General features: G+C 43.9%; 2 protein-coding genes across 4 annotated transcripts; one reads left to right on the forward strand and one right to left on the reverse strand.

The window, feature by feature from the left end:
- Positions 1-6017: 6017 nt before the first annotated feature.
- On the reverse strand, positions 6018-12624 carry GVQW3 (GVQW motif containing 3). Its single transcript, XM_047072182.1, has 2 exons — positions 9492-12624; positions 6018-8449 (listed from the first exon to the last, which is right to left on the reverse strand). Exon 1 carries the CDS (start codon positions 12205-12207, stop codon positions 11575-11577), a length of 633 nt encoding a protein of 210 aa, XP_046928138.1. The 5' UTR covers positions 12208-12624; the 3' UTR covers positions 6018-8449; positions 9492-11574.
- A 521-nt stretch (positions 12625-13145) lies between these two features.
- Positions 13146-40339, forward strand: THAP12 (THAP domain containing 12). Of its 3 annotated transcripts, XM_047071039.1 has the most exons (5): positions 13146-13307; positions 27584-27704; positions 31269-31376; positions 35911-35947; positions 37444-40339. In XM_047071039.1, exons 1-5 carry the CDS (start codon positions 13219-13221, stop codon positions 39375-39377), a joined length of 2289 nt encoding a protein of 762 aa, XP_046926995.1. In that variant the 5' UTR covers positions 13146-13218; the 3' UTR covers positions 39378-40339. The 3 variants fall into 3 exon arrangements, with proteins under 3 accessions (XP_046926995.1, XP_046926996.1, XP_046926997.1); XM_047071040.1 differs by lacking the exon at positions 31269-31376; XM_047071041.1 differs by lacking the exon at positions 35911-35947 and having other exon boundaries at positions 37444-37526.
- The last annotated feature ends 31021 nt before the right edge of the window (positions 40340-71360 follow it).

The following is a 71360-nucleotide window of genomic DNA, read 5'->3' on the forward strand; positions in this document are numbered from 1 at the left end:
GACACTTACCTCACACCATATACAAACACAAACTCAAAATGGATCAAAAACCTAAATATAATAGCTAAACTATAAAGCTCTTGGGAAAAAACATAGGGATAAATCTTCATGACTTTTGATTTGGCAACGGTTTCTTAGCACAAAGCAACCAAAATATAAGTTAATAAATAAACTGGACTTCCTCAAAATGAAAACTTTTCTGTATCAAAGGACACTATCAAGAAAGTTAAAAGACAATCCATAGAATGGCAGAAAATATTTGCAAATCATATATCAAATGAAGGTCTAGTATCCAGAATATGTAAAGAACTCTTCCAAGTCAACAATAAAAAGACAACCCAAATAAAAAGTGGGCAAAAAGGCTTGTGTAAGAGACATTTCTCCAAAGATACACATATGGCCAGAAAGCACACCAAAAGATGCTTGACATCATTAGTTTTTAGTTTTTAGGGGAAAAACAATGAGATTCCACTTCACATTCACTAGGATGGATATACATATATCATATCCATCTTAGTGAATATCCATCACATATATATATATATATATATATATATATATATATATATATATCCCTCTATATATATCTCCCACTATACATATATATATATATCTCCCACTATATATATATATATATATATATATCCCACTATATATATCTCCCACTATATATATAAAGGGAATCCACTATATATCCACTATACATATAAAGGGAAAATAATAGGTATTGGCAAAAATGTGGAGAAATTGGAACGCTCACTTCATACACTGCTGGTGAGAATGTAAAACGGGCAATCACAGTGGAAACAGTCTGGCGGTTCCTCAATAAGTTAAGCATAGAAATACCATATGACCAAGCAATTCCATTCCTAAGTATATACCCAGGAGAATTAAAAATGGGTGTTCAGGGGCGCCTGGGTGGCTCAGTTGGGTAAGTGTCTGACTTTTGATCTTGGCTCAGGTCATGATCTCACAGTTTGTGAGATCGAGCCCCACATCTGGCTCTGCGCTGACAGCATGGAGCCTGCTTGGGATTTTTCTGTCCCTCTCTGCCCCTCCCCTGCTCGCACTCTCTCTCTCAAAATAAATACACATTCCAAAAAATTTTTAAAAAATAGGTGTTAAAAAAACTTGTACACACATTCATAGTACCACTATTACTATTCATAATAGTCAAAAGATAGCAACACAAAAGTATATCAATGGATGAATGGATAAACAAAATATGGCATATCAGTACAATAGAATAGTACTCAGCCATAAAAAGGAATGAAGTACTGATACATGCTACAATATGGATGAATCTTGAAAACATTATGCTAAGTGAAAGAAGCCAGGCACAAAAGGCCACATATTGCATGGCTACTTTTATGTGAAAATTTCAGAGTAAGCAAATCCATTGAGACAGAAAGTTGATTAGTGGTTACTGGGACTCTGAGTTGGGGGGAGGAATGGGGAGTGTCTGCTTAATGGATACAAGATTTCCTTTTGGAGTGATGAAAGCCTTCTGGAACTAGATAGTGGTAGTGATTGCACAACACCATAAATATTCTAAATGTCACTAAAACATACATTTTAAAAGGTCAAACTGGTGAATTTTGTTATGTGAACTTCGTCCCAATAAAAAAAGCAACTACCATTGAAGTCTATTCTTTTATTCACCTATCAAACCATTGTTGAACAATGCCAGGCAAGCTTTAATCTGGATGCGGGGAATACGGAGACTAATTAAATGTGGTTTGGCTCTTGGGGAGCCAAAGCCGGTAAGGTAAGGGAGGAAAAACATTCTGCAAACAATTCAGTTCTTAATTAAGTGTTAAAGTTTCCTTGACCTAAGGATGTGTATATACACAGGGTGGTGGCTGCTTTCCCATTGCAGAGAATAGCAAGGATAAGGTTAAGGCTTGAGTTGCTGAGTAGGAGTTTGCTGGGTGGATGGGGGGGGGGGGGTGGATTCCAGGCAGAGGGCGGGATCTGTGGAAGCTCAAAAAGCTGGGGTCCAAAAGCCTCCGGTTTTCAGTACACTTTAAACCATACAGCACGTGTGCGGGCAGTGTGGAGGATGGACTTCAGGATAGTGAGGTGACAGGTTGGTAACCGCCTTCATCTGGTTGCAGTAGGTGATGCCAAGAAATGTTAGGGGAATGACATGGACCTCACTGAATGTGAGGGTCCAAGAAATAGGACTCCAAGATCGGGCCGTTTGGTGGGTGGTGAATCCCGCAGGTCCCTAAAGTTGGTCTGCAAGGCTTTCTGTTCTCAGAGCACATCAAACCAGATTCACACCCCTCTCCCCCATCGTATATATTCTACTTTTTTAATGATTTTTTTTTTTGCATTTTAAACCTACTTCCCTTTTCCTTAGGCTTCCTCTGTTTTCCTGTTCGAAATATGCGTTACTATGGAAATGTCGTGGCACAGTATAGTGGCATTTACAAGTGAAGTGTAAAGAATTTTCAGAACATCTCGAAATGCACCAAGTCTATGGTTTAGGAATATAAACCCTAATGATGTGAGAGCATTCACGCCTTCAGACACTGTGTCATAAATATAAACACACCCGGAAATTCGAGACGGCAGAGAGGAGATAGCTGAGAACTTTATTAGGATTTACGTGTCCAGATTTAAAAAACGTGTATGAGAAATATTAAAAACATAAAACCCAACACACTACTTGAAAAGGACATCTGGAAAAAATGAATGACAGAATGCCAGCATTTACTTGTGAATACACACCTCTGGTAGAAGGACCAGAGGGCCTGGACACCCCAAGGAAACTTGGAAAAACCTTTGTCCTACTTCTGTGCTATAAATATGTTCCTTAAAAATTGCATATAAATCAATGGTTGGTAAATCATATATTTATCAAACATAAGGTTGACTGCTGTTTTAAAGATACCTTCACAATGTACACATCAGTAAAGGCAATTATTACCAATGGAGTAATGGAAAAAAACTCACTGCACTGAGTGAAATTCAAGGTCCTTCATTATTATCCTGGCTCCGCCACCAGCTGGATGTGTGATTCAAGAAAATCACTCAACCTCCCTGGGCCAATTTCCTCATCGAATCTGATTTGTGGTTCAATGGATTCGTCATCGAATTCCTCATCGAATCTGAGTTGTGATTCTGAATTTTCTCTTAGTAGGTTCCTAGAGCAAGGTATAGGGGTACTGGCCTCCAGCCTAACATCTAGTTTCTTCTGAGAGACATTACCTCACACTGAATCCTGGGGATGGTACAGCCAGCAGGCCACTCACCACTGTTCTGTGTATTTTGTCTCTCTGTACCCCACTTCCTCATTCCTACAATCACCCTGTGTATGATCATCCTAACTTTTTGCCCCAAATTCTGTGTAAAAGCTTGTTCCTTACAGTCGTCCTCTGGAAAAGACTGACAGTTGAAGGTGGGAGCCCATTCTCAGCGGTCTCTCTACCTCTGGCCCTGTCTCCATGCCACGAGGCCGGGCACAGCCTCAGGGCAAGGGCTGTACCCTCTGTGCCTACCACAGGCCCAGACCTGAAGAAGAAATTCAGTAAATGAATGGATGTTTCTGGAGGAGGAAGATGAGCCAGGGCAATGGGTCTGGTGAAGTACCTGAACCCCTGGGGGTGAACTTTTGGCTGCTATTTTCCAACATTCCTTGAACCTTCCAAAATTTCCACAATGGGGCAGAAATATAAACATACCACAAGCATTAAACCCTCCTTTTCCTGGCTTTTTGTCAATGCCCTGGTATCCCATAAATAACGCAAACTTTGCCTGGCTCACCAGTACTGGGAACAGGGCATAGGGCACACAGCTTTAACAGAAACAGCCATTGTGGTCTGTGCATCTGTTTTACTTAAACAGCAATGACACCCCCGCATTTGTCTTGGTGGACCTAACACCTGCCATCTAGCCCGAGGCAAAGACCCCTGCCAACTGGCTTCAGAAAAGGCCATTTATCAACAGTGTTTAGGCACCACCTTGATTAATCTGCCATACAGGAAGTACAAAACAAAACTGTAGGAATTCTTTGTCTTCTTAAGCAAAAACAGGTTTAGGCCTTATTAACTGGCAAGAGCTAGAAGGCAGAGTCAGGATTTTTGCCGATTACTACCATGTTGTAGAGTAATTCAAGAGCCATTAGGAAGACTAAAGAAGCAAAGGAAGAGGTGCCTGGGTGGCTCAGTTGGTTGAGTGTCTGACTCTTGATTTTGGCTCAGGTCATGATCTCAGGGTCATGGGGTCAAGCCAAGTCGAGCCCACCACCCCCACTCTGGTGCTGAGCCTGCTTAAGATTCTTCTCTCTCTCCCTCTACCCCTCTCCCTTGCTTGCACTCTCTTTCTTTCTAAAAACAAAAGCAAACAAAAAACAAAACAAACAAACAAAAAAAGGAAATCACTATCTACTTAGTACTACATGCCAAGTCTTGTGTTGGGCATCACCTACGTTATTTAATGTAAGCTTCACATCTAATCATCACTATCTAACATGCTATATTCTTGCTCTTAAATGTATGCTCAGAAGGAGGAACATTCTTTTGTCTCATTTATTGCTGTATCTTTAGAGTCTAGGACAGTGTCAAATACACATAAGCAGTCAATAAATATTTGTTGAATGAACAAAACAAACGAGTCCATGAGATAAGTGTTATTATTCTCCTTTTACAGATGAGTAAACTAGAGTGCTCCAAGGGTGCAAATGAATTGCCCAAAGTCACGTGGTCTATTAAGGAGCCAGAACTAACACCCATGTTTCACTCTTCTGTTCTTTCTACAGACCAACACCTACACTTCAATATTAAAGAACTCTCTCAGCTTGGCAAATCCATAATTTATATGCCTATAGAAGATGTACGTACTCAACTGAAAGTTTGAAATTTTACTGAGAAGATGTTTGGCATTTTAATGATAAACGTTTTGCTACAGCAACAATGGAGGACACATTTTCCCAACATAACAGTCGCATTAATGGATAGGCATTATCTACATCATTTCTCACTTTAAAATCCTGTAACACGACTACTCTGAAGACATAGATAAAAAGCACAGCAATTCCAGATTCCACCCAAATAACATTTGCAAACTTTAGTTTTGTAAGTTACAACATTACGATGACTCATGATATGCTGTGGGATTCCCAGTTTGGAATACCAAATATTTCCACGTGCATCCAGGTTGCTTAAGCATCCCAGTATGGGAGGAGGCAGGCTTGGCACATCAATAGGCATTTCTATCCTAAAAAAATGATATGGGAGGCTCAAGGATTCTTCAGAGAATCAACTGTAATAAAATCCATCTTGAGAATATTCACTTTGTATGAGAGAATGCGAGAATGAGGTGAATTTTGCTCAGGAGAGTATTCCATATCCTTTCCCACTGTCAGAACATACCTGATCCATTCGTGCTTTTACTTACCTAGGATTACATAACATGGTACCTTCTCATACCACTTTGCCTTTTTTGTAGGGATCCTGGTCACCTGCCTTTCCTCTCGGGCAGGCCCTTTTCCCTTCTGTCCCACTCTTGCTACCCGCAACGCAATGGCATACAGCCTCCGTATCCACCCAGACAGTTCATTATTCATGGAGCAAACTAGCGGTTTGGCCTTCACTGTCTTCCATCACCACCTTTTGGTGCTACTGTCTTATTCTGATAAAAGTAATAACATTTGGACAAATGTTGTTTAAAAGAGAAGAAATGGAAAATTAAAAAAAGAAATACTTATAACCCAACCACACAGAGTTGGCATACCCGTTCTGGTCATTTAAAAGACTGAGCCTGGGTGGCTCAGTCAGTTAAGTGACTGGCTTCAACTCAGGTCATGATCTCACTGTTTGTGGGTTCGAGCCCTGAACTGGGGCTCCGTGCTGACAGTGCAGAGTCTGCTGGGGATTCTCTCTCGCTCTCCCTCTTTCTCTGCCACTCCCCGACTTGTGCTTTCTCTCTCTCTCTCTCTCTCTCAAAATAAGTAAACTTTAAAAAAAAAGAGACAATTTTGGATTTATATATACTATTTTGTATAACACCCTTTTCACTTAATATAAGCATTTCGCCATGGTGTTTTAACTGTTCATAAACGTTAATTATAATGACTGCATAATAGTCTATTGTATGGTCATACTGTAATTTATTTAACCAATTTTCTACTGTTGGACTTCTGGGTTGTTAAGCATAAATTCTGCCCACATTTTAGACTATTTCTTTAGGACAGAGTCCCAGAAGTGGAATTAGAGGATCAGGAGATATAAACATTTTTAAAGCTCCTGATAGATACTGCCAAATTGCTTTTCAGAAAGCTGTTGCCAATTTACACTTCCAACACTGCCAGCATGTTTTCCTACCAATACAGATCTGTCTAAAGGATAATAAAATCTAAGTGGAACATACAGTCCTCAAATTATTCACGCAGTTGGAGAGGCTTCACGACCGCAGCACAGAGACTTACGGCAAAGGTCATACTTATTTTCAGGTATGCAATTAACAATAAGTTAGTGTGGGCACATGGAAGAGAAGTTCTACCTGGGTGAAGAGTAATATAATTAGATTTTAGACTGTCAGATCTAAGGCGTGTGTCTGTTTTCTCCATTGCTGCACCTCAGCACACAGGACAGTGCCTGGGACATATAGTCGCTCGACAAAAATTTTTGGAATTAACACAGAACCTTCTCTCAGATGCAACTATTCAGCAGCTGTAGTATTTTGTCACTCCAGGATTCGAGAAAAACTTGACTTGCTGGATTAAATACTTTTGTAAACATCTGTTCAATCCTGAGATTCTATCTCAATTTTGGGAAACCAGTTTAAATAAAGGTGACACAATACGGCTCTCTTTAGGGGAAAAGCAAGTAAAACAAGGGTACACCCTTGGCCCCAGCGTGCGCTGGATCGTGGGTGTTGTCGCTTCCACAGTAGTCACTTTCATAGGTAAGAACATAAACTCATTCAAATGCTGCCCATGGTCAAGGCAATTTTGGAACCACCTTCAGCTCCTTGTTATCACTGGTTGCAACTTGGAACCATTTGCAGCATCGCCAAAATTGTTTCTGAGATATGATAAGGGCATAATATAGGTAGTAGTTTGTGTAATATCACTTTTAGTCAAAAACAGCATAGAACTTATTTTGTGAAACAGAATGTGGTTACGATAAACAGTCCATCATTCAGTTGTAGTTCACTCTCCTGGCATCATAAAGATTCCCTTCAATATTCTACAGTCTCCGTACAGTAAGTTGTCAGACACTGGTGGATCAATATGGCACTAACATTATCGATGGAAGAGGATTAGTCATCTGTCATTTTATATACACACTTTACATACATTGGACCAGGGGCAGGCAAACTATGGTCTATGGGCCAAGCCTGGCCCATCATCTGCTTTTCTATGGTGTATAAGCTAAGAAGTCTAAAAATGGTTTTTTACATTTTTAAATGGTTGAACAAAATCAAAATAGTATTTTGTAACATGTGAAATTCAAATTACAGTATCCATAAAGTTTTATTAGGACACGGCTATGTTCACCTACTTCCGTATTAGCTACATCTGCTTTTGCAATAAAATGCTGAGCAGTTACAACACAGACTGGATGGCCCACAAATCCTAAGACATTTCCTTTACAGAAAAAGTTTTTGTTGACCCCTTTACGAGATCCAAGGGTTGTTGGAAGTATCGAAGTTCCCCACTATAGCTTTTTTATTTCTAGATATTAATACTGGAGAAGGGTGATGCAACCGGTGTTTGCAAGGATCTGATACGGCAGACTAGAGAAGAGAAATACACGAGGGTTGCCTTGGATAGTGTGTAAAGCCTGGTAAAATCTGAGAGGTCTGATCTAACCAAGAAGCAGTTGGAGAACACAGGGTTACATATACAGTTCCAGCAGCAAAGGAACCTCTTGCTAATTGAGCCACGTGAGACCCTCGTGAGACCCAATCCCAAGGACCTAGAGGTGAAGTGGTCTGCAAATAGCAGGCTGGCTGAGCAGTGCATGTGATGTAGAGACAGTTCCCCAAGGGTATCGCCGTCCTTTACTAGATGGCCTCAAGTCATTTGGCACCCACATTTATCAAGGCATGTTCACTGGCAAATCTGAATTCTAAGAAATGGATTTGAAAGGAAGTCTCTGGAAAGCAGGCGCCAGGTACACATTCTTCCTAAATAATAACATTTCATTGAGGATTCAGAACCAGGGGCAGAATTCAGAAGATTGCAGAACTATCCACATGTTTTTTAAAATCAAAGATTGGTGAATATTTAATTCTTTCCGGTTTTTTTTTTTTTTTCATTACCAGTGGGACAGGTGGAAGTAAAATAGTGTGGTGTGAGGGGCAGAGGAAGAATTAGATAAAATCACTGATGGGATGATCTGCCCTGGAAGGTGTCTATTCTCGTGGACTTCTAGTTGTGGAATGTAACATTCCATGTGGATTTTGAACCAGAATGCGGATGGGGACGGAGATCAGCCTGAAAGCCAAAGAGATTCATTAAATGACTGTGTTGAGCTCGAGAATTACAGTCAAGGTTTGCAGATGTCCAGCTCTCCTCCTGATGTCCTACAGAGAGCCAGGCTTCATCTTCTATGTTTCCATGGAGCTTACCCAGAGAGGATGGGATTTGGATCTTCTATTTCTGAAAAACTTTCGTGACTCCTGAGCACCAGAGGTAACCAAATTTCCTCTTTAAGAAACCTGTTAACACTGGTTGGCTCTGGGGAGCAGAACCACTGGTGGCTAAGGGTGGGCTAAGAGCTTTCTCTTCTTCCCTGTATGTCTCTTAGATAACACAAAAATAAGAACACATACCTCCATGTTGTCCCACCCTGCTTCTTGAGGATAGGAAAGCAACCTGGGGCCACTTTCCCCACTCAAGATTTTAGAGGTGAAGTGAAGAGCTGGAAGAGGGATCTAAAAATTAAGAGTTGTAATGGAAAATCTTGACCAGAAGGGGGAGAGGTGTGATCCTGAACCAGAAAACAAAGCACCAGTGTAGCAGAGGAGAGAGAGCAAACTGGTAGAGAATAGACAGAGGTGTATAAGAAAAGCCACGGACAAGAGCCTGGGGCACGATGTTGGGTAGATTCTTGAGACTACAGGATTAGCTCAAGAAGCCTGGGTGGGAAGGTGCAGTTCAGGGTTAACATTTGTGTCGGCAATAAAACCGATTTGGTGGGTGGGCACATAAGGGATACTGCTTTATGAGAACTCTCCCGTCTGGGGATACTCTAGATCATGGTCTGGCCTCAGGTTTAGCAACTCTGAGCAGCCATGTATAGATGGTTTGCTGTGGATGAGTGTTAGGGCAGAAATTTTACTTCCCCAAATCTGAGCTGTCTTAGGGTCTATTATCATTTCATTGAATATTTTCTGGGAAGCCTCGCAAATGGGCAATGGGCCCCAGTAGTACCGTAGATCAACCTGACTAGTACTCAGCACAAGAGCTAAAGTAAAACATTAAGTCCTTTTCCTTATAGCTACTTGTAACAATTTGAATTCACACTCTTGATTACCTGCTTCCAGTAGCTGTGTCCAAACCCTGTCTGGGCCACCATTGCTTGTGGTACCCTATGCTCCAGCATGGTCTTGGTCCATCATCTTTGGAAGGCTCATGCCAGCCCTGTTTACAGGACAGGAATGAGTCCAGAAATAAGTTCTCTCAGGTTGGAGATGTTGCCTAGAGATACTGTTGTAGGATCCTGGCCCTGGCCGAGGAGCATCCAATTCTCCAATAATTACCACTGAACCTAGCAAGGATTAATGAGGTTCAGCCCCAAAGTTGCAACAGCCAGGTACGGGGCCTTTGTTCCAGAAGTGCAGTGTTCCTGGTGGCAAGTGCTTGTGGGGAACCCAGAACCTCTTCTGATGTGGAAGACGTCAGATGACGTCCTGAAACAGAAAGTCTACAAATCGCTAAGTAGGTAGAAGTCTATGAGCTGTTGTTTGGTTTAAGATTTTTCTTGCACAAGATCTTTTATTTGTTGCATAAGGTGTAGGTTTAAGGGTGCCTCAAAACTGACAGGTGTTAGTTGGGAACATGCCATTTTTTGAAGGGGACAGAGATAGTGAAAGAACAGAACTAAAAATAACTGTGTTGAATAATTAAGTGCCGGGCTTCTCTCAACCAATATGGTTTACTAATCTGCTATTTCAATAATAGGAGCTTTGCATGTGAAAACCCTTGGGTAAAACAGACATTGGCTATTCCTGTGAAATGCTGTTTCTAACCATCTTCCACTGCATCTCCATCAGGCATTTCTGAGATGTCTCCAGTCTATGTGGTATTACTTGGAATCCACTTGGGAAAAGTTCCACTGCATAAATGCTGGCAGAGAGGCAGAAAGAGATAAAGGAGTTCGAACTTGCAGAGAATGTTTTTTTTTTTTTTTTTTTGGCGGTGGGGGGGGGTCTGATGGAAAAATTAGATAATCAAATAAATGAATTATTATAAACCTAGCCACAGACTCAGGGGAAGCAATTTATAAAATAATGGCATAGTTGGGGCAGAGGAAGGGAAGCAAATTATCCCAAATTGTTCATCTTCTGCAACACTATTATCTTCTCCAGACTTTGCTATTTCAGCCAAGAGCGCCATCATTTTCATACTGATGCAGGTTTGAAGCCTCATGCTGTTTCACCTGCTTGGGAAGCTTCCCCTAATTTCCTAGCCTCCTGTCTCACCCTTCCTTATGGATCCAGTTCAGGAATCATCTCATCTGGAAGTCCACCCACCTTGTGGTGACCGTGTTTTATAACTTCACACTTTCAATGCCCAGCAGTGTTTTAAAAACTGCACGTGCTCAAAAAACACCCGACAGTGTTGGTATTAGTTATAGCTGTGTGGGAATCAGCACATGAGCAGCAGACGCCCTTAATTCAAGGTCTAGAGTATCCTCTTGTCTTCCTCCTCACACATCACAGCCTGGGCCTGAGTCTCCTCACTTATATTTTCTAGGACCAAATCCTCCTTTTCCAGCAGAGGAGTTACCCAAACGAGTGGGGGTGCGAAGCATGGGACTAATGAAACAAATCCAGCTCTTCTGTGAGAGACAGGTCTGTGAGATTAGTATGGGTGGCCAACCCCTCAATACCGAGGGGTTCCTACTGAGTCATTTGGGCTGGATATGCCCTTAGCATTGCTCACTAGGTCGGCGTGCCACAGCCTTCTGTACCGTACCTCAGGTCCTGCCTGGGAAGCAGGCTGGAACTGTAGGCCTTCTTTTGGGGTCCTCCCAGAAGAATATGCCTTCCTGGGCACAGAAAGACTCCAGGGGGTCATGTTCCCACCTTTCAATGGTATGAACCCCTGAGTCAGGATGTTGAGAACACGGGAACAGGATAGCCACAAGGTAAGGTCCGGGCAGCAAGGAGATCCAAACTTGTTAAGCAAAAGAATTCAAGAACAAACAAGTACCAGCAGTCAACAGCCAGAAGTTCTCCAAAACTGGAGGATGGCCCAGCGGTCCAGCAAGAGTAACTGGGAGGGCTGTGACATGGGGGAAGGAATGGTAAAGACTGAAAATGGAGGGGCAGCAAAGGAAGGTGCCCAACTGTGAGGCAGCTTTCTACCTCAGGCTCGGCCACCTCACATTCCTTTCACCATGGTGTGAACCAGTCCTGAGCTGCTCTGGTGGGAAGGCTTGTTGATGATGAAGCATGCAGAAGCTGGCTGGCAGGGAAGTGGTTCTGGGGATGAGATACAGGCAGAGGTATCTCCCCGCCAGCTTCACACTGGAGATGAGTCCATGTTTCAGAACTTGTTATCTTTTTCCTTACACACGAGCTATTTTTCCTAGTTTCCTTTGAAAGATCAGACCGAAAGTCAAGTTTCCCAGGCTGAGGTTCATCCTTCAAAATACCTGATAGGACTTTTGCAGAAACTTTTCTCATATTCAAGTTTTCTTTCAGAATGAGTCTAACAGTTTCTTTATCTAAATTTAACTCTTCGGCCATCATCCTCACTGTCAACCGCCTGTTTGAACAAACCAAGTCCTTGACCTTCTGAATATTTTCATCCGTCCGGTGGGTGACTGGACGGCCACTTCGGGCGTCATCTCGAACGTCTTCCCGCCCTTCTTTAAACCTTTTGTGCCAGTCGAAAACTCTGGCCCTGGACATGACTTCATCCCCATAAGCTTCTTTTAAAAGGTGGTGGGTCTCACTTGCAGACTTGTTCAATTTGACGCAAAATTTGATACTAATCCTTTGTTCTAGATAGCGGTCACTCATTCTGGCACTTAACACAGGAACGTTAAGACCACGACTGTAAGGGAAGACAGAGAAACCAATCTCTATAGTGCTGCAAGTGGAATCATGTCGCTATTAATGCTCCTCCAGAAGCCTCACCAGGGAGGAGTAATTGCTTTTCTGAGTTTTTGCCCCTCAGCTTCCGGGTCGAGGCTGGGGAGGCCTGTCCTGAGAAGCTAACCTGGCCCGAGGGCCAAAGAGAAGCTGTAAAGCTGGGGAAAATGAAATCTACACGTCTCCGTCCAACTTGTGCACGTAGATCTGCCAAGAGTGTGCCAATCAGTCAGCAAGGTCTTCCCGATTCTGCGGCCCTTAAGAGCGTATGGCGATTTCTGCAATAGAGGCCTAAGTGGTGGCAACGTAAGCAAGCAAGGAGAGATGCACCGGCGATACGACGTGCAAGCTCGCCCCAGAACTGCAAAAACCCGCGCAAGCCAAACCTACCGAAAGTGCCGGGGGCTCGCCTGCTCTAGAGTCCCGGGAGACACGCCCGCATGCGCATTACTCTCTCCTCGCGGGGTAGGTTGTGCGCAGGCGCACTGCGGCAGCCCGCGCCAGGCCTCGCCTCCGCCCCGCCACACCCCGGCCGGCGCGCTTCTTTGCGCGTGCCCGCCTGCGGAGAAGTCGGCGGAAAGGAGGGGGCGGGGGAGGAAGGCTGAGAGAAGAGAGGGCACCCCCGGGCGCCAGGGTGCATTGTGGGAAGGAGGCGGCAGCGTCCCGGGCGGGCGGGAGGTGCACCAGCGGCAGCGGCGGCGGCGGCGGTAAATCCTCCCGGCCGCTCACAGCACTGTGGAGCCGCGTCCCCAGCCCGGCCTCGGACCGCGGCGCCCCTCCTGCCCCTCGCGGCTTCTCGCCCGCCGCCCCTCCCCCCGGCGCGCCGGCCTTGCCGAGCCGGCCGGCCGGCCTGGCTCCCCTCCCCGGCCCCGACGGGCGGGCGGGCTGCCCTGAGGAGGCGGGGAGGGGAGGGCTGGGCCGGCCGGCGGGTGGGCGACGATGCCGAACTTCTGCGCTGCCCCCAACTGTACGAGGAAGAGCACGCAGTCGGACTTGGCCTTCTTCAGGTTCCCGCGGGATCCGGCCAGGTAAGCGGCGGGCGCCGAGCCGGCAGCCCGGGCCCACCTCTGCGGTGCGCACTGCCAACCTCCGGCTCCGGGGCTGCGTGGGGAGTGGGCCACGGGTCGTCGACCCCAGCCTCGGTCCCAGGTGGGGAACGGGCCTGGAGCAGCCGGCCGGCGAGCGCCCGGGGACCTCGGAGCACGTGCGCCAGCGGGGGCTCGGCGCCGAGGGCACCACCCGAACCCAGAGGCAACTGGGGCGGCGCGCGGGCGGGATGAGCCGGGTTCTCGCCCTGGTTAGCTTGCTGGGTGACCTCGGGCAGGTCGCTTTCCTCTCTAGGCTTTAGTTTCCTCAGCTGTCAAAAGAGGGACTTGGATTCTGCGGTTGTGGTCACCCCAGGGCCCTTCCTTCTTCTTGCCACCACCCCCGGGACAGTGTTTCTTTTTAGAGTCCGGTCACCTTCTTTGGTCTCGTCAAGTCACAGTTACTTCCTCCATCGGGCTTGTTCACGGTTCAAATTCTGGCTCTGACCGTTACTCATTGTCTCACTTGGTTAATAATGGGGATAACGGAGGGTAGAGTGGGGGGATACGCCCACAGGCGTGGGAATTGGTATTGAAACCTCTTCCTTGAGTTAACCCACACGCTCTGGCGTCCGTTTAAAGAGTGATAGAGTAGGGACTGTGATAGTCGGAAGAATTTTCTCTGGCCTCTTCTTGTTCATTCGTTCATTTCAAACCAGTACTTACTATGTGCCGAGCACTAGTGTTAGGTGCTGGAAATTCAGATGTGAATGAGACAGTGTTGCTGCCTGCAGGAAGCTCACAGTCTGTTAAGGAGACATACGGAGGAAGGCGATTATAATATAGCACCCTATTTATTCCACAAATATTTATTGAAGGCCTCCTGTGTGCTAGGCGTTGCTCTGAGCATTGGGAGTATACAGGTGAACAAATCAAAGCCCCTGCTCTCATGAAGTTTACATTCTAGCAGGAAAATAGACAAATAAATATGTAAATACAGTATGTTCTATGGTGATAAATACTATGGAGAAAAGGCAAATGGGGGGGGTGAGAAATGAGTAGCAGGGGAGACACAATTGCTATTTTAAATAGGGTGGTCAAAGAAGGTCTCACTAAGAAGGAGAATTTGAGCAAAGACTAGAAGTAGGTGAGCAGGCCAACCATGCAGATACCTAGGGGAACAGCTTTCTAGTTTGTGGAAACGGTAAATGCGAAGTCAGGGCATGCATGTTACAGGTACAGCCAGAAGTACGTGGACAGTAGAGCTGGTTTAAGGAAGGAGGGAGAAGGGAAAAAATGAGACCAGAAAACTGTATGCATTTGTATAGTGGGGGCAAATTGTGTAGGCCATTGTAGGCCATGTAAAGCCCTATGGCATTTATTCTGAGACAGGAAGTCATCCAAGGGTTTAGAGCAGAGAGACTACTTGAAACAGGATGGGTGACTACTTGTTAAATAGGTTGTAGGGAAGCAAAGGCGAGACCAGGAAGACCAGCTAAAGGCAATTGCAGTAATCCAGGTTAGTAGAGGAGAAGGTGGTAAGCTGTTGTATTTGAGATACATTTTGAAGGTGAAGCCAACAGGATTTGTTAAATGGTTTAGATGGAGGTTGTAAGAGAAAAGGGGAAGAATGGCTCCTTTTTTTAACCTGAGCATTTACTGAGCTGTGGAAGACTGGGAGGAGCAGCTTTGGAGGAGGCATATTAAAAGTTGGTTTGGGACGTGTGAAGTTTGAGAAGCTTGATTGATGTGCAGGAATAGATGTTTTTCTTCATACCGTATCCAGAAACGAACTCAGAATGGCCCATATTTAGATCAGTAACCTAAATATTTTAGAGCTAAAACCATAAAAAGATAGTCTGGAATTTAGAGACTTTCAGACTAGAGATTGTAAATATGGGTTGTTCTGAGTTTATAGAGGGTATTTAAAGCCATGCTCTGGGGTTAGTAAAGGAGTAGGTCTGAGGATTGAGCCTTGGGGCATTCCTGGTATTTAAAGTTCATGCCGGTAAGGAAAACTAGCTCAAAGGAGTGAGGAATAGCTGTTGGGTTTTATGGGAGCAGAGTAGAGGAGCATCCGAATCTGACTGCGCCTTACCCCATTAAGCATTATCTTCCTTTTACCCAAATTGTAGCCCAAGAGCATTCCTGAGAGTTTATTTCATTTGCATAATGAGGGCGCCACTAGTTGATTCTGAACCATAGATCTTTTGTATCCATATACTATAGAGAATGCTCTTTTCATTACACTCCTTGGGAGTATAGGGGTGTACAGTCTCAAATTTAGAAGGAGTTTTTAGATCTAGTGCCATTTGGTCCCCTTTGAGAATCTAAGGTAAAGACTACTGGAGAAAAGACATAGACACAATTTTGCATTCCACTATCAAGGTATTTAAGGACCGTTTAGGGGCCCTGTGCGTGCCTGACAGGGGGGTCTTTGTTGAAACACCTCCTGCTTTGTGAAGGGACATTTAAGATGTTGTAAGGGGCCCCTGGGTGACTCAGTCGGTTAAGCGTCTGACTTCGGCTCAGGTCAAGATCTCACAGTTTTTGAGTTTGAGCCCTGCGTTGGGCTCTGTGCTGACAGCTCAGAGCCTGGAGCCTGCTTCGGTTTCTGTGTCTCTCTCTCTCTCTCTCTCTCTCTCTCTCTCTCTCTCTCTCTCTCTCCCCCTCTCTCCCCCTCTCTCCCCCCCTCTCCCCCCCCCCACTTGTGCTCTGTCTCCTTCCCTCTCTCTCTCTCTCTCTCAAAAATAAATAAAATGTTAAAAAAAATTAAAAAAAATAGATTTTGTAAAGCTTTGGTTCTTGTTTCTTCCTTGTATTGAGTGGAAACATGCCTCCCTATAATTTATGCTTTGGAGATCCTGGTTTTATTCCCAGGGTCACACTGAGCAACTCTGTGCCCTTTTCCGTGTCAGAGCCCTTTAAATATTTCAAGACCAAATTATGAACTTTTCTTAACTCTTTTAACATCTTTATCGAGATAATAATAATGCATATACCACCCATTTAAAATGTATATTAAATGCACTCTTAATATACATTATATTTTAACGCATATTACATATTATTCAGTATATATTACGTTATTAATTTTTAAACATTTGGTAAAATACATAACATAAAATTTGCCATTTTAAGTGTATAATTCAGTGACATTAATTACATTCACAGTGTTGTGCAATTACTATCTATTTCCAAAGCTTTCTCCATTACTCCAAGCAAAAACTGTAACTGTTAAGCAATAACTCCTTTCCTCTCCCTTCCCCACCCCCCCATTCATCCCATTTTCAGTCTTTGTGTGTTCTGTGTACTTCATGGAAATGGAATCATATAATTGTTCTCTATATCTGGCTTATTTTAGTGGACATAATGTCATCAAGATCCTAACTTTTTATCTAAACCAAGTCTTCCCATACTAAGGATTTCAAATTCTTCTGTATTTGACAGTTTCTCTTTTACTGTGCCCAGAGTTAATTATAATAAAGAAGTAGTTTTCAGAGGTGTGTATTAAATTACTAACAGTATTTTTAGGGTTATTTATAATTAGTTTTTTTCCTGTAAATGAGTCAGAGAAGGTTGATAAAAGGTGACATTGCTAACCTATTCTTGAAAAGTTAATATTGTTAACTAACAATAAAGATAAATATATTTAATGCTATTAAATAGTACATTTCCCATTTGTTATTTTTGTTACTTTGTTATTTTTTATTTTATTATTATTTTTAAAAGATTTTATTTTAAGTAGTCTCTACACCCAACATGGGGTTCAAACTCAAAACCCTGAGATCAAGAGTCACATGCTCCACTGACTGAGCCAGCCAGGTGCCCGTTTCCCATTTGTTATATTTATAAATTCCATGGACACTCTTATAAACAGCTATTTGAAGTAATTTAAAATTCAAAAGTGTAGTTAATAAAGGGCACAATGTGGAATTTCAAAATATAGTACCTTTTATTGGTTTAGAAAAAGTGGCATTAATGTGCTTTTTATTTTTTTATTTTAGTTTTTTTTAATAGTTGACACAGTGTTGAACATTAGTTTCAGGTGTACAACCTAGTGATTCAACAAGTCTGTACATTACACTGGTCCCACAGCTGTAGCTACCGTCTGTCACCCTGCAGTGCTGTTCTAATACCATTGACTATATTTCCTATACTGTACCTTTTATCCACATTACTTATGCATTTTTTTTTAACTATAAAATAATTGAATCAACTCACCTTAGGCAGGTGGTACGGAGAGCATAAATTATTTAAAATTAAAGTTAAAATTTTATTTATCAAAAAGTTATTTTATTTTTTTAAATTTACATCCATATTAGTTAGCATATAGTGCAACAGTGATTTCAGGAGTAGATTCCTTAATGCCCCTTACCCATTTAGCCCATCCCCCCTCCCACAACTCTTCAGTAACCCTCTGTTTGTTCTCCATATTTAAGAGTCTCTCATGTTTTGTCCCCCTCCCTGTTTTTATATTAGTTTTGCTTCCATTCCCATATGTTCATCTGTTGTGTCTTAAAGTCCTCACATGAGTGAAGTCATATGATATTTGCCTTTCTCTAATTTCATTTAACATAATACCCCCTGGTTCCATCCATGTAGTTGCAAATGGTAAGATTTCATTCTTTTTGATTGCCGAGTAATACTCCATTGTGTGTGTGTGTGTGTGTGTGTGTGTGTGTGTGTGTGTGTGTGTGTATCATGTCTTCTTTATCCATTCATCCATTGTTGGACATTTGGACTCTTTCCATACTTTGGCTGTTGTTGATAGTGCTGCTATAAACATGGGGGTGCATGTGCCCCTTCGAAAGAGCAAACCTGTATCCCTTGGATAAATACCTGGTAGTGCAATTGCTTGGTCGTAAGGTAGTTCTATTTTTAATTTTTTGAGGAACCTTCATACTGTTTTCCAGAATGGCTGCATTAGTTTGCATTCCCACCAGCAGCAAAAGAGATCCTCTTTCTCTGCATCCTCGCCAACATCTGTTGTTGCCTGAGTTGGTAATGTTAGCCATTCTGACAGGTGTGAGGTGGTATCTCATTGTGGTTTCGATTTATATTTCCCTGATGATGAATGACATGGAGCATTTTTTCATGTGTCGGTTGGCCATCTGGATGTCTTCTTTGGAGAAGTGTCTATTCATGTCTTGTGCCCATTTCTTCACTGGATTATTTGTTTTTTTGGGTGTTGAGTTTGATAAGTTCTTTATAGACTTTGGATACTAACCCTTTATCTGATATGTCGTTTGCAAATATCTTCTCCCATTCTGTCAGTTGCCTTTTAGTTTTGCTGATTGTTTCCTTCACTGTGCAAAAGATTTTTATTTTGATGAGGTCCCAGTAGTTCATTTTTGCTTTTGTTTCCCTTGCCGCCAGAGACATGTTGAGTAAGAAGTTGCTGTGGCCAAGAGCAAAGAGGTTTTTGCCTGCTTTCTCCTCAAGGATTTTGATGGCTTCCTGTCTTATATTTAGGTCTTTCATCCATTTTGAGTTTATTTTTGTGTATGGTGTAAGAAAGTGGTCCAGGCTCATTCCTCTGCATGTCGCTGTCCAGTTTTCCCAGCACCACTTGCTGAAGAGACTGTCTTTATTCCACTCGATATTCTTTCCTGCTTTGTTAAAGATTAGTTGGCCATACGTTTGTGGGTCCATTTCTGGGTTCTCTATTCTGTTCCATTGATCTGAGTGTCTGTTTTTGTGCCATATCAAAAACTTTTTTTTTTTTAATGTTTATTTTGAGAGAGCGACAGAGCGTGAGCAGAGGGGGGACAGAGAGAGAGAGACACAGAGTCCAAAGCAGGCTCCAGGCTCTGGCGTCAGCACAGACCCCGACACGGGGCTGGAACCCATGAATCACGAGATCATGACCTGACCTGAAATCGGACGCTTAATCAACTGAGCCACCCAGGCTCCCCTAAAGTTAAAAATTTTTTAAACTGCCTAAATCTGGATTGCCCCACGATGGCTTGACTAATGCCAAGGCTTGGCAGGAGCCTGGGGGCAGCTCATAGTGGGGCTCATCCCCAGACTAGGTGAAGGTACAAGGAGAGCTAATGAAATGCTTCTGTTACAGTGAGCTGAGCAATTGAAGCCCTCTTTTTGCTTCTCAGGCAATTAGCTCTAACTCACCCCTGAGGTGGCGAGGTCTTCCAAGGTTTTTATGGCAATTTAATCAAAGTTAATTGAGAGTTGATATACTCTGCCTTGTAAAATGTAGAAGAGTGGTTTTTTTGGGCACTCATGAAGGAGTGCCACAAAGTAAACAACTATTTCATAATGACACTGATGTTATTTGCCTTTTTCTTGCTCATTCTTTCAGGAGTGTGCAGTGGGGTTTCTGAGGGGCTACATAACATAGTAACGTCATTGCTCAGTAAGTTGTATGTTGTGTTTTCTAAGTATGATTATATAAATGCCAATGTTTGTAGGCCCTTTCTTGGAAATGAGTGAGATAAGCCTGCCACTTCAAGGGAAACAATTGAAATTCAAGCAGAAATGAGAATTTTGGAGAATTTATAGGCACCACTTTGAGCTTGACAACTCTAAAGCTTTTCTAATGAGATGAGTGGTGACATTGATAAATGTGACTTTTAAAATAAATTGTATAGTAGTCGTTTGCATAACTCACTGAACTGGTATTTTCCAAATTGACCAATTTGTGATTTTACAAAGACATGCACAGATAAAAGCTCTAGTCAAAGTGTAAGATACACCAAGATGGATTTCAATGTAATAGAGTGAGAAAGCTCATTGGTCTGGTTTCAGATTCCACATTGCAACTCATCTTTAAGTAACCACCACTTGGGGAGTTTTGGTGTAGTATCAAAGAACATTCACAGTAATATGGGTAAGGGAGGAACATTTTAATTACCTTTTTTAACTGCAGAGCAGTGTGGGGCCAGAGTTTCTTCATATACTTCAGCCAAAACCACATGTGACAACAGATTAAGATAGACATTAAGAAGATTTGCAGAGATGGAAAACAATGCCATTCTTTTGGCTAAATGTTTTTTGTTTGTTTTGGAAAATGCAGTTCTCTTTCTTTTTTTCTTCTTTCTTTCTTTTTTAGTTTATTTTAAGAGATAGCATGAGTGGGGGAGGGGGAAAGAGAGAGAGAGAATTCCAAGCAGGCACTGTGGAGTAGAGCCCAGTGCGTGGCTTAAACTTAAGAACCACAAGATCATGACCTGAGCTGAAACCAAGTGTTGGTCACTCAACCGACTAAGGCACCCAGGTACCACAAAATTTTTTAAGTTTTAATGAAACAGTTGACTAGTGTTCCTTGAAATATGTTTTTGGAAATGCTGCATTAGTAGAGAACTATCAAAGGGAAAATAAAAAAAACAAAAAGGCTGAATAGTACTGAAAAGGTGATTAAGATGAAGATAGAAAGTGACCATTGGATTTGGCAGGGTGGAAGTCATTCATAATCTTGAGCAGTTTCAATGGAAAAGGGATAAAGCAGAAGCCTCCTTGGAATTGATTGAGGAAAGAATGTGAGATACAGTGAAAATGGGCTCTAGTTTTGCTATGTAGAGGATCCAAGTTAAGAATTATTTAGATGAGATATACTAAGGCGTGTTTATGCTCGTGGTAATATAGTAGGTTAAATACAGGATGTTGAGAGACCATATACAGAGAGGAAGAGGAGTCTTCCCTGTTTGTGTGTGTGTACATACTCATACACATATGTATACATACCTGAATCAGAAAAGTTTCCTTCAAGAAATGATCTTTAAGATAAGATCTGAAGGCTGATCTTTGCATAGGCTTTCCTTAGCCAGGGAAGTGAAAAAAGACAAGAAGATACTAGGGTGAATAAACAGCATGGGGAACAACCCTAGGATAGAAGTAATCACAGTGCATTCATGGAACTGAAGTAAGGCATGTAAAGAGGCAGAGAGTAGAAGAGTGGTTCGATAAGATTGAAAGGTAGACAAGGTCCAAATTGTTCAGGGTCTTATGACAGGTAAGGAATTGTTTCTTTATCCTAAGAGTCATGAGAAGCCACTAAAGGATCTTAAGCAGGAAAGACATTCTGAAATTGGCTCTTTAAAACGTTTACTCAGCAGGGTTGCCCGGGGCTTAGTTGGTTAAGTGTCTCTCTTTTTTTTTTTTTTTTTTTAATTTTTAAAAATGTTTATTATTTGTTTTTGAGAGAGAGAGACTAGAGTGCAAGCAGGGGAGGGGCAGAGAGGGGGGGGAGAGACAGAATCCGAAGCAGGCTCCAGGCTCTGAGCTGTCTAGCCAGAGCCCAATGCAGGGCTTGAACCCACGAACCATGAAATCATGCCCTGAGCCGAAGTCAGACGCTTAACTGATTGAGCCACCCAGGCGCCCCCAAATGTCTGACTCTTGATTTCAGCTCAGGTCATGATCTCACCATTTGTGAATTCATACCCCACATCTGGCTTTTTGCCGACAGTGTGGAGCCTGCTTGGGATTCTCTCTCTCTGCCCCTCCCCCACTCATGCTGTCTCTCAAAATAAACTTAAAAAAAAATCAAACCCCAAAACTTTAAAACATTTACTCTCAGCATGGACAAGGTGTTAGGTAGAGAAAGGTAAAAGACCAGTTTGGAAGTTAGATGGATTTGGAGAGTCACTTCACCTGCTAAGGGAAAAGGCTATGGAGTCTGGAGTGCATGAACAGTGCCAGGGAGATTTAGGGAAGGGGAGACAGTGGTAAATTTGAGAGATAATTATACATGTGCCTAAAAGCATATTAGAGTGTGTGTGTGTGTGTACACGTTTGTGTGTATACACAAACATATGCATGTACATACATGTATATATGTAAAAAAAATTGTCACAAAAACTTTAATAACTTAATTGGTGTAAAACACACATGTACGCAGATGATCACCAAATCATAAGTGTGTGGCTTGTTGGATTTTCAGAGTGACGTGTTCATGAAACTTTCACCCAGATTTATATATATGTATATATATCTATATATATATAACTATATATATAACTATATATCTATATGTAACTATATATATGTGTATATATATATATATGTATATATAAAACTAATATCCCAAATTCTGTCTCCTCTGAGGCTCTCTAAGTCATTATCCCACTCTCCCTAGTCAGAGTCACTGTCTGACTTGACACAATTAGGTTAGTTGGTTACTAAGAATAAGGGACAGAGTGAAGGAATCTTTTATTGATATATGACATATATAGAAAGTGCAAAATTAGTAGACTGGAACGTGATGAATTTTTTTAAATGTTTATTTATTTTTGAGATAGAGAGGGAGACCGAGGATCCCAAGCAGGTTCTGCACTAACGGTGCAGCCCTGATGTGGGGCTCAAACTGACGAACCATGAGATCATGACCTGAGTCGAAATCAAGTCGGTAGTTTAACCGACTGAGCCACCCAGGTGCCCCAGAATTTGATGAATTTTTATAAAATGAATACCCAGGTAATGTTTGAGATATAGAACATGTTTCTACCCAGAGAAACCCATTGGAGATCCAGTGCCTAGAGTTTTTATTGGGATCTGGTCACATAGACACACTCTGCCTAGCATATACTAAAATTCTAGACTCCCAGAAGGAAGGCAGATGTTCAGTATGAATCATATTGTTTGCACAGTCCAAGCACAATGAGCCACCTTATCAGTTAGGGAAAGTTTTATGTCAGTGTAGGGAACTGCTTGTTAGCCAGATTTCCAGGCACAAGCCAAAAGGCCATCCTTACAAGCAGGCCTTTATGAAGATAGCAGTCTTGGGCCTGCTATATTAAGTTTTTTCCTGCATAATCACCATAGGTGAGTTTTGCCTGTTCTTTTTTTTTTATTTTTAAATGGCATCTGATTTCTTTCTTATGTATGTATGTATGTATGTAGTGTCTATACCCAACATGGGGCTTGAACTCACAAGAGTCACATGCTCTTCCAACTGAGCCAGCCAGGCACCTCAAGTTTTGTCTGTTCTTGAACTTTATATAAAAGGAATCATGGCATGTACTCCTGGCTTATTTTGCTCAGCATTATGTTTGTGCGATCTAGCTAGTTCATTCATTTTCATTGCTGAATAGTATTCTGTATACAATAGTATATTACAGTTTATGCTCTTTACTGTTGACAGGCAGTTTTTTCACTTTCTTATCAATCTTTGGTATTATCTCTTTTGCATTGTAGTCATTTTTGCAGGTATGTAGTAATATTTCGTTAATGGTTTTTATTAGTATTTCCCTGATGAGATTGAGCCCTTTTTTTTCCATGAACATTTTTTTCGTGTGTATTGGCCATCTGGGTAACCAGCTTTTTTTAATGTTTGTTTATTTGGGGGGGCGAGGGAGGGGCAGAGAGAGAGGGAGACAGAATCCGAAGCAGGCATCGTGCTGTCAGCTCAGAGCCTGATACAGGGCTTGAACCCATGAACTGTGAGATCACAATCTGAGCTGAAATCCAGAGTCAGTCACTTAAGCAGTTGAGCCACCCAGGCACCCCGATCTGGATAACCTTTTTATTGTAAGTTACTTTTCCAAGTTTCTTGCCCATTTTTATATTGGGTTGTCAAATTTATTTGTAGGAGTTGTAAAGATATAGTTTGGATATGAGTCTATTGTTGGATATACATAACACAGATACCTTCTTCCATTTTGTAGGTTGCCATTTTGCTCTTAAATGGCTTCTTTTAATGAAGAAAAGTTATTAACTTTAAAGTAGACAAATTAGGCCTAGGTGGCTCAGTCGGTTAAGTGTCTGACTCTGGCTCAGGTCATGATCTCACTGTTCATGAGTTTGGGCCCCGCATTGGGCTCTGTGCTGACAGCTTGGAGCCTGCCTCAGATTCTATGTCTCCCTCTCTTTGCCCCTCCCTTGCTTATGCTCGCTCTCTCTCTCTCTCTCTCACTCTCTCAAAAATAAATAAATAAATATTAAAAAAAATAATAAAGTAGCCAAATTAATTCATCTTTTGGTTTAGAGTTTGTGCTTTCTGTTGCCTTCTTTAAATTATCTTTGTCTTGGCCAAGGTAATGGAGATAGTCTCCTGTGTTATCTTTTAGCAGCTTATTGTTTTACTTCCATAGTTAGATCTACAGTCTACTTGGTATTTATTTTTGTGTATATGATACAGAAGTAGGGGTCAGATTAATTTTTTTCATATGGCTATTGAATTTACTCAGCACTATTAAATATTTTTTTAAAGTTTATTTTGAGAAAGAGAGGGAGAGAGAATCCCAAGCAGGCTCCACATTGTCAGCATGAAGCTTGATGTGGGGCTGGATCTCACAAACTGTGAGATCATGATCTCAGCTGAAATCAAGAGTTGGACACTTAACCAACTGAGACACTCAGGTGCCCTGACTCAATGCTATTTGTTGTAAAAACAAAACAAAACAAAAAAATTTTGTCTTTGCTGCTGTGCAGTGCTACCTTAGTCTTAAGTGTCCGTAGCTCTCCATTTTGTTTCATTGTTTTATCCTTGTCCCAATACCACACTGTCTTACTTAAGCTTTATAATAAATCTTAATATCTGATAGTGTAAGTCTTTCAACTTTTTTTCTCACAGTTATCTTAACTATTCTTAGTCCTTTGAATTTCTGTATAAAAAGTTTTAGGGGCGCCTGGGTGGCTCAGTCGGCTGGGCGTCCGACTTCAGCTCAGGTCACGATCTCGCGATCCGTGAGTTCGAGCCCCGCGTCGGGCTCTGGGCTGATGGCTCAGAGCCTGGAGCCTGCTTCCGATTCTGTGTCTCCCTCTCTCTCTGCCCCTCCGCCATTCATGCTCTGTCTCTCTCTCTGTCTCAAAAATAAATAAACGTTAAAAAAAAAAATTAAAAAAAAAAAGTTTTAGAATTGCCATTTCTCTCTCTCTCTCTCTCTCTCTCTCTCTCTCACACACACACACACACACACACACAGACATTCAAAGAGACATGCACAAAAGAACTTGTTGGGATTTTGATTGTATTGAATCAGTAAATCAATTTAAGGAAGATTGATATATTTAGAATTCAGTGTACTAATCCATGAATTTATCATTTATTTAAGTTATTTAAAAAATCTTTTTCAGTTAGGGGCATCTAGGTGGCTCAGTCGGTTAAGCGTCCCACTTTTGGTTTTGGCTCAGGTCATGATCTCATGGTTCGTGAGTTCAAGCTCTGCATTGGGCTCTGCTCTGACAGCTCAGAGCCTGCTTGGGATTCCCTCTTCCCTTCCCTCCCCTCCCCTCCCCTCCCCTCCCCTCCCCTCCCCTCCCCTCCCCTCCTTTCTCTCTCTCTCCTGCCTCTCCCCTCCCACTTGTGCCCACTCTCTCTCTCTCAAAATAAATAAATAAACTTAAAAAAAATTTTTCTTTGTTACAGGTCTTGCACATCTTTCACTAGATTTACTTCTTGGTGTGCTCACTTCAGCAGCACATATACTAGATTTACTTCTTGGTATTTGATGTGGAAGACAAGATGTAGTTAATCGGGCTTTCTGCCCAATCTATTCTTGATTGAATCTGAGTGCTTGTGGTATAGGAAAGCTGTCTCAACTTAGTTCAGAGATCATACAGACAGTAGTATTCTGTATGGAAGGTCTCCAGAGATGTAAGAATTAAACAGCTGTAACAGTATGGCAAATTATTTTATAGTAAGACAGTTTTTATACTAAGTATTTGGATGTTGAAAGATGAAAGTTTATGAAATCATATTGCACAACTGTGCAAAATATTAAAATATGGACATCTTAGGCATCATTGCTGTGCAATAATACTTGGTTGAATGAGAAGCTATACTATTTAGGTGTGGTTTTAGTTTCAGTTAGATAATCAACATTTCACCATGGTTTTACATATTCAGAGTGGAGGGAATTAAGTGTCAGTGTGTGTGTGTGTGTGTGTGTGTGTGTGTGTGTAGGTGTGAACTGTAATGTTAAGACATAATATACTATGATGTGATTATAAAATGAATGTGTTTTCAGATTTGTGACTCTTTGTGACAGAATTTTTATTCCTAGAAACTTGAGAAATAAAGAAAGATCTAGTTGTAACCTTTAGCAAATTACTTCATATTTCTGTGCCTTCATTTCTTCATCTGCATAAGGGGGATAATGTACCCCTTTTGGAAAGGACATAGAACAGTGTCTGGCTCATAGCAAGTGCTTAATATGCATCATTGTTGTTTTTGTTTTTCTGCAGATATGTAGGTACCAAGAGGGCATGGACTTGGTCTGTTCATTATCTTCAATACCTTCTGTGTGCTAGATTGTGTAGGAACAATCCCTGTAGTCCTGGAGTTTACAATCTACATATCTTACAGTCTGTACATATTGTAGATAATAAGTTATGTTCATAATAAGGCAAATTAACACAGGCATCATGCTCCTGTAAGAAACTGTAATTATTTATAAAACATCTATTTACTAATTTTTTGCAATGACATTGTTGTTTCATAACCTTATTTTTTTTTTTTCAATGTTTTTTATTTATTTTTGGGACAGAGAGAGACAGAGCATGAATGGGGGAGGGGCAGAGAGAGAGGGAGACACAGAATCGGAAACAGGCTCCAGGCTCCGAGCCATCAGCCCAGAGCCTGACGCGGGGCTCGAACTCACGGACCGCGAGATCGTGACCTGGCTGAAGTCGGACGCTTAGCCGACTGCGCCCCCCAGGCGCCCCTGATAACCTTATTTAAGTTGAAGTCCCAAGGGAGTGGGTTAGGCTGTTGACTTCATGGTTGTGCAACTTTTGCTTGAACTACTGATAATTGATTCCTCTCTGGTGCTAGGATGTGCTGAGAATTGAAAGACTCAGGTTTAAGTTCTAGTTTTGCTGCTGATTTTGTACATGACTCTGAGCAAGTTATTTCTTAATCTTGTCTATAATTGAATGTATTAAATGATTTCTAAGGTTTCTTCCAGCTCTCATTTTGTTTTCAGTCATCTTCTCCAAATTACATCATGTTCTGCAGGTAGAAGGGAGCAGGAATCCATTGTCCATAATATTTATTTGTCTTATAACTGAATACTAAAATTTATTTATTTATTTAAAAAAGATTTTTTTTTCATGTTTATTTTTGAGAGAGACAGAGAGACAGAGCATGAGCAGGGGAGGGGAAGAGAGAGAGGGAGACACAGAATCCTCAGCAGGCTCCAGGCTCTGAGCTGTCAGCACAGAGCCTGACTTGGGGCTCGAACCCACGAATCACGAGATCATGACCTGAGCTGAAGTCGGACGCTCAACCGACTGAGCCACCCAGGTGCCCCTGAATACTGAAATTTAAACGGTGAGCTCATATTTCATAATTGGTTTTATTTTGGTTTTATTTATAGGTGCCAGAAGTGGGTGGAGAATTGCAGGAGAGCAGACTTAGAAGATAAAACACCTGATCAGCTAAATAAACATTATCGATTATGTGCCAAACACTTTGAGACCTCTATGATCTGCAGAACTGTAAGTAATAGAAGGGCTTGGGGTTTTTTTGTTTTCTCTCTCTCTCATTCACTCAGTATCTGGTTGGCAGTGTAAATCTGTATCTGTTAATGTTGGAGTGTATTCTTATATCCCGCCACTTTTTTTTTTTTTTTTTTTAAAGATGAAGACAAATTTGGAGCTGAATAGTATCTAATTTGTTCTTAAAAGCCTGGTATTTTTTTTAACCCCTCTGTTTCTGATGCCCCATTACTACTCAACAGAGGTTGCCCTTTTTACATTTCTTATGCAGCCTTCAGAAAATTTCATTTTTTTATTTTTAATTTTTTAAAGAAAATTTTAGATGATTATAAAAGTGTTTGTTTAAGGTAAAGTTTGTGTTTTTATTTGGAGCAGATTCTCCAGAGCTTTTTTTATGAGTGAAATCTTTATCAAGAAATGGAGCTCTTTGTTTTCATGTTTTGGTATGTACTGGTAGAACCAACCCTTAATTTTTATGTGCAAGTTACAACGAGAAGAAAATTGTATACTTAATGTGAAAAATAATTTCTTTCAATAATTTGCAATTTCGTATCAAACCTGGATCTCTCAAGCTTACTTCTGTTAACTATGTGAATTTGGCCAGGTCACTTTCCCTTCTGGGTCCCGAATTCTAATAAGAAGATTAAACCAGATAATTTCTGAAATCTAAGATTTTTAACCCTCTGTGATTCTGTTATTGCTATGACTTAGACAAACAGGGCAGATTTGATTGAAATGAAGCAGATTTGAAACACTTAAACTAGGGAGACAGTTTTGTTAAATAATATCTTCTTATTTAGGTGTAACTAATGTATCATCTCAGATATTGGGATAGACATAAACTTGATTTGAAGATACACTATATATTGTTATGCAGCAATTTATTTTGATATTTTTTTCAGATACATTTTGCAGAGGCATCAGAAAACTAAAGAATGATTGGGTTATTTTATTTCTCAAAATTAATTGAAGCAGATACTTGTGAAGTCATTGGGAGGTGAGCCAATTCCGGTTCAACAGTTTAATCACAAATATTTGAGGGATATTTTTGCCTTGTTTTGTTAAGAGGGTAATAATGATCAACCAAAATAGGGGATTTTGTATGTTTAAAAGGCAAACTACTTTTATGTTCTTGACATTAAGTAAAAATATCCCAAATTATTATTTTAAATACACAAGCCATAATGCATTTTTATTTAATAATAAATATGGTCTCTTAATTACATAATTCCAATAAGATTGTTGTGAGACATGTAAAATTATAGTTCACTCATATTCTTGTTTAGTCAGAGCATAGGACAGAAAGATGAGCTATTTTTGCTTTTTAAATTTCCACAAGATTCTTAAATCTTGAATAAATTAATGCAAATGCGAGAAAATGTTCTCTCTACCCATGATATCTGTATCTAAATGTTTGAGAGTTTTGACTTCATTAGTTTGGCATTGAAGGTCTCATCAGTAAACATTCATGGCTAGTTCCACTGAAGCCAGATACTATCCTTGATGCTAGAGTAAGGTCACTGCTTTATGCTCAAACCTTAATTCAGCAGTTGAAGATTAAATCTTGATACTGAGTTAAAACTATCCTGCACATAAATTGAAAATAGCTCTTTTTGGAATGCATACTTATAAATAAATATTTCTAAATAGTAACATGTTTTTAATTCATGTTCTGTTTTTCGGTCTGTAATTTGGTTTGTAGCAAATTGATGTGAATTTAAGAAATTCATTAAGAATGTTTTATCCCTCCTTATTTAATAATTGGTAAGATATCAAGAGTGGACTGTATATGTTTGTGTCTGTTGTGACATGTTTGCTAAGTGGGAAAGATGAGATGTTTGGGGTATAGTATAGTTTTTGCTCCCTTCAGTGATTGTGTCACTGATCAATCTCTGATTCAGACTTCCTAACAGACTCAGGATAATTGGCCCAGCACTAGAAGCTGAGTGGCATTGAGAAACAGATTTTCTTTTTGTTTTTTATGAGGCATGGGGGTGATCTAGAAAATGAATCTGAATAGAAGTACTTCCCAAATGTGTTTAACAACTCTTTAGATAAAACTTGAGATAGTGTGTTCCCTTTAGTTATATATTTTTTCTTCATATCATCCTAATCTTCCTTCTCTGGATGAAAAAATATAGATAGGAGTTGTTATTTTTGTTTGGCATATACTTTGAACATGCTTTAATAATCAGCTTTGAAATAATTGCTGCTCCCAAGAAAGCTTTTTATTTCTTTTATTTTTCTTAAAGTTTATTTATTTTGAGAGAGAGAGGTGAGGGGCTTGGGGGGAAAGGCAGGGAGAAAGAGAATCCCAAGCAGGCTCTGCACTGTCCGCACAGAGCTTGACCCAGGGCTCAAACTCATGAACTGTGAGATCATGACCTGAGTCGAAATCAAGAGTCGGACGCTTAACTGACTGAGCCACTCGGGTGCGCCCAAGAAAGCTTTTTAAAAAGAAGAGTATTTTGTCTTTATCAGTGCAGATCTGTGAAGAAATTAAAAGACATTGTTTCTTTGACTAGCTGGGATGAACATATGCAGTTATTTATCTGTTACTCTTCCTGTTAATAAAATTCTTGTCCCTACCCGACCTCTGGGTTGGCTGCTGAAGACTGTCAACATCTAAGTATGCATCTAGCGTCTAGCCAGGTTGGATTAGGTTAACGGGAATTAGGATAGAGAATGGTCATCCTTCAGTGATAAGAACATTAGAATTAGAAATTTAGAAATACCTAGTTTAGTGTTTGCAGAAATATGATTATATATATCATGGTATGAATGAATTCAAGTGGCACATGAATCAGTTTTTATTTTAGGAATTTCACAATATGTGTTAAAAATATAGCTCATGAAAATCATTATTTTATAGTTTTTATTGCTTAAGACAATGCTGACTTAAAAAGTCAGTGGATTATGTGAGAGTGCAGATGGTGGTATGCAAGTGTTATCATTAGTATGTGAATAATTTCAATTTGGGAAATATGGTCTAGTTCAACACTAGAAATTTATTCAGAAGAGGCAACTGAGGCCCAGAAAGGGAAAGTATTTGGCTAGGATCTCACAGTGAGTAACTGGTAGAATTTGGACTAGTTCCTAGGTCTCCTGGGTCCCACCAGTCCATCGTACCTTGATACTTCTCAGTAATAGTAGTGAAAAGTGGATAGAACCACGGGGAAAGTAGGGAAGAATTAAGAACATAGAAAGGGATAGATTGAGAAACTCTTGTGCCTGCTGTAGATTTGGTGGGCTCATGGAAGAGCTAAACAGTGAAGTAGCTGGGAGGATGAATTATAAATATATATGCAAAATGCAAATATATCTTATTTTTTATGCTTACCATGAACTTCGTTCCTTAATTTAAAATAGTAAGATTGCCAGAAGGGCAAAAACAAAAAGAGTTAGAAATAATACCTGATCTGGACGGACATCATCATTCTGCAAGTCTCTACACTTTAGAGCTGGAGTTGAAGGAGTACTGGGGAAGTCATTAACATAGCATTTTCTTTATGTGTAATACATTCTTAAGGACTGTCTCTGAATTAACACATTTTTCTTTTTCAGAGTCCTTATAGGACAGTTCTTCGAGATAATGCAATACCAACAATATTTGATCTTACCAGTCATTTGAACAATCCACATAGTAGACACAGAAAACGAATAAAAGAATTGGTATGTCAAATGTGCTTTTGGCTTTCCCACCCCCCGTAATACTGTGAAATCAAATATAGATGCATTCATCTTAAAATTGAACCCAAGTTACTCTCTATTTCCGAAGGTAACATGGGAAATAAATGCTGTGGTTATTATTGAAGAAGGATGGATGTAAGATGATTAGTGTTTAAATTGGAAAATTGTTCTCAAATTTAGCCAGTTGATACTCATTGACTTGGGCCAAAGTGTGCTGTTAATTATAGGCCACTAGCACATTCCCTTCCTGGGAACAAAACAAAACACTACCTTTTCTTTTGTAGTGAGGAAAGTGGAACTGAGGGATATTTCCAGAATTCAGGACAAAGGGATAAAGAAAGGGAAAGTGTGAAAGTTAAGACATGGATACTTTTACCTAGAGATAATGGTTCCGTCACTATTAAGTACTGACAGTGTCAGAAAAAGCTTTTTAATCTCTGTTTATGACATCATTTATGCATGTTTTCATGTTCCGTTGATACCCTTTAGTTCTAATAATTGAAACCTACCACTTTTTGTTGATATTAGGTGAACAAAATTAAATTAATCAAGGCTCTTCAGTCCATGACTTTCTGCCATCATTGCCACCAGCAAGACCCTTATTTTGTTTATTATTTTTTCTCTTCCTTCCATTATTACCATTCCCATTTTCTCCCCCTCCTTTTGGTATCCATGTTAATGTATTTAATATTTGTCATTTTAGTCTACCTACTGTGTGCTTTTTTAAGACAACATTTATCTCATTTTCCTCATTTTTTCTTTGTTTACCTTTCATATTTAGATCTTTGATCCATTTGGGCTTTGTATGTATGGTGTTCAGTAGAGATCTAATTTTATTTTTCTCCTTACAGAGAATCACTTTTCTCAATATGGTCTGTTAATCTGTCCTTTCCTTCACTGGTTTTAAGGTGCCACCCCTGTCATATACCAAGTTTCCATATATGCACAGTGTTTCTGGGAGCTCTGTTCTGTTTATTGGAAAATGTGTTTGTTCACATATGTACCACCGTTCACAACAGTACCACATATGTACTGCTTTTATTACCATGGCTTTATAATTTATCTTACTTGCAAATACAGTGGTTTCTTAACTCTTCTTTTTCAAAATTGTCTTAGCTACTTGTGGACCTTTATTCCGCCATATGAATTTGAGAATTATTTCATCCAGTTCTTCTAGAAATTTCATTGGGATTTTCAACACAAATGCTTTGGATTAACATCTTAAAATATTAATTGGTCCCACCCATAAACAGAAAAAAATAGCTTTCAGGTAACAGCAGCCATTGACCAGACTAAATACTAGTTCTTTGAATACACTATTAACATACTTTAAGGAGTGCAGAAAGTCAAAAATTTGAAAAAACTTTAGGGTTTTTGCTGCAGTTTTTTAGAAGAGAACAATGTGTACATTCCTTAAATTACTTCCTAAATACATTATGGCTTTTGTTGGTATAGGTTATGTATTCTGGTTGAGATTGTTTCCAGCAATTTTGAAGAACTAATTTTGGTTAATTCCTACTAGTCTTTGGAGTTTTCTATGAAGTTGATTTTATCATCTCCAAATAAGGACAAATTTGCCTCCTCTAATCCTCATAATTTTAATTTTTTCTTTTGCTTGTGTTACTGTTTAGTCAGGATCCTGAGAAGTGCTGTGTTGAACAGTCCCAGTAATGTCACAGATGATATGCTTGCCTTGTTGCATTAAGTGTGATGTTTGTTGCTGATACTGTTAAAGAGGGTTTTTTGGGTTTCTTTTATTTGAGACTGTGTGTGTTAGTGAGGAGAAGGGCAGAGAGAGTCTTAAGCAGTCTCTTTGCTCAACGTGGAACCCAATACAGGGCTCAATCCCATGACACTGGGATAATGACCTCAGCCAAAATCAAGAGTCTGACACTCAACTGACTGAGCCACCCAGGTGCCCCTGATACTGTTTTTATCAAGTTAAGGAAATTCCTTTCATTCCCTTTTAGTCCTCATATTCCGAATTTTTATCATAACTTGTTGAACTTACCAAAAGCTTTAACTGCATCTATTGAGTAGAAAAATTCAGGTTTTTTTAATGTAGTGAATAGCTGATGGATTTCTGGTGATGAACCATCTTTGCATTCCTGTGATGAACCCTAACTGATTGCATTATCTCTCTTCATTTGTTTGATTTAGTTGGTTGATATTTTATTTAGGATTTTGCATTTATAAGTGTTGTCCTGTAATTTTCTTTCATTGTACTCCTCTTATCCACTTAATGATGTCAGGGTTCTATTAGCCTTATAAAATTAGTTGGATAGTTTTCCCTTTCTCTCAGATTTTCTGGAAAAACTTGTATAAGGTATATACTCTCTGCTCATGAAAGTTAAACCATAAAACCATCAGAGTGCTTGGGGTGGGTGAGGGAATATTTTGTTTGCAATTTTGATTCATTTATTGGTTTTCTCTTGTATTTCATTTGTTTTTAAGAACTGCATATAGGATTTTGGAGCGCTTGTGTTTTTCTGACCCTAAGATTATTTAAAAAAAATTTTTTTTAATGTTTGTTTTTTAGAGAGAATGACGGAGGGAGGGAGAGAGAACTAGCAGGGGAGGGGCAGGGGGAGACACGGGATCCGAAGCAGGCTCCAGGTTCTGAACTGTCAGCACAGAGCCAGACATGGGCTCGAACCCATGAACTGTAAGATCATGACCTGAATCAAAGTCGGACGCCTAACTGACTGAACCACCCAGGCATCCCTGATCCTAAAATTATTTTAATATTGTTTGCAAGGAAATCAGTTAGTATTATCAATGATTGTTGCATTGTGATTTATTTGGTTTCATCTTGATTTGAGAGATTTATTTTTTGGCTCTTTTTCTGACTTCTTGAATGTTTAGCTCATATTTGTATGTATTCACAGTTATAAATGTCTAAGTGTGTTTTAGCTGTATCCCATAATTATAGACATGTAGTGCTTTTGTTGATTAGTCAGGAGTGTTTTGTAAATTCCCCTGTTCCTTTAACATAGGGTTATTTTTGTTTTTAGTTTCCAGGCATGGGTTTATTTTTTAAAACCATTTTGTAGCTTTTATTTTGTAATATTAAGTTATTAATAATTCATGGAGTATATATGTAGTCTGTGTGATATTGATTCTCTCTAGTTTTTGCATTTGTTATTTCTATTGAAGTCTGATGCTAGCCTAATTCTTGTTACTTTTTAGATGATTTGCTTTTCTCCCTCAAAGTCTTTAGTATTTTTTCTTTATATTTGACATTTTTAATTTTGCTAACCTGTGTCTAGATGGTTTTTTAGTTATCCAGACTGACACCTTTAAGTTCTGAGAAATCCTCAGTTTTTATTTCTTCATACATTTCTTTCCCTCTATTTATTTATTTGTTTTTCTGGAATGTCTCCTAGATGAATGGTGACACACCACTGTAGTTTTCCACATCAGCTCTCTTCTTAGCCCTACGTACCAGGAGTGAGGAGCTCAGCCACTTCCCATCCTCCAGCTACCATTTCCCTGTATTCTGCCCCTTGGGAACCTCAAATACCTTAATGCAGACATACTCTTATAGGTTTGCCATCCTTGTAACTGTAGTTCATGGGATAAGGAGGGAATGTTCTAGATGGGCTAGCCTTCTGATGTTTCTTGTTATCAGTATCATGTTCCTATGCTGCCTAGCAGGTACCCTTCTAACTCAAGCTGTCACTGGTAGTGCTCCTTGCCTGCTCCTGAATAGTAATGGGGTGGTTTGTGGTTTAAGCATTGCAGTGGCTTAGAGGAAGAGAAAGGACATAACTGGAAAGTTCTTCCTCAGTTTAATCCTGTATGTACTTGGCCCTCTATGCTGTATGCATCCATTTCTCTTCCATACTGGTACTGTGTTACTTTCTGCTTCCCAGGGAATTCTCACAGCTTTTGTGTTAGGTTCTGGGATCCAGCAACTCTCTCTTACGTGGCATCCCCCAGGAACAAATTGGAGGGGACATGATTTGTGACCCCTTGGATTTGACGCCAAGCACCATCCTGTACTTTCATGCCTTTTATTAGCTTTCAAACACTTGTAACCCAAAGTTAAGTTGATTTAAGTATAAAGTAAGTTAAGCGATGTATTCTTTCTCCTCAGTGTTTTTAAAAAAACTTAAATAAATAAAGTTTGTTTATTTATTTTGAGAAAGTGAGAAAGCGGGGAGGGCAGAGAGAGAGAGAATCCGTGCTCTCAGCATGGAGCTGGTGCATGAACCCGGAGAGCATGACTTGAGCCAAAATCAAGAGTAGGATGCTTAACGGAGTGAAGCACCCAGGCACCCTGTCTCCTCTAGTATTTTATTATGAGCTTGGAATCATTAGTAAATTATTTTTCTGGTTTTTCTGTCATTTCTATGTTTGAAGAATGTATTCATTGTAAGGAATTTATGCTTTCGAAGGAATTAAATTTGAGTCACAGTATGCTTTTTACTTATGAATCTACAGTGATGTGCTAGAGTTCAGTTTTCTTAAAGGTGTTTTTTTTTTTTTCTTCTTCTTTTTTCTTGTCACTTAGAGTGAAGATGAAATCAGGACACTGAAACAGAAAAAAAGTAAGTGATAGTGTTAATGACTGAACTTCTGAATGCCTTTTAAAAAGGCCTTGACCTGGTAAGGACAAATAAATATGTTTTATGTCCAAAACCTACCGTGAGAGTGATGTAAGAGTGTGGTAGGCATTTTCCTGTGGTCTGGAATTGTCTGTGAGACAGAAGTCTTAGTTTAGTTTCTTGATTGAGTGCTACTGTGCCATGTACTTGGCCGCTTCCCTACTAGCTGTGCTCTTGGTGTGTGGTGGGGTGGCAGGCACACAGTGTCCCCGTGGAGGGAAGGAAAGGCAGCAGTAAAGGACAAGAGCAGAATCTTTGTCCACCCGATGTGTGGTGCATCATAAGTTCTTGATAAATGTTTAAGGAAAAGTGCTTTGAGGACACTTAGCCTAATAGAGAGTAGAGGTCACAGTAGCCTTTCTGCAGGTGCTGATGCCTGACCTGTGTCACCAAAGGATGAGGGCTAGTCGTTGTTTTTGTTTTTGTCTATTACTACTATTATTCCTCCTTCTCGGTCTCCTCCTCCTACTGTGCTATTATTAATATTATTTTTATTAACATAACTGTTTATGTTAAGTCTTTAGGTGCTTTACTTAGTTCATTTAATTCTGGCAGTAGTCCTGAGGGAGTCAGGCAAAGGAGGGAGATGTATTCTGCGCAGAAGTAGAGTAGCTTGAAACAGGGTGCCTGATTTGGAGAATTATACTCATTTTGTTGTTAGAGCTTCTAATATCCTATGATGATTAGAAAATGAACCTAGAGGGGACCACAGGGTCTAGGACTTGCAAGGTTGTGTATATGACTATGGGCAGGACACTAACCTCAGAGGCTCAGTTTTTCAATCCATGTACAAAGAGATTTGGCTAATACTTCTAGTAGTCTATTATTTGCCCTAAAAATTGCGTCAATATACCTTATGTTATGTTGGCTTATATAATTCTCATCTCCCATATTAAAGTGTAGCTTAATGATTTCATAGAAATTGCATTAGCATGGACCTTGGAACCAGACAGGTTTGGATTTGAATTTCACCTTCATCCTTTTAACTACATCTGTGACCTTGGGCAATTATTTACTTTCCTCATTTGTCAAGCGGGATTGATAGCACCTGCCTATAGAGGGAGTAATGTGATACATATAAAATGCCAACACAGTGCTTCAATAAATATTAGTTCTCTTCCTCTTTTTCCTGAGGGCACGGACCGTTACTGGTCTGGACGTGTTTTATGTGACGTGCCTTGTTAAGTTTGTAAGAAATCGTTCCTCTCTTATATGTAACATTTACATGTAGGATTAAAATCTCTGTATACAGTTTTTGTCTCCACTAGAGTGTGTCTTATTTTAACCTCTGTATCCTAGTCTGTGGTCCAGTAGGTACGTTGTGAATGTTGAATGGATGAGCTCCTGAATTTAAATATTTAACCAATCAAAAACATGATTTTTTTTGTTTGTATCATTCCTCATGAGCCTGTTTATAAAATTGATTCTTTGTTTTCCAGTTGATGAAACTTCTGAACAGGAACAAAAACATAAAGAAATAAACAACAGCAATGCTCAGAACCCCAGTGCAGAAGAAGGGGGTGAAGAACAGGATGAAGACATTTTACCTCTAACCCTTGAAGAGAAAGAAAACAAAGAATACTTAAAATCTTTATTTGAAATTTTAATTCTAATGGGAAAACAAAACATCCCTCTGGATGGGCATGAAACTGATGGACTCCCAGAGGGTCTCTTTACCCCGGATAACTTTCAAGCACTCCTGGAGTGCCGGATAAATTCTGGTGAAGAGGTTCTGAGAAAGCGCTTTGAGACAACAGCAGTTAACACATTGTTCTGCTCAAAAACACAGCAGAAGCAGATGCTAGAGATCTGTGAGAGCTGCATTCGGGAGGAAACCCTCAGGGAAGTGAGAGACTCCCACTTCTTTTCCATCATCACTGACGACGTAGTGGACATAGCAGGAGAAGAGCACTTGCCTGTGCTGGTGCGGTTTGTTGATGAGTCTCATAACCTGAGAGAGGAATTTGTGGGCTTCTTGCCTTATGAAGCTGATGCAGAAATTTTGGCTGTGAAATTTCACACCACGATAACTGAGAAGTGGGGATTGAACATGGAGTATTGTCGTGGCCAGGCTTACATTGTGTCCAGTGGATTTTCTTCCAAAATGAAAGTTGTTGCTTCTAGGCTTTTAGAGAAATATCCCCAAGCTGTCTACACACTTTGCTCTTCCTGTGCCTTAAATATGTGGTTGGCAAAATCTGTGCCTGTTGTGGGAGTATCTGTTGCATTAGGAACCATTGAGGAAGTCTGTTCTTTCTTCCATCGATCTCCACAACTGCTTTTAGAGCTTGACAATGTCATTTCTGTCCTCTTTCAGAACAATGAGGAAAAGGGTAAAGAACTCAAGGAAATTTGCCATTCTCAGTGGACAGGTAGGCACGATGCTTTCGAAATTTTAGTGGACCTCCTACAAGCACTTGTTTTATGTTTAGATGGTATAAATAGTGACACAAACATTAGATGGAATAACTATATAGCTGGCCGAGCGTTTGTACTCTGTAGTGCGGTAACAGATTTTGATTTCGTCGTTACCATTGTTGTTCTTAAAAATGTTCTATCTTTTACAAGAGCCTTTGGGAAAAATCTCCAGGGGCAAACCTCCGATGTCTTCTTTGCAGCCAGTAGCTTGACTGCAGTACTGCATTCACTGAATGAAGTGATGGAAAATATCGAAGTTTATCATGAATTTTGGTTTGAAGAAGCCACAAATTTGGCTACTAAACTTGATATTCAGATGAAGCTCCCTGGGAAGTTCCGCAGAGCCCAGCAAGGTAACCTGGAATCTCAGCTAACCTCCGAGAGTTACTATAAAGAAACTCTAAGTGTCCCAACAGTGGAACACATTATTCAGGAACTGAAAGATATATTCTCAGAACAGCACCTCAAAGCTCTTAAATGCTTATCTCTGGTGCCCTCTGTCATGGGACAGCTCAAATTTAATACATCGGAGGAGCACCATGCTGACATGTACAGGAGTGACTTACCCAACCCGGACACACTCTCAGCTGAGCTGCATTGTTGGAGAATCAAGTGGAAACACAGAGGGAAAGATATAGAGCTTCCATCCACCATTTATGAAGCCCTGCATCTGCCAGACATCAAGTTTTTTCCTAATGTTTATGCATTGCTGAAAGTCCTATGCATTCTTCCTGTGATGAAGGTTGAGAATGAACGCTATGAAAATGGGCGAAAGCGTCTCAAAGCATACCTGAGGAACACTTTGACAGACCAAAGGTCAAGTAACTTGGCTTTGCTTAACATAAATTTTGATATAAAACATGATCTGGATTTAATGGTGGACACCTATATCAAACTCTATACAACTAAGTCAGAGCTTCCTACAGATAACTCAGAAACCATTGAAAATACCTAGGAGACTTTTAAAGTAGGCTTTCTCTTATGTTTGATATTTGGAAAAATCTGTAAGAAATTTGAAAACATCTTACGGAAAAGCTGTCAGGTATACGTAGGCCACTTAATCACTGAATATCTTGACCTGTTGACCTCCCATTGAGTACATTAGCCATTGATAATCTGCCTATTTAAATGGCCCCCGTTTGAACTCTTATGCTTTGGAGACATAACTGTTCTTCCAGAAGATAGCGTTGAAAGTGCCACATTACATTTCTGTGGGATCTCTGCTAATGGCACTTGGGAATTGTTTTAGTTAAGTCATTTTAGACATAACATTTATTATCACTGGATCCAGTTGTCGGGTATTGAGTTATCAGTTCTTAGAAGAACTAGATTTGGAAGAGGTGTGGGAGAAAGGAGTATATTTTATAGAATGTTACAGTGAAGCTCATGAGTGACCTGGAGTGTTAAGTATGTTAAAAATCTGTAATGGAGATTTAAGGGAGTTATCAGACAGCTAGAGAGAGAGAGAGAATGGAAAACATGTGAGCTTGCAAGGATTTCAGTGTAGATTTTGTCTTTATCAAACGAACTTAAAAGAACAAGTTACAGTTAGAGTTTGAATGGGCTAGCCTGCCATTGTCGGTCCACATTGGGTTGTTGCTGTTTACATTCCTTTGTTGAGCCTACATCTTCATAAGCTTTTTAGCAGGTATTTGTTGAACACCTCTGTTTCATGGTCAAGACAGGATCAGAGGCCGTGGATACTGACAACTGATTTGTCTGTTTTCCTCTGTCTTTTTCCATGACTGTATCTACTGCCTCGTCTTGATTTCTAAACAAAACCTGGAAAACCTACAAAAATAAGTGTTTTGTGGTTTACCTAGGAATAATACAGAAAATATTACTGTTATTTTTGGTGAAGAAAATCAATTTTGTATAGTTTATTTCAACCTAAATAAAATGTGAATTTTGTTTAAAGTTCAGGCACATTATTTTTGGTGGGGACAAAACAGATTCTTGTGGTAAATTGTTTTTTCAAAAATATCTCCTTCACAATTGAAGAATGTAGGTTTTTGGTTTGTTTTTTTGGGGGGGTGGTAAATGGCTTACTACGTGGGGTATATAAAAGGTTCTTTAATAACTAAATAATAAGGTTCATCTAACTGATGTTTTTTAATATTATGTGCTGTATGACCCTGTTACAAATTTTCAGGGTTTGTGTAATTGTTGATGGCTAAAATGTAAACACGTGAATATAATTGCAGAGATGTCATTGGATTATGTTGGGATACCTTAGTGTTATATTTGAGTTTCAGAAAACGGAATGGGGTGCATTTGCAGAGTGCAGGTCTTAATGATAGCTGGAAGTGCATTTGCCTGTCGTGGACAAGACTGGTGGATGTGTCAAAGCAGGACACATTACTCGTGCAGGTTATAAAAAAAGATAACAGAGTTTATCTTATAGTCAGAGCTCTAAGAGGTACCTCTGTCTTTGGCAGAAAGAATTGATCAGGTTCATGATGGCAGGATGACAATGAAGGAAACAGAGCCGGCCTTCTAATACCTGCTTCTAGTCCTTAGGATATTTCAGAGTGGTGTGACCTTAGTAGATTTTTTAACCTGGGTATGTTTCCTCAACTATAAAAACCACATTCGTGGGGTGCTTGGCTGGCTCAGTCGAAAGAGCACGTAACTCTTGATCTTGGGGTTGTGAGTTCAAGCCCCACTTTGGGTATAGAGATTTACTTAAATAAAAACTTAAAAAAAATAATAAAAATAAAAACCACACTTATTTATAGTTATGCCATGAAGGGTAGATAACTTATCATCAGTTACCTGTGGCTGCTTGGCAACATCCCAAAACTTAGCAGCTTAAAAAAACCAGTTCATCTCGTTTCTCAGTTTTGTGGCTTGGTTGAGTGGTTCTTTTGCTAGTGTCATGTGGGTACTCTGCATTCTGCTGGCAGATTGGCTGGGGGCTGGGTGGAACAGCTGGGCCTCTCCATGTGGTCTTTTACCTTGGGCTTAGGGCATAGTGGTCTCAGTACCAAGGAGGCAAAGGCAGGCGCTTCAAAGCCTGAGCTCAAGAACTCACAGAACATCACTTTCACCACATTCTTTTGGTCACAGGAGGTCATGAGGCTGGCCCAGATTCAAGGCGTGAGGAAATCGGCTCCTCATCCTGAAAAGACAAGCTGCAAAATGCAGCCCTGTTTGCAGTCTGCCATAATCATGTATGCAAAACAGCCATGCAACAAGCATTGGTCAAGCTTTTAAGGTGCCCATCATTTGTTTTTATAATCTGTATATTCTCTAAATTAATTTGGGACTGTAGTGAAAGCCCCCAAACCCTAATTTATTAAATGCATTTTTACAAACTCTGGGTCTTTGAAGATAGATGGAGTCATTGGGTCACATAAAACTGGGATTGTCGTTTTCGCAAGATTAGATAGAAAGTTGTGGGTGTTGTGACTACTTATGAATTAATATGAATATTCCACAAATATTAGATGAATGCCGACTGTGTGCCAGGCTTAAGGGCTGCGCTTTCTCACTCACTGGCGCTTGCAGTCTTGAGTTGCAAGTACAAGTTACAGAAGTACAGTTGTACTTATTTGTAAGTATACATAAACACACTTTACAGAGTTAAGTGAATCGAATTTATTAAAATTAAAAGTAAAGAAGACAGGCCATCTATAAAAGCATGTGCAGTTTTTAAAAAATGCTGTATTCAAACAGTTGGCAAAATATGCCAGAAAATAGATTTAGATTTAAGATTCAGCTAATCTAACTGGAAGAATTTTTGCTTTTGACATGTCCACTCACATTTTTGGGAAAGAAAAAAAGTTAACATAGTTGAAGCCTAACTAGGATGTGTTACCTGAAAAATGAGAGCAAACACTTTATTAGTAATTTTGTGTCATTTTTATTTAATTCTTAACAAAAACCCTGAGATAAATAGTAATTGTGTTGAAAGAGACCCTTCTTGAGGCCAGTCCCTCTACAGTGACTTAATTGGATCTAGTTTTGTATAATTTTAGGGACAGCTACTTTTTTAAGTGCTATTGAAAGTGAGTGATTCATAAAGCAGGAAAGTTGTACTTGCAGTGTTTATTAATATTTGTATGATACCTTAGAGCTTACAGAGCACTGTGACTATATCATTCAAGTTCTCCGAGAAAAGCAACTTATTATCCCCATTTTTCGGTTGAGCAGTCAAGCTCACAGAGGTAAATGAATTGCCCCAAATTATATAGCTAATAAGTTGCCATAGCCAGATATTTCAATCCTTCAATCTTAAAATTGATTATGAAAGCCACTTCATTCTTATGGTTTATAAAAGAAATATTTGCTTTAGGAATAGGCTTCTTTTATGTTCCTGCTTTATCCATTGCCAGCTTTCAGCACAGCATCTCTAGAATGTGCTCATTATAGTCAACATGAGTTCTTTGCAAAAAAAAAAAAAAAAAAAAAAAAAACCTGAAACTTCTGAGACTTCACAAACTGGGTGTAGAAATGCTGCCACCTTTGTTTGGCTGCCAAGACACTACCACAAAGGACTGTAGATCCAGGTCCATTTATTTCACAAGAGTGGGTGCAGCTGTCTTCTTGCTGTAATCAAATGCTCCTCTGTAGCCAGCTTTTTGTGGCCAGAAAAAGCAAAGTAATTTTTAGTACAGATTAGCATAAAAATCTCTACTAGATCGGTTTCAGGAAACAATTACTAGCTTAGAAACAACAATAAGTGTGATCTATAGGTTGGTTAAAATGGCAGTTAGTTTCCAGACTTTTTAAAATGCCCTTTATTTCTCACCATGAATACTATATAAATAGAATACACTACCTGCCACTGTATTTGGTTTCGTAAATTATTTGGACAGGGTGAACAACAGACTTCAAAACTAAGTAGAGGTAGTAAATCTGCCCTTTTTAATGAGTTTGAATTTACAGTAGTAGTTTCAACATCTGGAAATTTAAAGTCTTAATTCATTCCAAATGTTCAACAAGGATCTATTGCAAAGAGGATATTGTAATGGGGGTGGGGGGATCAAGAAAACGACTATTGACTCAATTTGCAGCCTTTCTAGTTTTCTGTATATACATTAATCACATAAAACTTGGGAGGCTGACAGTTCAAAAAGGTAGAGATGGACCCAGATATCTAAGTTGGCATGCTTATAGAAGAATAATTTTTAAGAGAGGGCAGTTGTAACAAGGATGAGGTTTTAAGTGCTGTTATTATCTAAGATATGGCCAGATAGTGCTGTTGTGTTCTATTTTTCTTCTGGATTCGAGGTGGGCTTTTTATAATTGTTATTTAAACTGGACTGAGGGGACTCAAATCCTGTGACTTATAAATTGTAATTTTGATTAATGCATCTTGTAATCCAAGAATCTGGTCTGCAGCCAGCACCTAGCATGAGACCAAGCATTCATTTAGTGCACACTTCCTGAGCCCCTACTGGTTGGTCATTAGGTGTTGGTTTGATTTTCTTACGGCAAAACGGTTGTGGCCGCAGGAGGATCAGTAGTCCTTGTCTGTGGCAGCTGCTGCTAACTGTTCATCCTATGCCAGTGCTGTGCTGAAGCACTTTAAACTTACCCAACCTTTGAAAAAGGTAATATTATCCCCCCTTTTTTTCAGGTGAAAACCTAAGGATTAGAAGGTTACGTGGCTAGTGAACATTTGAACGAGGATTTCAGCGTGATGTAAAGATTTACAAATCTAATTTGTTGTCTCTTATAGTTTGCTTTTCATGTTAATTTTCAAATTCTGTCTTGAATGCCTGTAGTGGTCAATCTTTTTAGCGCCAGGCATGAGGCTAGGTGTCATGGATACAAAGATGAATGAAGTGGAGCCCATGCCTTGGATGCAAAGGTAAATAAGATTGATCCCATACTTCGGTCAGCTGAGTCACCTGGGGAAGCCAGACCTGCAAGTCAGGATCTGCCAGGAACTAGGCTAAAGGTAGGGTATTGGTCTAATTGATCATCCCATCCAGAGCACTTTTGAGAGTATAAGGAGGCACTTTTAATAGTTATGCCAGATAAACCGGGACTCTCCAGAGCAAACCAGGACTTATGGTCACTCTAGCTAGAGGAAAATCCACGGTGTGAGTGGAGCCGACTGGAGGAGGTGATGCCCTAGGTACACTTGGAGTGCAAGGTGTGAGACCTGTTCTCGTCTCTGGTCATCACCCTCACACCCTTGCTGTTCGCTCTTCAGACCTCAGCTTAGATGACACTTTTCTGGAGGCTTCTGGTCCCTGAAATCTGAGTCAAGTGACCCTTACATGTGCTCCCAGGCTTGCCTGGCTCTTCCATTAAATGTAAGCCCTGTGAGAACCTGTGTGGTTTCTACATGTCTCCCTGTTTGAGGCTAAGAGAAGACAGTAGGAAACAGCCTTTGCAGCAACCTATAAACACAGCAATGTTTGTTTTCCCACATATTGCCTCCTTGGATTGATAATGGTATATAAAACTAAGCCAACTTCACCAACAATTGCCAGTAAGTCCAGTTGGAATAGGTTTGGAGCCGCTGAGAAGTTGACATTTGTTAAGAGTAGACCCACCTTTGAAAATTGTGTGTACATGGGACTACATGACTCTAAATGTTTTTAGATTAGTCCCTCGCTTCTCAGTGAAAATGTGACTTGTTATCTTAGTATTAGAAATACATATATACAGTTGACCCTTGAACAACTCAGGGACTAGGGGCACTGGCTCCCCTGCACAGCTGAAAATTGTGTATAACTTTAGGCTCTTCAAAAACTTAACCAGTAGCCTCCTATCGACCGGAAGCCTTACTGATAACATAGTTGATTAACACATATTTTGTATGTTATATGTTGTTATGTACTTTATTCTTACAATAATACCTAACTTTATCTTATCTTTTTGGTATTTCTAGGCTATGCAGTTCCTCAGTGAATTTTTTCAAATTGCCTCAAATCTCCAAAAAAATTTCCCAATATACTTATTGAAGATAATCCACTTGTAAGTGGACCTGTGTTCAAACCTGTGTTGTTCAGAGGTCAACTGTTAGGTTCTTCGTTTCCCCTCAAAAAACAGTAGATAATCATTGTGATATTCAGTATCCTATTTCAGGCTTTCAAGATATCTGATGAAGACAGTACTTCTTCCTCAAACCAGTATCACACATGTTAAACTGTTAAAATCTACATGGCAGTAGAGTTTTAGAGCCGGAAGGAGTTTGGGAAACTATATAGACGAACTCTCATTTTACACAGGACTGGACAGGGCATCTTGCTCTGGATGATGCCCTCAGTGGTGGCAGAGGCCAAGGGAGAACAGAAGTGTTCCTACAGTGTTGTGCTCTGCCATGCCACACAGACATAAGATGGAGAGCCTGAGAGACTCATTTCTTGGCAGGTGAGCAGTGTCCACCCTTTAAGCTGTTACTAATGTAAACAGTAATCCCATAAGTATGTCAGCTTTATAGGAGATTTATTAAGCAGGCCAGGATCTGGGGTTAGTTTGTGTTACTATAAAATTTTGATTTAAAAAATATTTGGTATTGCTTACATCTTATTTGGCAAATTCCTATTCTTGGTGTGATTATTTTTCTTTAGAAGAGTACATGTGGTTGGATTATGGGTTTACAAAGCCTTTTTCCTAAAAAAAAAAAAAAAATGTTGTAAGCTTTCCTTATGATTGCATTTTGTGGGATTTGGGTTTTGTTTTAATGAGAGCAGCTACTATGTATTGAGCACTTACTATGTACCAAATATCATCTTGGGTACTTTGTATGCATCATACATTTAGCTTCACCATAATCTGATGCAGTAGGTGTTGCTGTCCTCATTTCATGGGTGCCAAAGTGACTTGTCCAAGGCCATTCAGTGGTGGAGTGGGATTCAAACACCAGCTGATTCTGGTAGACTGGGTTGCTCCTCAGAGTAGAAGTATCCACCTTTTAAAAAATGTGTGAAAATATGTGAAAAGACTTGGAGAAAAGTACATCAAAATACTAACGATTAACTCTTCGTGGTGGGCGTATGAGGAATTACGAATTTTTCTTTGGCATCTACTGTTTTCCAAATTTTCTATAATGTGTATATTTTTCCTATCTCAGAAAAGATTAAGTAGCATTCTGGAAAAGAACATTTGAATTTCAAGATCATTTACGTGAAAACATTTTTCTTGCAGAGGGTTTGTTACTACTTTTCCAGTTGCTTTTAACACACATCATGCCAGGCATTGTGCCAGGCATTTTTGCTACAAAGATAAGATACTGACACTGGGGGCAAGTTGTTAGGCTGCTGATTCTTAAGGTCCAGCTCAAGCGCCACTAGTGCACCCTCACCTCTTGCCCCAGTTACTTCTTAACCACCTCTGCTGTTGCCACTGTAGTTCAAACCACCATCAGCTCTCTCTCTCTCTCCCTCCAAGTTTGTGTTACAGCTACTAGCCAGAGTGATCCTGGACCTCCTCTTCTCAGGGCTTTCCAGTGGTCTTAGACCAGAATCCAAGCTCCAACTGGGACTGGATGTACGTGATCTGGTCCTCTGCCAACCTCTGGCATCTCCTACTCTGGTTCTTGTTCACGCTGCCGACTAGTATAGTTTCGTTTTGGTTTCTCCCACTCACCAAGCCCATTCAGAGAAGCTCGTTCAAGACCTTTATACTTGCTATGCTGTGAAGGCTGTTTAACCCAGTTAGCTTCTAGTTCACTTTTGCATCATTTTGATCTTTGCTTAAATATTATCTCCACAGAGAAGTTTTCTCTGCCTCCCCTTTCAAAACTAGTCTCCCTTTACTAGAAATGATCAGTCTTGCATTCTAGTGTGTAAGTTCTCTGAGGGCTGAGACCTTGTCGTGTTCACCGCAGTTGTGTCCCAGTGCCCTGAACGGTGCGTGGCATGCAATAGGTGCTTTGTATTTGTTGAGTGAATGGCCAGATGATGTGTTCTAGTATCAGTGGGAAATTCAGAGTGGCTGGAGGGCTGAGCGGAGGAAAGCAGCTGGAGCTGAGGATGGAAAGGCATATGGAGCTGTCCAGTCTCTGAAAACCTTTGAAATTCCTGCTTAGGATTAGCCGTCATCCCCTGGTCAGGGCATACTCCAAGAGATGCTAAGAGCCTGGGCCTCTTTCCTGTGTGAATTGCCACAGGAGTAGAGTCCTTCATAGGTGCACAGATGAACATGGCAGAGTTCGGCCTGCAGTTTCTGGCATGTTTAGAAAATGCGAGAGCACAGTTGAACTAAAAAGCAAACCCCACATTGGTCACTGTTAATCATAATTAATAACATCTGTGATTTGTATAGTCTTTCTTCCAAAGTGTTCCAAGTCTTGAGACGTGATCCCTTTGGTTCCCCCCAGGCCCTGCCACAATAATGACCTTGGCATGTGACTCACCACCCTCCTCTGCCATATAATACCCTCTTATTTATCACCCGTCTTACCCCTTCCTTTCCAAGTCAAGTAATTTCTGCCTTGTTTTTTCTTCTCTTCCTTCCCTTCTCAAACCACAACCCATATAATTTTCATTGCCCTCTTTAGTACCTGTTTGTGTCTTGGCTCCAGCCTTCTTACAGAGAAGGGGAGCAGACCTAGAACGGTAGGGAGGGAGAGATGTGCACTTTTAAATTGCCTCCGTTTTGTAGTGGCATTTTCCTCTGGGCTGCAATTCCTTTTCCAGCTTTGCAGTCTCCCTGGGTAATAGATGACTGAACACCAAGGGGGCTGCTGGTGCTTTAAAATCATTAGCAGTCTCAATGCTCATTTGAGGTTAAAGTCTCTACCTGTAGTAGGAGATTATCAGTATGCTTAAATAATAGAATTAAAGTAATGGTTTCTGCTATGCTTCATATAATGACACTTACACTTAAGAAGGAACTTAATATTTATTGGGTGCCTCCTGTATGCCAGGCACTGTGTGAGATACATTATGTACATAATCTCATTTAAGACTCACATTTTGATGAGGCTGATAAATTCTCCCCATGAGAGAACTGAATTTCAAGGAAATTATTTGCCTGCAGTCACATGGTCCGTGTCTGTCTAAAGCCAGAGCCTGTGTCTTTGCAAAACACTATGCAGCTAGCCTCAAACTGCCTCCCCCGCCCACAGCACGTGAGAGTGCCCCCAGGGTCTTTGCAGACCTGTCCTTTCAGTCTTCCCACAACCTGTGAGATTGGTGGTGTCATCCCCAGCCGACTGGCCAAAATACAGCACCACTGGGACTCAACTCATGTCTCCTCTAGCTCTGTGGCCCTGTGATTCGGAGTCTGGTGTTTGGGGAAGGTTCTGTGCACATCCCTGTGTTAGATGAGGGATCGGAGTCCAGCTCTAGAAAAGTTAGAGCATTGGTGGGCTATGCCAGAGGGGCCAGACCACAACCTCTGTGACATCACTGAGAGCAGGGATGTGGGTACCCATTCCTCTGGGGAGGCCTGGACGAGACTGCTATCCCTTTCCTGCTGGTGAGAGTGAAGGCGGGCCTGGCTGGGACCTGGAAGCACCCGAATGAGAGCAGGGGCAGAGCTGGCCAGACCAGCAGTACAGAGCAGAGGTTTGGTGTGAGGACAGCCAGCCAGTGCTGCTGCTTGGGAGCGGTAACCACTCTACCTCACTGACTTCAGATGTCACTCTGTTTATTGCGCAGTCGTGGGCAACCCTCACCACAGCTTGGAATGCTACTTTGTCCAAGGGAAGACTTGGCTCACCTGAGTGCTGGTTATGGTTAACTGCCCCAGAACAAGCAGGAGGTATTGATAACGTGAAGACCCTGGAGACCCACTTCTCTTCTGTGCCCTTAAGAGAGAGGTTAGGCAGGTTGCTGCCCCTCCCTGGGCCTCAGTCTTCTCATCTGTGAAGCGGGATGCGAATATCTCCATGATTAAGGACGAAGTATTTAGTCAGTTACATATGCGATCATGTTACTGAAATGCTCTGATGCAAAAATGCTTCCAGATGAAATTAAGAAAGGATGAGCTTCACGCCAAAGGACCTGCAGAGACTTCTTGGAGCAGTGTGGTATGGGTAGGTCCCAAGGGCGGAACAGGGGTCAGCAGGGAAAGATGCAGAGTTCAGGCAGACAGCTGGGGCAGCAGCCCAGGAGTCCTTCCAGACAGGGAGGACCACTGCTCTGTCTCTTCCCTTCCCATCTGACTCCATCAGCGCCTCCCACGCTCACAGCTCCAGCCTTCAGCTCTCAGTTCTGAGAGGCTATTAGTTATGAGACACACTTTCAATTAAATAGCAGCTTTTAGGGGAATAAAAAAGTGTCTCCACTGTAAACACACATTGGTTTTAAGTTGCATCTCGGTTTCAAAACCATTAAGTTGTGGAGAAAAAGTGTATCTTAGAATTGAGAAAATACTAAATATGTCACTTCAGAATAAATACTACCAAAAAAAGTTCATCATGTGGACCTTGAGACCAATATTCGTGTTCCTGTTCTGCCACATACTAACTTTATCATTCCGGGCAAGTCGCTTGATTTCCCTAAGCATCAATTCATTTTTTAAATGGTCTATAAATTGCCTGGGCATAGGAGATGAGCAGTTAAGGTTATTTGAATCCGAATGTTGATTCATTTTGGAAAGAGATCTGTGGAACATATTTTGTCTAAAATTAGGGGTTGCCATAGTTAAGAAAACCCCACAAACCTATATATTGTCATTTTAGGATAGTATAACAGAGCAGTGGTTCTCAGCCAGGGGAGATTTTAACATTGGGCAATGTTAGGCATTTTTGGTTGTCACAGCTGGTGTGGAGAGGGAGCTACTGGCATCTAGTGTGCAGATGAACATCCATCAATGTGTAGGACAACCCCCCGCCCCCCCAGAACAAAGGACTTTCTGGCCCCAAATGTCCATAGCATGAGGGTATGAAATCCTGACACAGAGATTAGGAATATTGATTGTGGAGCCCAGCTATCTGGATTTGAACCCTGGCTCTGCCACCTCCCAGCTGTATATCCTTGGGTCAGTTACCTGACCTGCGTCCTCTGGGGGAGAATAGTAATGGTTTCTGCCACATGGGGTGGTTGTGAGGTTTACTAGGACTTAATTTAGGTAGAGAATTTCGAGTGGAAACTGGCTTTCAGGAAGCACTCAGTAAGTGTCAGATGTTAAGGAGTTGAATAAGCACTAGACTTGGTGAATATATTTGGTGACCAGAACTAGGACCTCAAATAAGTGAGTTAACTCTTTGTGCCCCAGTTTCTCCATCTGTTAAAAAAAAATGTGATGGGGCGCCTGGGTGGCGCAGTCGGTTAAGCGTCCGACTTCAGCCAGGTCACGATCTCGCGGTCCGTGAGTTCGAGCCCCGCGTCAGGCTCTGGGCTGATGGCTCGGAGCCTGGAGCCTGTTTCCGATTCTGTGTCTCCCTCTCTCTCTGCCCCTCCCCCGTTCATGCTCTGTCTCTCTCTGTCCCAAAAATAAATAAACGTTGGAAAAAAAAAAAATTAAAAAAAAAATGTGATGGAGGGGCGCCTGGGTGGCTCAGTTGGTTAAGCATCTGACTTTGGCTCAGATCATGATCTCACAGCTTGTGGGTTCGAGCACTGCATCCGTCTCTGCTTTTGACAACTCAGAGCCTGGAGCCTGCTTTGGATTCTGGGTCTCCCGCTCTCTCTGCCCCCCCCCCCACTCGCACTCTGTCTCTCTTTCTCTCTCTCTCTCTCTCTCTCTCTCTGTCTCAAAATAAGCTTAATTAAAAAAATTTTTAATGTGATGGAGATCAAATGAAATCAAGAAGATGATAGCACACTGGAAACAGTGGAAAATTTTACAAAGACATTTGTGTCATTATTACTGCCTCAAAAGCCAGTAAGAGAATGTCCTAGGGTGACGCAGTGAACTCTCCTGGGTCGGGCTGTAACTCAGAAGGAACAACAAGAGAGAGGAGGTGCTCGGAGCAGCACGTTGCAGGCCCAGCAATGGACGGCACCTTAAGTACATCCTCAGCTGTGAGTCCAGGAAGTTGCCTTTATTGCATAGTTATGTGCAAACTGCGCCCCGGCTCCACATACCACTTTCCCCGGAGGAGTACTTGGCGAATCAGCATACACGCCTGTTCTGCAGGCTCTAAACTCAGGGAAAAACAACAGCTTAGATGGAAAGAAAGTCCTGCAAAGTCCCTTGGCCAGGGATCTGTTCCTGCTCTGCTTGTGTCTTCTCTGGCCCATTTTCTTAGCACTGAGACGAAGGAACTGGATTGCTGGCCTGGCTACAAGATCTGCCTGAACTCTAGCTCTGACCATACAGGATTGAGTGAGGATTATCTTAACAATTATATCAGCAAACAGTTAATGTAGCAGAATTGTGTCAAGCAATTTACATAAATAAACTCACGTAATTCATAGAACAACATTGTGAAACAGAGTAAAACGTGCATATCACTGATGGTATCATCGAAGCTCAGAGACATTGAGCAACTTGCCCAAGAATGCATATAGAGCCAGGTCCACACTACTGTTGGCCAACACACCGCAGTACCCCAAGCCAGATGTGCAAAGAGCCTGGGAAGCACTAGGCACTTAATATCTGTTCATCGAGTTTAGTAAATGAATGCCCACGGGCAGATCACAAAGTGGCCTGTTCCTTCTCCAGTTCTGTCCATCCCTGCCTCTTGTCACCTCATCCCCTCTCCTTGCCTGGGCTCCCAGTGCCTGCTCACTCTGGCCAAGAGCTTGGCACCTCTGGGCAGTACGTAAAACTGTTCTCTAAGGGACCTTCAGGGGCAGCGGCAAAGACTAGCCTTTCCCACTATTCCACCTGGTGAACCCACTCTGTGCCAAGCCTGGGGGGTTGGGCACACAGCTGAGTCATCTTGAGCATCTGCTCTGAGGGGGACCCACATCTGTGCGGTGTCAGTGGGGTGAGAGGGAGACTGATGAGAATACCAGCTAGTTATAAGCAGAATGATACAAGCAAGCCTTGAAAGGGAAAGGCTCGGAGAAGCCTTCCCTGGGGGTAAGGATGCTTTGAAATTTGCATACCTATATTTGGTGTAGACTGGGCCACAGCTGCCTTCCCATCCATCCCAATTTATCCTCCTCCATTCAGTGTCCTGGCACCACACAATTGAAAACTAAACAATAGTCTCTCTAGCAGCCCGGAACCTGCACTGGGGAAGAAGGGAGAAAGAAACTACTGTTAAGTGCCTACTATGCCAGGTACTTTCATCTACTTGAACTTAATACTCTTAAGAAACCAGTGAGGTAGACACACTCATTGTAGAGTTAGGGAAAATGAAGTTCAAAGAGGGTAGGCAATTTGCTGAAGGTTCCAGAGGAAATTGCTTATCAGGATAAACAAGTCAGTTGGCCTCTTTCTGTTCTGGATCCCCGTGCGGGTCCACCCTCACACCACCTCTCTGAGAGAGGCCAGCGTTGGGGTGTCCAGTGAGCTGTAGAGGCTGGGTGGGGAGTGTGGGTGGCTCAGTTTCTGCAGACCCCCACAAGGTTCTTTGGTCAAAACAATTCAGGGGAGGGGCGCCTGGGTGGCTCAGTTGGTTAAGCGTCTGACTTCGGCCCAGGTCATGGTTTCCCGGCTCGTGAGTTCAAGCAGAGCCTGGAGCCTGCTTTGGATTCTGTGTCCCTCTCTGTCTCTCTACCCCCTCCCCCTCTCTCTGCCCCTCCCCCACTCATGCTTTGTCTCTCTCTCAAAAACAAACATTTTTAAAAATTAAAAAAAAAAACAAACGGGAGTGCCCACCTTCTCTGGAGTGCCCATTGGAGACCGTCTCAAGGGCAAGGGCACATAATGTGGTAAGACACCTGCAGATCTACATCCAGAGGTGGGCATTTTTCTCAGTGGGGTTTGGATAGAGATGAGAGGGTGAGGGAGAGGCTTAGGAGAGAGGGACTTCTCCACCTGTCCCTGGGACTGCCCAAGATGGGGCCAGCAGGCTGCTTTGGGACCTGCAGTCAGACCTCCAGAGTGGAAGTTCTGCCTGCACCACCCATAACGAATAGGATTGTGGACACATGTATAACAAGCTACTGCATCACCCATTATTGACCTGAGCACAATCACCCCTCTTAGTTTAATTTTCCACTCTATCCCTCCCTCTTCCCTCCCTCAGTCATTCCTCTATTGCACTCAGCAGTTACTTTCTTTCAATAAGTGTCTGGGGACACTTGTCAGGCATCTGTAGAATTTTGCCAGGATCCAAGAAGCCTTCATCAGTGCAGAAAGCATAAGACCCAAGCCTTGACGGATGACTTAAACTTTGGCAGGTAGAAATGGGTTAAAATAAAGAGCAGTCCAGACGGAAGGGATGGTGTGTGAGTGAAGACAGAGAAGTAGTAAAATCTGTAAGAAGTGTGAGCAATAACTTGTCATCCACTTAGGCAGAACACTGTTTCCCAAGAATATTTGACCACGGAACATCTCACAAGATAAGTGACCTGAGGAACGTACTTCAAGAAAGACTGAGGCACAGAGTGGGGGCGTGGGGCAGAGAATAGTGAGTGTAAAGGCATCTGTGCTTGCTGCTGGAGATGGTGATTCTCAGCATCTATTCCACGGAATACTGGCCCCCAGAGGTTCTCTGTGGTCCTGCAATAAGCGTGGGAAGTACCACATACAGTGTCCTCCTCAGGATTCACGAGGCACAGTGGTATATTAAAGGCTACACCCCCACATACCCAAAATCCTGCAGCAAAGACACGTTAACTTTGCTTAACCCTGCATGGACCGAACTTCCTTTACCACGAATCCCTTTGTTTCAGGGAACATTTTTATTTGGAGGACTAGAGGGTTAATTTTTTTTTTTAATTTAAAATGTACTTATGAATGCATTTCAGACAGAGCAGTGGGGTATCCTGTGAAAATTGTCTTTCCAGCCTTGGCTCCCTTAGACCTAGTTTTCTTCACGGGGTAGCTCTTCTGTATCGTCCCAGAGAATTCTAGGGTACACAGGATGTAAATGTGTATTTTCTTTTCAAAATGCACATGAAGGCAACTGATAAGCACGTCTCTTCTGCACGTGTATTCCATCCTAGGGATATGTGATATATGATTAGGCATTCCTCTAGTATTGGCATCAAGAGATTTCCTAGTCTTAGGGCTCCTGGGTGACTTAGTCGGTTGAGCATCCGACTTCAGCTCAGGTCATGATCTCGTGGTTTATGAGTTGGAGCCCTGCATTGGGCTCACTGTTATCAGCACAGAACCCACTTGGGATCCTCTGTACACCCCCCCCCGTCCCTCCCCCACTCACACTCTCTCAAAAATAAATAAACGTTAAAAAAAAAAAAAAAGGTCTTTCCTAGTGTTTCCTAGTCTTTTGTTCATCTGAACCACGGGTTGGTTGCTGTGGCCTGCTGGCTAAATCTGGCCCTCTTTCTTCTTTTTTTTTTTTTTTTTTTTTTTTTAAGCGGTGAACCCCTATGGGTCTCAAGCCTAAAATCGTTACTGTCTGGTCCTTTATAGCTCCAAACAATACTGGAATGAATCTCCTTACCCATTCTTGCAAACACTTGCAAGTAGATCTCTCCTAAATATATCCTATTTGGTCTAAACCAGTCTGAGGGACACAGCTCCCTGTTTAATTGATTTTTCTTTTGTTTGAAGTGAGGTTAAGCATCTTTTCACAGATATAAAAATGTTTATTTTTCTTTTTTGTAAATTTCATTTCTTTCCAATTGAATAAAGAATATGAACAAAGGTATTTTTCTTACTGCCTGATAAAAATATTAAAGGAATTAGCATTTTGTCTGTCTTGTGTATAAATGTTTCCTCCATTTTTCGTTTGTCTGACTTTGTTTATGGGCTTTTTTCTTTTTTTTTCCATGCAGAGATGTACTCTGTGAAGTGAAGGTGAGTTTAGGTACTGACAGCATAGGGGGTGGGAGGACCTGACCCAAGCAGGTGGTTCTTGATTTTGGAGCCCCTGTCTTGTTCTAGGTCCTGGGAATCCAGTGGTGAACAAGACAGGCAGAGCCTCTGCCATGATGGTGATGATGGGAGAGTAGGACAGTGTTCAGCGAGAATGTCACAGGGAAACCTCCCCCTGTGGAGGAACTACCCAGGGGTCCAGGCTGCAGGAGGACTGTTCTGAGCGATGATCCATACAAGGCTAGACTTCAGAGAGACGGAGGTTTCAGAGTTCATGTTCCTGGTGCCCAAGGCATCCTGGGTGATGGTGAGGCACCTGGCACAGCCATGTCTGGCTGCTGGGGGCAAGGACGAGAGTCCAGGAAGCCTCCTTGACAGAAAGTTGCCCTATCAGGGTCTGCCCAAGGCAGGAGTCTTGTCTCTGTACAGAGAAGGAAAGCGACTCCCAGGGCTAAGCCATGGCCAGTAGAGACTAAACTGAAGTCTGAGTGGTTAGGACTGGTTGGGGCAGTGCTGAAGTGTTGCTCTAGGAGCAGCAGAGGATGGGAGGAAGATGCTGACCTCTGCTGGAGTGAAGGCCTCTCCCTGCTCATCCACGGCCCTGGCCTTGTGCACACCTCTCAAGAAGACTAAGAGGGACAGAAAACCACATGTGCAAGAGAGGATGGCAACCGGGGAGGGAAGACGGGCAGGAGGGAGCAGTGATGAGAGAGAGGGGCTGAGAGCCTCAGGCCTTGAATGCTAGGCTAAGGCAGCGAGAGGCTGATGGGGGTGACGAGGGCCAGGAAGTCTAGGAGCTGCTTTCCTGTCTGGAGCCCCACTCCCTGGGCTCCTTGCAGGCAATGACAAGGAAGGAGGGGGGAGCCGTGGGGAGAGCCAAGAGCTCACAAAGGTTCCGCTGTGCTTGGCCAGGGCCTCCGCCAGAGCCCGCTTGCCTGCTTGCTTGCTCCGGGGGAAGGATCTGATTCGGAGAAAGGTGGTTGCCCGCGGCCCAGGGCCAGGCCTGCTGGCTGCCAGCCCAGCACAGCGCCCCCACTCCAGGATCCCCATCCCGGGGCCTCCTGGTTCCTCTTTATTTTGGTGCTCCCTGTTAGGCCCCGGTAAAATTCCACAGCCTTGAACTGAGGACTCACTCGGTGCTGGGGGGCCAGTGCTCACCTGAGGACCTGAGGGGGAGGGGTGCACAGGATGGGCCAGTGAGCACTTCATAGAGCAAGAAACACGTGGAAGCTGCCCCGCACTGAGCACCTACTGTATGCCAAGCACTAGGCATTTGTAGGCTTCACATTCAATCCTCCCAGCAAGCTAGCATGGTAGGTATTCTTTCCATTTTACAGACGAGAAAAGAAAATCCAAGAAAGGCTAAGTGACTTGCCCAGGGACGATAGTGAGTCAATAGTAGGGCTAGAATTCTGACTCAAGTCAGCCCTGCCTGTGAATCTAATCTCTACTTCAACCCTAGAGTGCTTAGTGCAGGATATGACCCTGTGCCTTACACATGTCTGGCACAGAGTGAGGTTCCCATGAAAGCTGACTCTATCCTGTACTCTCTCTGCTGGAGCTTGTGAACTCATGGCAATTCTTGAGGCCAACCTTCCTCTCGATTTAGTGATGCGAGCTCAGAGAGGCCAAGCAACCGCTCAAGGTCACCTAGCTTTGCAGCAGAGGATGGGGGAAGTCGGGGGAAATTTAGAAGTGAGTGGGGCGGAGCGAGCCAGCCCAAGTAATGACAGGAGTTTTCAAGATGCCCAGGGTGCCAACTGAAGACCGGAGGCATCCCTGCGAGCTGGGTGGCAGTGCTGCTCACGGAGTATTCCGCCCTGCCTCTCAGTGGGGTTCTCACTCACCGGAAGAGCAGTGCTCCAACAGCTGGTCTCAGGACACCTACCTGGCCTCGTGTGTTTCCTATGATACCTGCAGCAAGAAAGGGCCTTAATTGGGCCTATTTCCTCTTCTGTCAGATGAGAGCAGCTGGAATAGGTCTTTGATTTTCCTTTTTCAGCAGTGGTACCTTTAAAAGAATCTTAAATTGAACCTCGATATTCTTTCATCCATTCAACAAACTATTTATTGAGACCTTCCAGGTGCCTGGAACATATGGCCGACCGGATTTTCTTCCTACTTTGAGGCACTCTGACATATGATAGAGAAATTAAGTGTCCCAAACCCTCTGCTCGGGACTAAAATCGGCCACCTGGGCCACATCCTCATCTGGGAGCCTACCCACCATAGAGTTGGCCTGAGAGACTCACCGTCTGTGCTGACAGGGACCTTAGAGATATTCACATACGGACAGCCAACCACACCACAGATTAGATGATGAAAGGCCCAAAGGGTAGACCAGGCCGTGGGGCCCATGGCAATCTTTTCATGGCATCATTAATCGAAGAGACTTTGCAGAGTCATTGGAGACCGGGCACGTCTGTGAGGAGAGAGAAGCAGGGAGGAGGCGTGGCCTGAGCAAAGCCCTCGAGGTGGGAAAGAAGCTGTTTTGCAGAGGCCAAGCCCCTCCACCTTCTGTCTCCTGCCTGGCAGAGCCTTCTGAATAACCTCCCTCTCCTCCACCCACCCCCGCTATCCTCTGCCCAGAGCCAGGGTGCCAGCTTGGGTCTGGTGACAGCAGCCTCAAAGGAGGTGTTGGATGGCTGAAGCCCTCCACTGTAGAAGCTCTGGCATCTTCCACAAGCCCAGCCTCGCCAAGCTGTCCTCCTGCCAAGCTGGAGAGTGGCTGGCTCCCGAGGGGGACCCTCTCCAGGCAGGTAACTTGATCCCCGGCAGCACAGCACCAGCCCATCTCTGGCTACCAGAGTCAGAGCCCCGAGGAGTTTATGGCAACCAGGCAGGACCTCGGAGCAGTTTTCAGGGTCAGGAGAAGGAGCTACCAGGAAGAGTTGGGGCTGACAGGCCAGAGGCCCGGGTTCCAGCCCCAACCCTTCGCCAACTTGCTGTGTGATTTTGGGTAAATCACTTCCTCCCTCCAGGCCTCAGTTTTCACGTAAGGGAGTCTGACAGAGGGGTGGTTCCCAGAAGCCTGCATGGACTGAGCGGCCTGGGTCTCTGACACAGGCCTCCTTGGTCTGCCGCATCCCTTTCAGGTCGAGGTCTGATTGCTCTGTGCTGGGTGGTCAGGGTGCCTGCTGGCTCTGAATCCCACCACCTGGCCTCCTGCCCCTTCAGGTAGGAGGGAGAGCAGGGCCTGGTGCTTGCTGTCTCAGTTCTCAGCTCTCAGAACATTCTAGATTCAGCGGGACTCCACTGGGTGTGGTTTCCATTTCCTTGTAGATAACCAAGTGAAACAGGGTTTTTCCTCAACAACTGCAATAAAGCTTAGGAACAAGCTGGATATAGAACTCTACTTCCTGTCTGAATCCCTAAGTTGACAAAACCAACGTGTGAGTGATATTGTGAAATCACTTTGATTGTTTCTCCCTGGGATTTTTTTCACTATCATATCATTTATTTTATTTTTGTCTCTAATGTTCTTTCCCAAGCAAAATAAGAAGTTGGCAACTTTACGTTATTCTCCCCACTATTTAGAATGTGCCCATCTGTAAAACCTAACATTTGGGGGCCTTCTGGGCCAGCTGATCTAATGTCCTGGGCAGTGTGAGTGCTCTGTGGCTCTGCCTGAGCCCTCCGAGCTGGCATCTTCGATGCTGCACCAACCAGAGGGAAGTAGGCCTGGCCTGGGACTCTGCCCAACCAATGCCCGAGGACAGGGCGAATCTGGCCAGATATCCCTCCAGATGTGGACCTCAGCACTGCTGGCTGCTGAAAGCCAGGGCCAAGGGACAGTGAAGAGGAGTGGCTTTGGGCAAGAGATGCCGGGGGATGAATCATTTCTTCCACCCAGAACTCTCTCCAGCCGCTTTTCATTAGCCATTACTCTTCCCTTTCACCCACTCACATTCCTACACACCTAACAATCCCTAGGGGCTCTTTTGTGCACCAACATTGCCTCTCTCCCCCAACTCAATTCCCAGGTGATGCTTCCCAGACTCAGGAGGTCATTCTCTACCTCTTGTTTGTCTTTATTGATTTACGGAGAAATCCCGGCACCTTCCTGAAAGATTAAGGAATTTGTTCAAAATCACACGGCAGGCTGGGAGTCCAGGAGGCCACATCCGCTCCACCAAGGCAAGGCACATTTATCAAGGACTTGCTTTGTGCCAAAAACATAGGTAAGGGTGACTGTAAGGAAAAAGAGGCTTTCTGTTCAATAAGTATTAAGTGTTATTCTGTTCAATAGCACGTGCCCAGCCCTCACGACATACTGACCATTCACGCATTCAGCAAATATTTACTGAGCAGCTTCTCTGTGTCACTTGGCTGTAGTTACTGTCCTTGGGGAGTTCACAGCCTGGTGGAAAGAAAGAATACCCACAGATGAAGCTAGACAGTGATCATAGCAATCAGAGTGGGATAAGGGATGGGGGAAAGGAAGGGTCCTATGAGGCTGCGGGGACCAAGGAAGGCTTCTGGAAGGCATGGCATTTGAATTCGCCCCTCGGCAGATGAACTACATTCCACCTACTACTTAGCTTAGCTCCCCAGAGTCCCCCCAGAACGTTCTTCTCCTGCTAGCATTCAGTATCGGTCAGTATTAGGCTAAGCCTTCTGCTAAAAATGACCGCCCTCCTGCCACTAGTAGCCTCAGCTCAGGGGTTTGTTGTCACTCAATTAAAAAAAATTAGTTGTACATGCATGTAGTTTAGAAAGCCGGCAAGGCTTGTAATGGAAGGCAGCCATCTCCCTGCTCAAAACACACATGCACGCACACCCATGCATTTGCTTGCTTTACAGAAGCGGTTGCTTTCCACTCTAAATTATTTGCCTCTCTTGCTACTTCTTGATTTTTTAGTTTTAGGTTTCTTTCTCCTTGCTTTCTCTATACCCACATGCCCATTTTGTGTCCCCCACCATCTGTCCAGTATAGCTACATCACAAATTTGGTTGGAAGAGTACTCACCGTTTGCATTATTAGGCCATATAAATGCTGTTGACAAGTGAGCCGTGTAATACTCCGTGAGTACTTTTCCTTTCCTGCCTAACAATTACAGTTATGTAATCTCTCAATATGTTTAAATGTGTTGGATAGTCTGCCAGTTTCATTTCCTTGGAGAAATCTCTTCCAGAGTCTCCCATCCTGTTCCAGAGAGGATTGGTTGCTTTCTACTGCACAACTGTTGGCCTGGGGACTCCTCTGCCCCTCTGTGGCATTTTCTCTTCCTTAGATACCATGTCCTCCCCTTTCTTGGTTTGCTCACTTGTTCATTTCTGCTAAAGCACATCCTCCAGCAGCTTCCTGAGAAAGTGTGCAAAGAGATCTTACATGACTAAATAGGTCTTTATTCTCTCTTCACTCTTTATAATCATTTGGCTGGGCCCAGAATTCTGGGATGGAAATAATTCCCCTTGGAATTTTGAAGGCACTTTGCCATTGGCTCCTAGGTCCCATCTTGCTATTAAGAAACCCAATGTCAGTATATTTCTTAATCTATTGTGTGAATCCTGCTTCTTTTTTTTTCTTCTATCCAGAAGTTTTTGTGATCTTCTCTTTGTTCCCAGAGTTCTGAGATTTTGACGTCATGGTATCAGTCTACGTTCATCCATTGTGCTGAGTCCTCAAGGGGTCATTTCAAGCTGACACTCATGTAGTTCAGTCCTAGGATATTTTTTTCCTAATCCCTCTTCCTAGAATCCCTGTCATTCAGATGTTGAGTTCCCTTAACTCGCCCTCTAAACATCTTGTCTTTTCTGCTTTCCATTTCTTAGCCTTTTTGTTCTGTTTTCTCAAATTTATATCTAACAATTCTTTTGAGTTTTTCATTTTCTGCTATCATTTTTAATTTCCAAGAGTCATTTAAAAAAATTTTTTTAAATGTTTATTTATTTTTGAGAGACAGATGGAGTGTGAGTGGGGAAGGGGCAGAGAGAGTGAGATACAGAATCCAAAGCAGGCTCTGGGCTCTGAGCTGTCAGCACGGAGCCTGATGTGGGGCTTGAACTCACGAACCGTGAGATCATGACCTGAGCTGAAGTTGGACGCTCAACCGACTGAGCCACCCGGGTGCCCCCCAAGAGTTCTTTTTCTTGTCACTCATGGATGCAATTAAAGATACATTAATGATGGTTTTCTCTTTCAAGTCTTCTGCTTTTTGCATAGTTGCTATCTTCCAAGTTTCTCCCCTTGTTTGTTCTAACCTCTTTCTTATTAGAAGCTTTCCCTCAGACGCTTACTCATCTGCTCATAGTAGTCTGTTCATATTTAAACACGGGGCACTAAAACACAGACTAGATACCTTATGGACACGATTGGGGCTGGGTGCATGGAGCTGGTTGGGTCTTTCCATGTTTTTTTCCGTTGAGCTGGTCAAGAAAAAAGCTCCTTCAATCTCCTGCCTGGGGCGGGGGGGGGGGGGGAGGGGTTACTATCTCAGCAGCCAGAGTTTGGGTAGTTGAATGGAGAAAAAGGACTAGAGACATCAATATTGGGTCCACAAGTAATTACTTGATTCTGTTGTCAGAGCGCCCCCAGAATAGAGATCCTCTGCTACTCGCTTTTGAGAACGGACCTTTAGCATTCGACTAAACACTAAAGGTGAGGAGGGTATCTGGGAGTCTAATTGCCTCTTCAATAGATTTTCAAACAATCTTCCTATTTTAAGCCTCCCCACCACCCCCACCCAATTTCCAGAAGCACCTGGTACAGCCAACTCCCGAACCATTTGGGGATTTCACAGTGTAAATTGGGCCACTTTTCAGCTTTCTTTATTGCCTATTTAGAATTCAATCGCTTACTTTTCTTTGTTGGCTGTGTCTGGTTTCTAATATTTTGGAAAGTCCCTTTACTGTTGTTTTAGTTGGTTTCAGGAAAGACCACAGTGTGTGTTCAACTTGCTATCCTTATCCTATTTCAATTTTTAAATGAACAGCCACAACACGTTTTAGAGCAGGAATTCTCTGCTGCCAATTTATAGAAGTAAACTGAGGGTAACCAGCATATGGAAGAGGCCTTCCCCACTCGTTCTTCACCTGATAAGACCTTTTCTGGGTCTAAAAGCCCAGACCAAAAGCCGTCCTTTGTGATGCCTTCCTCAGTCTCCCAAGCTTGTACCTGGTTTTACCCAAGTTGGGTCTACTGAGTGATAGACATTCTAGAGAAGCTTACAGACATTATCCTTTACGCTTTACAGCTATAGAGACTCAGGGGGATCCACAGACCAAGATCCCCCCACCAGTGAGTGACAGGATTGAGATTTGAACTCAGGTCTGTCTCCACCGCTGAAATTGACATCATCGTTAATTCTGAGGAGTCTCGAAGAAGGAGCTCACATTCTAGTGGTGAAAGAAAAGGGCACATGTACCTCAGCCCCAAGCGCAGGAAAGGAGTACCAAATAGGAGTAAAGAATCTGAGTGGTGGGCAGTTCAGAGGAAGGAGGGCTTCAACTCGAGTGACTGAATCAGGATGGGCTTTACAGAGGAGGTGGTCCCTGAGCTCATCACCATACCAGGCTGACCTCTCCCCTTGCCTAGAGGATTGGAGGACTGGCAGGGACAGCTAATATCCGTTGGTGGTGGTTCGTTTGCAAAGCACTTTCCTGTAAATCTCTTTGACATTAGAGAACCCTGCGGGCTGTTATCTCCGCCTTTAGGCACGGAGAAAATCGAGGCACGGAGAGGTTAATCACCAGCTCCTGGTTCCCCAGGGGAAAATCAGAATTCAAATCCGTCTCTTCCAAGTTCAGGCTCTCTGCGTCCCCCAGCCTGTCCATGCTTGCTTTATCCTGGCCATCAGTTGAGGGGAGCCTTCCTAGTCTAAAATATCTCTTCACCAATATTTCACAACGTGTGGGTGTATGGCCTGCTTGTTTTGGGCCCCACTCCAGGCCCACCTAATTTCTGGGAGACGAGGACCTAAAATCCGCATCTTAAAAACTTGTCCCGGTGATTCTCGCGCCCACCCAAGAGTGAGCTGCCCTCGGCCTACGGCGATGCCACGTGGCGCAGCGGGCAGAGCGCGGACAAGGACCCGGCAGTGCCCTTCTTGGCTCTGTCTCAGGACCGCCTCAGTTTCCCGCCTGTGAAGTGGGCCGAGTCACGAGAGGCAGTGCCACAGCGCCTCAATCTGCTTACCCCACGAGCATAGCGAGCTGCACACCTGCCTCCCTCCCCAGGCTCCTTCCCACCTCCATCCACCCGCCCCGCCCCGCCTGGAGTGGAAGGAAAACAGCTGGGGACTCTCCGCTTCCAGGCTGCGGTCGCCTCCGAATGGGCAGCGGACGGGTCCCGAGGGGGGGACTCTGGGCCGCTTTCCGCACGCGCCCAAGCCCCGCCGGGGACCGCAGGGAACCCGAGCGAGCTGCGCATCCCGCCCGCGGGGCAGTCGCGGCCCCCGCGGCCCCGCCTCCCTCCTCGCTGCCCTCCGGCAGCCCATAAATATTCCCTGGGCCCGGAGGAGGCGGAAACGGCCTTTCCAGCGCGCCTTCTGGCGCGGGCTCACCTTCCCCTTCGCGGAGTCGGTGCAGAAGCCTGGACGGGACTCAGCGCCTGGCCACTGCGCCGAGGGGCGCATGCGCGCGCGGGTGCCTGGCGCCTGAGCTGGGATTCTGGAGCTCTGGGTGCGGGGTGGGGGGTGCGGGGTGGGGGGGCGCGGGCAGCGGAAGCCACCAGACCCACCGCGGGACTCTGCAGGAGGCTCCCCACTCGACCCAGGAGGCAGGGAAGGCTTCCTGAAGATATGTAAGCTAAGCTCTGAAAGCTGAAAGAATACGAGGGGGCAGAGGGCACAGACTATGAAAAGGCCAAGAGGGTGGCATTTGGGGGAAATTACCATCACTGTATTGAGTTCAAGGTGCCGTGTCAGAGGCTGGAGAGGGTACCAAGGGCCAACGAAGCAGAGTCTTTTAAATTAGGCTAGGCAGGACCGTGGCCTGGCCAGATTATTCGCTTTTAAGAAAGACCCCTCTGGCTTGGCGTGGGAGGTGGCATTTAGGGGTTGCAGGAACATGGGTGAAGAGTCTGTAGACAGAGGCCATGGGAGCTGGGCCAGAGTAACTGCAGTGGAAATGGAGAAAACGGGGATGGGCTGGAGAATTTCTGAGTGGAATGGGGTAGGACTCTGTGATATGATAGACTGAACGTAGGGATCAGGAAGTGAGTGATGGGTGGATGGTCTAGCTTTTCCTAAGTAGGAAGCAAGAGGGAGGATGATGCCTCCTCCTACAATGAGTCCCTCCTGGAAAATCCTCCTCTTTCCCTATCCATCCAACTTTAGTCAGAGCCTCACTCAACCTCCCACCTCACCACCTCCAGGAAGCCTTCTCCTCTCCCTTATGGATTTCAGAACATCAAAGCTTGTATTTGGTTGTTTGCTGTGTTGATTAGTTCTAGAATTAATTTGTGTGCATCAGCCCTCAAGGGAGCTGGAAGTGGTTAAGTGGTTAAGATCACATTAGAATCTTAGCTCTCCTGCAGAATTTGCTCTTCGACCTGCGAAAGTCAGTCACTCTAAGCCTCACTTTCGTCTGTACAATGGGGTGGATAATCTTGAAGGTTTCCATATGACTGGCATATGATATGTGCCCAGTAAGTGAGCTTTTTCTTTTTTTTCCCCCACTAGAGTTGGTCAGCCTGGAGACCAAACAAGGGCTTCTACAGTGTCTCCTGAAACTTCTTGTCTGGGGCTTTTGGATGGAGATAACAGGGGGGTAATAGAAAGATCTTAAGGCCAGGGATTGGAAGGCATGAGTTCCTGCTGAGGACTTCCTATGCGACTTGAGCAAGTCAGGGCCCCTTTGTCTACCTTGGACAGCAGGGAATGGGGTGGATGGCCCCAGAGATCCCCACTGCTACCCTTGGTCATTCGGTTTCTGGTGGAGTTTCCTAGCTCCCAGAAGGCCCTGAGCCCTGTGGGATAAGAGTGCTTTAATCCACTGGGACTCATTGAGGTCACAGTCAGGCCCCTGGGACTGGTGCCCCTTCCCAGGTGGACAGTAGATGGCGCCGAAGCTCTGTTTATCCAGCCTCAGGGGCGGGGCTACCTGGCCTTCACCTAGGCGGGTGAAACGCCTTATCCAGCGCGGCCCTGGTGCTTCTGGACCCTATCTTCTGCTAGTGAGGCTCTGAGAAAGGCCTGGCTGGGCTTTTCTCTCCCTCCTCCAGAAGCTGGGAAAGCCGCTTGCTTTGCTTTCCAGAGCCACAGGATGTGTGAGCAGGGAGAGCCTCCAGGGCTCTCCTGGCCCATTTCACTGAGGCCCAGAGGGAGAGGGGGGCTCGCCTGAGTGGGTTAACAGCCCAAGAGTGGTGCCAGTGTGCTGGATGTGGCAGGTCGTCCCGTCCTTCCTTCCTCCTAAGCCCCTCACCAGTTTCCTCCTCCTTGCTATCCCACTTGCTTTGGCCACTCATTCCTGCTCAGTCCTCAACCATCTGCCTGGCCAGGACCATCATCCCAGCCTCCTCGCAGGCCCCTGTCCTGTGGATTTCTTCTATGGCTGCCTGTGCCTCTCCCCACCCCTGTCCAGGGATTTTCTCACACATAGATCCTACCATCACCCTCCCCTGCTGAAGCCCTTCCCTGCCCCACTGCCCGGGAGGTGCCTTAGTCCAGCGGTCCCGGCCTTGGTCATTGGCCTGAGGCCCTCTCCCTCTCCAGGCCTCAGCCATGCAAGTCTGCTCTGAGCCCCTCACACCTTTGCCCATGCCGATCCTCCCTTCCCTGTCATACTGTCAAACTCCTACTCATCCTCCACCACTCAGCGGAGCCTCCCAGATGTGGGGGCCCAGGTGCTCCTCCTCAGCTCCCATCCCTGTGACTGCAGTATGTGGACGCCCCTGTGCTCGTCTCCTCTGCTGGGTGAACCTAAGAGCCTCTGGGAGGGGACCTTGGCGCAGGGTTTGGCCTCCCATTGGCGCTCCGTCTTTTGGGGTGAATAACAGGATAGGTGCGCTGGGAGGAGCATTACCGGATCATAGCACACTGCTGTGGGCCAGGCCACATCGCCTCTCAACCACCACAGCACAGACAGGTCAGAGACTGCAGTTTTATCATCCCCGCTTTACAGGAGAGGAGATGCATGTGCAGAAGGTCACGTGGCCAACGAGTGAGTGAGTGGAGCCGAGCTCAGCAGCCTGTGGGCACCGTAAGGCCTCAGGCCGCAGCTGAAGGGGGCTGCAGGGTGGTGGGAGCCACACGTGCCCGAGGATGAGTAAGGCTAGTGTGGGGCTATCAGGAGGCCACTTGGGATGCCTGGGGCAGAGGTCCCTCAAGAAATGAGGCTCCCACCCTGTCTTAGAGCGTTCAGAGCCCCCAGCTGTTCTGAGCCAGGCAGGGACCTGGGGCCTGAGTACCGGAAGTGTTCCTGTGGCAGCTATGGGGGAGAGACCAGTGCCTGGTAGCCAGGGAAGAGGTTGACCTGGTGATCCAGGGAGAGGCAAGGCCCCGCTTGGCGGGTGGCTCATGGTCTGGCATCGAGCTGGGCTGAACTAACAAGGCTTTCCAAGGAGCTCTGTGGTCAGCAGGCTGGAAGCTGGGAAGCCAGAGGTAAGGCTGTCCACAGAAGGCAGGACGTGGTAACAAGCTGCAAATATTTGCTGCAGAGGGACCCAGGGGCTGGGGCTGGGCAAAAGGAGGGGACTATGGAGTTTCTCAGGTTTCTGGGTCACAGTGTCAATAATGGGATTGTCTTCAGCTTGCTGTACAACACTGGTGTGGTCTAAACACCAATAAGGAAATTTCTAGCCTGGAGTCCCCCAAGGAGCCCCTGGGTCTGGGTGCCCAGTCTTGAAGTTGCACAGAAGCCAGAAATAGCAGGGCCCCGCGGCTGACACCTGAGCCCTTCATTATGTGAAGGAGAAACTGAGGCCCAAAGAGGGACTGTGCCTGCCCCATCCCACAACAAGCCAGGCCCAGAACCCGGGTCTCCTGATTCCCAGTCTGATTTGGTGGCGACTCGAAGCACATTCCCTCCTATTGTTCTGAGACTTGTGCTCAGATTCTTTGGGGGAACCGTTGGAGGTCGTTTGCTACAGCCCCTGCAGCTGGACAGCCCTCCCTAAACCCTCACCCCCTGGGAGGGAGTGTTCGAAACGCCTTCCTGGTTTAAATTCATGCGGAGAGTGCCGGAGAACTTCTTTGGGTCTACCCTTGCTCCCTCTAGCTGCAGCCAACCTGCTTGGGGATGTGTTTGGGGCAGGGCGGTGTGAGGAGTTGCTGGTCAGGAGAGGGGTGTCTCCTAACCAAGGGGTGTCTGCTCGGTGGCAGCACCCAGCTCAGCCCGACGCCTGCCCGCGTGTGGGCATCACACTGGTTGATGAGGTCATCCTCTCTCTGGGAGGCTTGCTCCCAGGGGCTCTCGTGCGGTGCTAGTCAGGTCTTCTCCCTGACTCAGCCAAGGGGTCCAGCCACTTCTTGAAGGTAACTCTTTTTCCCTGGATCGTCAATGTCATGTTGGGTCACCTCTCCCAGGGCCCAGAGACGCAGTTCTGGATCATGGGGCCTCCGATCTCTGCTCCCCAGCTGCCACCAGCTTGCCACAGGGGTCATGAGGGGCAAAGCATCATCCCACCCCAATTAGAGAAATCAGGCAAGTCTTTTTTTTTAATTTTTTTAAACGTTTTATTTATTTTTGAGACAGGGAGAGACAGCATGAACAGGGGAGGGTCAGAGAGAGGGAGACACAGAATCTGAAACAGGCTCCAGGCTCTGAGCGGTCAGCACAGAGCCCGACGCGGGGCTCGAACTCACGGACTGCGAGATCATGACCTGAGCCGAAGTCAGCCGCTTAACCGACTGAGCCACCCAGGCGCCCTGAAACCAGGCAAGTCTTTTTTTTTTTTTTAATTTTTTTTAACGTTTATTTATTTTTGAGACAGAGAGAGACAGAGCATGAACAGGGGAGGGGCAGAGAGAGAGGGAGACACAGAATCGGAAGCAGGCTCCAGGCTCCGAGCCATCAGCCCAGAGCCCGACGCGGGGCTCGAACTCACGGACCTGGACCGTGAGATCGTGACCTGAGCTGAAGTCGGCCGCTTAACCGACTGAGCCACCCAGGCGCCCCGAAACCAGGCAAGTCTTAACACACTCCAGAGCTTCTGTTCCTGGCCTCCTGGCTCTTCCTCAGGCTCTGCCTCATCCCTGAAACCTCCTGTCCCTTCCCAGAGAAGGGCACACTGAGGGTGCTCACCCTCCTGGGCAGGAGGACAGGGGACACTGACTGAGCTCCCGCTGGTACCTGGTGTAAGTGCCTTGTCTAGCAGTCCATACAGCCACTCTGTGTGGTGTGAGGGTCACCATCCCTGAGGACCAGCTGAGACCCCAAACTGCCAAGCTACTAAGTGGGGGAACCACAACGTGAATGTCCCTGTTTGTGTATGGGACAAGATCATTATTGTTTTTTCTTAAAGTGACTGTGTAACTGGTGGTGGGAATAACCATATATATCAGCTAACATCTAGTAGGGGCTCGATAAATATTTGTTGAGGGAAGCAGTGAGTCAATGAACTAGTTCTCAGTGGCTGGGGGTGCTGGGTGAGGACCTGCCCTTATTGGCATTCAGGCCCAGAGAAGAGGTGCCCGTTGGGGACCTGAGGGCAGAGTCACCCTTGTCCCTCACAACTAGCTGGGGTATCATTTCCTGTTCCTTGTCCCCCACCATTGAAGGGTAGGCAAAGCAAGTCTAACGAGGGGAAGAAGACCAGGATTTGGTGGAAGCTGAATTAACAGGGGAGTGTTCCCTCCATGGGCTCTTGTATCTTGTCCTCCTGCATGGCTGTCCTACCTCTGTGCTCCCTGCTCAGCTGGGAATGCACTCCTAGGAGGCCCTCTTCTCGTACAGACTCGACCTGCTCCAGGAAGCCTCCTTACACCAGATCCTGGAGTGGGCCTCTCCCTGGGCTCCCCCAGCCTTGTGAATTGTTGTCACGCAAGCTCCATGTTGTCATTGACTAGTTATGTGGTTGTTTCCCCATCAGACCAGGAGTTCCCTGAGGGCAGGGCTTGTCTTCCCACGAAAAGGCCAGGAAGGAGGGTTGTTGAACCAGTGAAGGAGTGAGTGAACGAACAAATGAATGCACCAAGGCATAGGCAGCACGAATATTCCCAGTTGGCAAGCTTCGGGCCTCAGTTCTGCCGTCAGCTGGCTGGTCGACACTGGGCAAAGCCCTGCTCCACTTCGATGTCAAACATCACATCTGTCCTTTGGACTAATGGGACCTTCCAGCTGTCCCTGAGAGACCAGGAGCGAGGGCAGGGTTGAGTGCGCCCGCAGATGCTCACATGAAGCTGTCCTGCTCTCCCTGTCTGCTTAGCCCTAAGCCCCACTGAGGGAGGGTGGAGGAAGGACCCATCAAGTTGCTTTAGCCCCACGCTGCTTCGTATCGCCTCATCTCAGAAATGCTTCATCTCAGCTCTGATTTCTCTGCCCCGAGCAAGCCTGCTTGGCCAGCAAACTCATTGACATCAGCCAGGGCTTGCTGGGGGCAGGCCCCGCCATCCAGCCCCAGGGTCAGACAGTGTAGGCAACGCTCTACAGGTTACCAAGCCTACGCCACTCCCCACCCTGTCTCCCCACATCCCAGGGGGCCGGCCTTCATTTGGTCACCAAGGCAAGTGGGACCTGCAGAGGGAGAGACTGCCCTGGCCCTGAGTGCTCAGTGCCCAGTGGCCTAGGTAGGAGTCTGAAATCAAGTTTTAAACTCCAAACCGGTTTATTTTAATCCCCAGTGCTGCCTGAAGGTGTGATTTGGGCAAGTGGGGAATTTTCTCTGGGCCCCATTTCTTTATCCATTTTGGGTAGATAACTTGCCCAGTAGTCCTGAAGGTGCCTGCAGAGCTGGAGGGACCACTTGTGGACAAAATGCTAGCCTAGGAACCAGACGCGCCTCACCCCTGGGATCTCAGCATCTTGCCAGCCTCCCTTCCCCCTCTCACTCACCGCCGACACCTACACAAACAGGCAGGAAGCTCTGAGGCTACTCCCTCCAAATAAATTTCTACTGTTTCCAGTTTTCTCTGTTTCCACCATCACTATCCTCATTGAATGCTCATCACTAAAGTCTTCCTGGGATCATGACTGTTGACCGGCTGGTCCCTCTCATCCATCCTCCACGTGGCAGTGGGATGCCTTTGTAAAATGCAGACCTGACCGTGTCTGCTTGAAACTCTTCCAGGCTCCCCGTTGCCCGTAGACTAACACCATGTTCTATGGGTCAGTGTCCGGCCATGGCACCTTTCCGGACTTATATTGTGCCCCCTTACCCTTTATGCCTGGCCTTCTTTCAGCTCCTCAAACTCCTGCCCCAGTCTTTGCCTGGAAGAATGTGTCTTTCGGCCCCCTGCAATGCCACCCGTGGCATCCACTGCTGGCCAATTTCCTCCCTCCATCGCCTTCCTGGAACTGTCTTACCTGACCACTTGAATCTAGTTAGGTTTCTCTGCGTACTCTCGGACTGCCTCCCTTCCTTGCGACCCCCCTAACTTCTCCGTTTCCTACCTTCCATGTCTCTGCTCACGTTTATTAACTACCTGCTACGTACCAGGCATAGGAATACAGTGATGGAGGAGAATAAACGTGGTTCTTGCCCTCCTGGAGCTTGGGGTCTACTGAGGAAGACTTACGTTAAACGAAGAACGTGAAGTAAATAACCATACATCAGGACAAGCATTTGTCACTTGGCACACAGCAGCTGTCATAGGTTGGCCTCCCTGAGAAGCAGTCCCTGAGGTGGAGACTGGCATGCAGGAGTGCCCTTGGAGCTACCCGCTGTGAGAGGGAAAGAAGGAAGCAGGATTGGGCAGAGGGAGAAGGCGGGTTGTGATCTGGTCTCATGAAGGTCTCAGGTGACCCCATGGGGGCTCTGGAAACTGGGAGGAACCTCAGAGTTATCCCAATCTGGGGTGAGGGGCTGGGCAACTCCACCAGCTGCTGATGAACTTGGCCCTAGAAGGGGTCGTGATCTCGGGCAAGGCAGTCTTCTTCAGCAGAGCTAGTCCCCCAGAAGGCTGACAACTGAGGGAGCACTCCCGGCCCTTCATGCCTGTTGAGGGACCCACCAGCCCAGCACAGCGCAGGCACGACACATGGGAAACAAGCTCCCAGAGGTTCCAAGATTTGCCTCTGTGACGGCATGGCTTTCCAGCTCCCGCCCATCTGTCCACTCCCAAACTTCCTTTCTGTCCTTGGC

This window comes from Lynx rufus, unplaced genomic scaffold, assembly GCF_022079265.1.
Source record: "Lynx rufus isolate CCGP_SWC_20201006 ecotype Redwood Valley unplaced genomic scaffold, mLynRuf1.p SCAF_9, whole genome shotgun sequence".
NCBI lineage: Eukaryota > Metazoa > Chordata > Mammalia > Carnivora > Felidae > Lynx > Lynx rufus.

Coding starts and splice junctions, on each gene's coding strand:
- GVQW3 (XM_047072182.1), bottom strand. CDS start 12,207: ATGAGTGACCGCTATCTAGAACAAAGGATTAGTATCAAATTTTGCGTC.
- THAP12 (XM_047071039.1), top strand. CDS start 13,219: ATGCCGAACTTCTGCGCTGCCCCCAACTGTACGAGGAAGAGCACGCAG. Junction 13,308..27,583: donor TTCCCGCGGGATCCGGCCAG/GTAAGCGGCGGG, acceptor TTTTATTTATAG/GTGCCAGAAGTGGGTGGAGA. Junction 31,377..35,910: donor GAAAACGAATAAAAGAATTG/GTATGTCAAATG, acceptor CTTGTCACTTAG/AGTGAAGATGAAATCAGGAC.